Here is a 72,089-nt window from a genome sequence, read left to right as displayed (position 1 = left end):
CATCAAGTCCTTACTTAAAGTTGGAATAGTGCTCCTGAAGATCATGGCTTTAAGCAAAAAATGCCCTTATTGAATCAGGGGTTTTCTGAGGAACCAATGAAAGACTGGAGTTTGATTCCTTCGGACATTCCTCACCTGGAAGAATCAAAGCCTTGGTTGAGATGCCGTACTCTACATGTACAGTACTGTGCATTCCAAGCTGAAATAGTTTGCAAACTAAACTAGATTGCTGAATAAGAAATGAAGATTGTATAGTTTCAAATTAGATAACACTCATCAGTCTCTTTTTCTGCTTAGACAGTCTCTCAGGTCTGGGGATGAATTGCTTCCTCTCTGGTTCAACAGATTTGGTGATTACTGATAAGTCCAAAGCATAGTCTCCAAACCACACCTTTTTTTATTCATTCTTCGGATGAGGGTGTCACTGACTAGGCAGCATTTATTGACCATCCCTAACTGCCCAGAGGGCAGTTAAGAGTCAACCGCATTGCTATGGGTCTGGAGTCTCATGTAGGCCAGACCAGGTAAAGATGGCAGATTCCTTCCCTAAGGGGCATTAATGAAACAGATGGGTTTTTACAACAATCGACAATATTTTTTTAAATTTGTTGGACAGGCGTTGCTTGGTAGGTCAATTAGATGAGTTCTTTAGAGGAGTTTGCATCCTCTGTGCCACTTTGACTTCACTTTAGCATGCTCCTGATGAAGTCTCCCCATGATCGGTGCCAAAATGAATTAATGTCTCATTTTGGTCAGTCACCATGAGTCAGGAGTGTTTGATCTCTTCAGAGATGTTTGAGGACGTGCCCAAAGCTTTTCACTAGAGGTGCGTTTGAGTGATTAGTGCTTGAATGCAGATGGTGACTGGGCAGATGATAAAAGATGGGATCAAGGCCCATGCTGTGTATCAGAAAGTACTGTAAGTCTCTGTGTGAGAAAGACCTAACTCACCTGCTGCAGAGTTTGATGAAAGCCAGACTTAGGAGATCTAAAATGTAGCCTGGATTGCAGAGTCAACCTCCTTGTATTCATCAGCTTACAGTTGTATTTTTCACTCAAATAAGCCCTGTGAAAAGGAAAGCAAATTAACCAATTGTTAGACTTTAAAATGGCTGCTTCACCTCACCTGGTACTGCAACTTGCAAAATCAAAAAATGGGCCTTTTCTTCACAGAAAAGTGCAGCCCAAACATCAACTTTGTTATTGCAAACAAATAATCCTGTTGGTTTAGATATTCTTTCTTGAGGAGTTTGCTTCACAGCTTTTAGAAAGTGGTTTCGTTGAGTGTAAAAAATCTCCAATTTCTCACTCGCTACATTGCACATTGCGAAAAGTAAGCATGTTGTGTTGTGATTACAGTAAGAGTATCTCTGAACTATTAGTATCATCACTGGTTGCCACAACCTGAAGGCTTTTGAGATAGATGGACTGAATCTTACCTCTTTTTGGCTAAGTCCAAGTCAAATTGAACTTTTCAAAGTGGTTTTCACCAGGAAGCCTAGTGAGCTGTCTCACTGCACCTTACCAAACCCACCGCATTAATGACCTATCTTACCACAATTGTGTCTCTCATGTCTGATTTACACTTCATCTTATCATATGCCATTCCCAGAAGAACTCACCACTCAGTGGAACACCAGCATTCCTCGCGTACACCTTATTTAAAAGACCGTTGTGTACCTGCACAAGCACTAATGTTTTGGAAGCCACTCTGCTCGGTGAAGGACTGGGTCATAACAGTTGGAGAAAGGGCAGATGGGCATTGTGATTCCAAGTGCTAAGGTCAGTGCCATCTCCAGGCTGCAAAAGAATGGCCAGCAGTGCAGAAAGAGGGTCAATGACTTGTTGCACTGTTCTCTGTAGCACCAAGGTAAATGCTCCACTCTTCTCTTTGTCACTTCACACTCATTCTATCTCTGCTGTTGCACATACCTCATTCCAGGGAGCATGCTCCACCAGTCTCACTATTGCCTGCACATTTTCCCTCACCCGAGCTCCCCCCACACCCCCAACCTCCCACACCATTTATTCTGCATATGCTCTGTGCTGCCTCCTCAATCCTTTGGTACATCTCACCACCTTTCCCATGCCAAGCACCTGCACCATCAGCTGTGCCGACCAATTTCATTTCACTCATTTTCCCCTTTGTTCTCATTACAGGATAAGTCAGCTCATAATAGGGCAAAGAGAGCGAGCCTGCATGGGTAGAGGTGTGCCCCTGACATTAACGCCCACACCTCATACAAGGGGAGAATCCTGGTCCTTGAGGGAGAAGCCTGGACTGTTCCAGTGGGGATGTCGAAATATCCACACCAAATTCCACCACTGCTCTCCCATTAACCCCACTGTCACTCTCAATCATGACACACCAGGTCTGACCACTAGCCACAATGCCTTCTTTCTCTCTCTCTCTCTCTCTCTCTATCTTATCCTGCAGGTTCTGCCAGCCTCATGAGGTCTGCAGAGAAATGCCTGGCTCCAGCAGTAGACACATTCTCCTGGACCTCTGAGGACAAGCATACCAAGAGGAAGCATCAGCAAAGCCGCCATTGAAAGGCTGCAGCAAGAACACCTTTCACACAGGGATCCAGCTCACCGGTTAGACCAGGCTGCATTTCAGGGCTGTTAGTTTGCTCTCTTAGCGTTCACTCACTTAGCACTTAACCTTCATGTTTGCGGTATCCCTGTCTTGCCTTTGCCTTGACACACTGTGCTAATTAGCACAGTTGTATAACCAGGCACAAAGCCAGAAATTGCTGGAGAAATTCAGCAGGGCTGGCAGCATCTGTGGAACATAGAACATAGAACGTTACAGCGCAGTACAGGCCCTTCGGCCCTCGATGTTGCGCCGACCTGTGAAACCAATCTGAAGCCCATCTAACCTAAACTATTCCATTATCATCCATATGTTTATCCAATGACCATTTAAATGCCCTTAAAGTGGGCGAGTCTACTATTTTTGCAGGCAGGGCATTCCACGCCCTTACTACTCTCTGAGTAAAGAACCTACCTCTGACATCTGTCCTATATCTATCACCCCTCAATTTAAAGCTATGTCCCCTCGTGCTAGCCATCACCATCCGAGGAAAAAGGCTCCCACTGTCCACCCTATCTAATCCTCTGATCATCTTGTATGTCTCTATCAAGTCACCTCTTAACCTTCTTCTCTCTAACGAAAACAGCCTCAAAACCCTCAGCCTTTCCTCATAAGACCTTCCCTCCATACCAGGCAACATCCTGGTAAATCTCCTCTGCACCCTTTCCAATGCTTCCACATCCTTCCTATAATGCGGTGACCAGAACTGTACGCAATACTCTAAGTGCGGCCGCACCAGAGTTTTGTACAGCTGCAACATGACCTCATGGCTCCGAAACTCAATCCCTCTACCAATAAAACCTAACATACTGTACGCCTTCTTAACAACGCTATCAACCTGGGTGGCAACTTTCAGTGATCTATGCACATGGACACCGAGATCTTTCTGCTCATCCACACTACCAAGAATCTTACCATTAGCCCAGTACTCTGTATTCCTGTTACTCCTTCCAAAGTGAATCACCTCACACTTTTCCGCATTAAACTCCATTTGCCACCTCTCAGCCCAGCTCTGCAGCTTATCTATGTCCCTCTGTAACCTGCAACATCCTTCTGCACTATCCACAACTCCACCGACTTGGGTGTCATCCGCAAATTTACTAACCCATCCTTCTACGCCCTCATCCAGGTCATTTATAAAAATGACAAACAGCAGTGGCCCCAAAACAGGTCCTTGAGGTACACCACTAGTAACTGAACTCCAGGATGAACATTTCCCATCAACCACCACCCTCTGTCTTCTTACAGCTAGCCAATTTCTGATCCAGACCGCTAAATCACCCTCAATCCCATGCCTCCGTATTTTCTGCAATAGCCTACCATGGGGAACCTTAGCAAACGCTTTACTGAAATCCAAATACACCACATCAACCGCTTTACCCTCATCCACCTGTTTGGTCACCTTCTCGAAGAACTCAATAAGGTTTGTGAGGCACGACCTACCCTTCACAAAACCGTGTTGACTATCCCTAATCAAATTATTCCTTTCTAGATGATTATAAATCCTATCTCTTATAATCCTTTCCAACACTTTACCCACAACCGAAGTAAGGCTCACTGGTCTATAATTACCAGGGTTGTCTCTACTCCCCTTCTTGAACAAGGGGACAACATTTGCTAGTCTCCAGTCTTCTGGCACTATTCCTGAAGACAATGACGACATAAAGATCAAAGCCAAAGGCTCTGCAATCTCCTCTCTAGCTTCCCAGAGAATCCTAGGATAAATCCCATCCGGCCCAGGGGACTTATCTATTTTCACACCTTCCAGAATTGCTAACACCTCCTCCTTATGAACCTCAATCCCGTCTAGTCTAATAGACTGTATCTCAGTATTCTCCTCGACTCGACTCGACTGGAGAGAAAGCAGAGTTAACATTTCGAGTCCAGTGACTCTTTTTCAGTACTAGCCATGCTCAGGTGTCCAGGCATCTTGCCTTGCTGGTCAGCAATCCTCAGTCTAGGGGATGGACATCTTGTTGTTAAAAAGTGTGCCTCATCAATACCTTAGCTGCCTCATATCCAGGAGTTAAGTGGCAAACACATGTGGCATACACAGGAAGCAGGCAGCCATGTCTCAATGTCTTAGGGAAGTTGTTGTTGATGAAGTCCATGGAAGGATCCCTGGGGTGTCCCAGCACAGTAAGTCAAGGCAGCTTCTGATACCACTCTATGAGGTGGGTCATACTCAGGTGTCCAGTCAGCATCAGAGGATCTGTGACTCCACAGTCCGGGGAGCAGGTCACAGTCAGTTCTCTGGCTCTGTAGTGGCCAGACATTTGGGTTAAGGTCAGCATGGTAGGAGAGATATACAGGCGTCAGTTAAGGTTTGTGCACTTCTCGTCTGGAGCTGTCTGGTTAGGCAACTCAGGGAAATGGTCATAGTCAGTTTGTTTGGTCTATCCATAGAAACTAGGGGGAAAAGGGGACACAGGAGGCAGCTGCCATGAGAAAAAGGCTCTAATCTTTGAGATTAGGGACTGCAGGCTGAGGAAGGGGCAATGATAATTGTGAAAGGGGACAACAGAATTTGCAAGGGCTGTAATATGCTAAAGCATAGATGGGGATGAAACCTTGCAAAAGGATGGGAGGTACTTTACCTGCAGACAGGAATGCCTTAGTCACAGTGGATACAACACGTTGAGGCAGAGGCTGGAAGCTACTGGCCAAAGAGTGTCACTGTCACCTTCCTTTGTGCTGGAAATCAAATGTCATAATGGGACAGAGAGTGGCTGCAAGTACACTTGGAGTGGGCAGGGTAGAGTCTCGAGCTGTGAGGGAGAGGGCTGCAGGACCCACCGACGTAAGGGCCTTTAAAGGGAAATGTCATTACACGCAGGCCAATGAACTGGGCAGTATACAGGTCAGCAGGGTCCCTAATCCAAGACCATCCTCATGCTTCTTGTTTGCTGTACAATTCTCTGCCCCAAATATTGCTGACCACCTCAATCACACCAATATCACTGGACACAGAGGCCAGGGAAAGAATAGTGATATTTATGACATGGGGTAATGGTGTCAGCATGACACATTGCCTGGTTTATACCTTGTTCCTCTTGCTTCCACATGCTGCAGCAGGGTCTCAAAACAAGCATTGATCTATGGTGTATCCTGTGTGCCCAGGAAGTTAGGCATCACGCTGTCACAGTTACATTTGTATCTAGGCAGAAAGTCAAACACACTGATGTAAGGACAAAACAGTGCAATTTCTAGAAATGCCCCAAACAATGTATAATGCATTGTCACCTGTGATACCAAAGTGCCTTCAATAAGTTTCTTGTTCCTTTCCCTTTCACTATGTCTCGTGTAGTCCCTGGTTTCAGGGAGACTGCTCAGCAGTGGAGTCCATTGGCCCTGGATGTTTGGTCAGGCAATGCTGGGGAAATTTGTGTCTGGATGGGCCACACATGCTGATGGCCATCTTGCCAGAGGCCATGCAGACCAGTTGGTGATGTAGAAGATTGGTGGGTGAGGGGAATGAAGCTCTTTTTCTGTCATCCTCTGGTGCTACTGCCCTGACTGAGGGAAGGAGACCTGCTCTGGGGTTCTGGAATCTGAAATCTGAACTGCCTGACTATCCTGATGAAGCTGATGGTGGATAATCATAGTCTGAATGGTTATTGTGCCCACTTAGAGAGGACACTGATGATTGTCTGCCTGTCTTCCTACTTGTTATGTTGGATCTTCCACAGGCAGCCTTATGGTATGACTTCAGTACTTTGAGGTGCCTCCTATACATTATCCATGTTTCAGCCCCATACTGTAAGGTAGGGAATCAAGACTCCATGGGAGACTCTGAACTTGGTTTCTGTTTTGAAATTGCAATCTCCAATACTTATTTCCTCAGGTGGGCAAATGTTGCATCAGCTGGTTTTCTTCATTAACATTAGCCTCCTGTGAAAGATGACTTCCAAGGTATTGGAAAGTGTCCCATGCAGGCTGGAGGAGAGCACCTTCTACATGTGCTGGGACTTCTGAAATACTTGTGGCTGACAACATTACATTCGTGTGCATACGTGTCACTGACCTCAGTTGGATGTTGAATTAATCGATCAAGGCAGCACTGCTGCTAACCAGCCGACTAAAAAGAATGTTGACTGTAAAGAGAAAACAAAATAAGAATTGGTCCTGACTGGGTTTGGCAGGAGACATTGTGATGTTGAAAACTTCTGGAAACTGTCTTTCTTTTGGTTTGCTCTCTCTCTCAAGTTTCTCTCCAGTTATCAATTGGTTGAATGTTCCGAGAAAAGAAACCCATATCTGTAAGGAATAAGTAAATTCTTCTAGAAGTCTGATGAAACTTTGTATCAACCAGTGATTTGGAATTCAAGCAAGTAAACAGTTCTACTTTCCTGTGAACAACCCATTGTCCAAGGATTTCATAAAGACTTTGGATACATCATTTGATACTGTTTATTAAACTGGCAAATTACAATTATTTTATTTTCTTTCTATTTTATCCCTAAACTGTGCCTGTCTTTCCGTATGTGAGAAGGAATAATGATCAAAGAAGGTTGAGTTTTGGATCATAGATATTGTTTAAATTACCTTGTTTCTGTATCTGTGTTTTGCTAAAGTTACATTATAAATAATAAATTATTAATTTTTGTTTGTTATAAACCTGATGTCCGAGATTAAGAATCACTGGGAAGTTTAGAGGGTCATTGAATGGTTCAGTTTCACTGGGTTGTGAATCCAGTGGTAGTGAGGCTGATTTGATTTGGCTTGCTATCCCTGAGTCAGAATAAAAGGCTGGTAACGTCAACAGTGAGAGCTCAGCCACAGGCATCCTCAGAGCAAACAATGTGCACTGCACAAGATAGCAAATAGCTGGAAAAGACTTATTCATCCTTTTAAACGTGAACTGAAACTACTTGGCAGGTCTTAATATTCATTCTATAACTGTTAGTGGTAATGCTGCAGAACTGATAGGAGATCTCTGCTTTTTCTGGCTGGTTCCACAGATGCATGCGAAAGAAATACCAGTCTCCATGCCATGGTGATTTGTAACAGCTGAAAATTCTGAACAATTCTAAAGCTGTAGCTATATTTCAAAAGAGGCAAGTTCCTACTATCCCGAGAGAGGAAGACTTGTCATATAACTTTCTTTTATTCAGCCTCTGTCAAATTAGCCAGAGAAAAGGGATCAGAAATCAGCATGTGACTGGGTGTCTGATAATTCTAGAGAAATCTTTTAGCCTTTTCAAACTGAGCTCTTCGTATTACTGCTCAGATGACTTACACCATATTGCCACAGTGGTTCAAGAAGCTGATTACATACATCAACTGCAGGCTACTCATTGAATTATTGTTTTATGCAGATATAACAATAGCTCTGATTTTAATAATTATGAAGTGCTTTGAAAGGCTGGTCATGGTCCACATCAACTCCAGTCTCCCAACCTGCCTCGATCCCCTACAATTTGCCTACCGAGGTAACAGGTCCACAGAGGATGCCATATCCCTAGCCCTGCACTCATCCCTGGGACATCTGGACAACAAGGACATCTACGTCAGACTCCTGCTCATTGACTACAGCTCCGCCTGCAGCACCATTCTCCCCTCCAAACTGATCTCAAAACTGCGTGACCTTGGTCTCGACTTCGCCCTCTGCAACTAGATCCTCAGCTTTCTGACCCACAGGCCACAATCAGTGAGGATAGGTAACTGCCCCTCCTCTACAATAACATTCAACACTGGAGCACCACCACCCCCCCCCCCCCCCCCCCCTCCAAAAACATTCACCCCCGGCGCCCCCCCCCCCCCCCCCCCCCACCCCAAGGATGTGTCCTCAGCTCCCTTCTGTACTCCCTGTACACCTACGACTGTGCAGCCAAATTCCAAACGAATGCCATTTACAAGTTCACTGACAACACCACCATAGTGGGAAGAATACCTAACAATGACGAGTCAAAATACAGAAGGGACATAGGGGGCTTGGTGACATGGTGCAATGATAACAATCTGTCTCTCAACATCGGCAAAAGTAAAGAACTGATCGTCCACTTCAGAAAGAAAGGAGGAGAACATGCCCCATCTACTTCAACAGAAATGAGGCTGTAGGAGTGAAGAACATCAAGTTTCTCAGAGTGACGATAACCGACAACCTGTCCTGGACTTCCCAAGTAAATGCGACAGTCAAGAAGGCACAACAACACCTCTTCTTCCTCAGGCGGCTCAGGAAATTTGGCATGTCCAAAAGGTCCCTCACCAGCCTCCTCAGATGAACCACTGAAAGCATACTGTCTGGGTGCATAATGGCCTGGTAAGGCAACTGCTCTGCCCAAGGCCGTAAGAAATTACAAAAGGTTCTGTGCACAGCCCAGACCATCACAAGCCAACCTTCCATCCATGGACTCCATTTACACAGCTCACTGCCACGGAAAGGCATCCAACGTCATCAAAGACCCATCGCACCGTGGTAATGGTCTCCTACAACCTCTTCCATCAGGCAGAAGATACAGAAGCTTGAACCCATGCACCAGCAGGTTCAGGAACAGCTTCTTTTCAGCCGTTATCAGACTGGCGAATGGACTCTAGCCTCAAATACTGCAGCCTGCAATGTAACCTGTATGCCTCTAAGTCTTTTTGTTCTGTACACCCTTTGCTTGCTGTGGTCTGCCTTACTGCTTGTAAACAAAGCTTTTCATGGTATTTCAGTACATGTGACAATAAATCAATCAATCAAACAAAATGGGCAGAAGATCTGTACTTATTTTATTCTTTCCTTAGACTCGTAATGCAGCAACAAACATATAGAATTGGAACCCATATACAAACCCATACAGAACAAAACCGGAAATGACACTACTCACCATAACGGACCGGACAATTCCAAGCAGAGTAGAACAACATCGCTTCATCAGAGGCCTCACTGATGATGTCACCTAGCACGGTGACAAAACGTTTGAGTGAGAAAAAGCCAGCTCGGTGAGCAAGTCAACAACCTCACCCACAACCTGAGCTACAGATCTTTGCTAAAACTTTTCCTTAGACTGTCACAGCTTGAGTAGAATTTTATTGAAACAATTACTAAACTTATAAGAATCTACATGAGACAGTTTATTCTTTGAAGATATTTAAATGACACAGCTTAATAATATTAAACAGCTCTTTTTCTGATCTTGAGGAATGTAGGACTGAGAGACATTTCTGGGGCAATGTCAGCCAGGACATTGTGACTGCCATTAACTCATTCTATTCATGTCTAAGAGCTTGTCATCTATTGGAATTATCTGAACCATCAAAAATGAATTCATGTTGGTTTCAGTGGCTATTTTTCTACCCGTATTGTTCATCAGTCTGCCTACACGACAGAATGAATCTGAGTTCATTCAGATATTTCTTACTATTCTCAGAAGGGTGTCAATAAAATTCTGTCTAATTTGTTTCTAAAAAAAGAAATTCAAGATAAAATTTCAAGTATAGACTGAGACATTGAATGTTTTTAATTTATGGCAGTGGAGAACAGGTAGCACTTATAATTTCCGGGCCAGATTGAATGTACATGGTGACTGGGGAGGTGACAAAAAGGACAGGACTATCAGTACATCAAAAGATACTGTAAACCTCCACTACCTGTGGAACTCGAGAAGATATCTCTCGGACTAGCCTGACATACATTAATGCAATTTTTCTACATTTTTTGCCTGTAACATCATCTTACTTGCTGTGAGCTGAGAATAATAATGGCAATTAAAATTTTCCCACAATCACCACTCATGTTTGGTTGATCAAATTTGAATCTCAATCAGCATGAGTCCTTCAATACAATGAATACTCAGCACTTCAGAAACGGATATCTCTTCAGCCTCCTGTTTTTTGTGTCGGCTAATTTGTTTCTCTAAAAGATATTGTTCTAAAATTTAAGGGAAGGAAGGATGTTGTATTATGGCAGCTGCAGGAACATAGGTAAACACATGATGATTAGTGCAGAGACCCAAAGGAAAATACACTATGCTAGACATAATAATGACAACATGGTCATAAGCACCAAAATCTGAAAAGATAAACAAGAAAAATCAGGTCTAAAAAGTTACAGTTTCCCTGAGCAATACTACAAGCACAGAATATCTGAAGCAACAGCAATGAGAAGCCTCAATTATGGAAGCAAAGGGACATTGGGAATGGAACAAGTAAAAAAGAGAAATCATGGACACAACAGGCTAAAAACCCTGAAAAGAAAAACAAGTGAAACTGGGAAAGGCCCTAGTCTTTATCCTTACAATTGTTCACTGTGGGTTGACTGAAGAAGCAACAGCCAATGAGACCTGTCAATTTTCTGCTCCCTTTTATAGGGGTTTCCCTGGAGAGCAAAGTAAGGCACACCACAGACTAAGGGTTGATATAGACCTGAATTGGAAAGGCGTATTTCTGGATATCGTGTTTCACTTTCCTGTCTGTATCTTGGAGAGGTGCGCAAATGGAACGGGGGTAGAGAGGCTGGACAGGATTTTGGGGCTTGTACCTCAACCTCTACAGAACAGCTGAATGATGGAGACCAGGCAGTCACACAAATGAGAATCAAAGGCACTTGTTTTTTTTTGTGAAAGTCTTTGCCATATTAGCCAACGTGCCCTGGGTGCAGGGCATTATAGACTATACACATATTATGTTGAAAGCACCATATCATAACACAACAGACTTCTTTCATAGAAAAGGGTTCCGTTCAGTGGATGCACTAGTCACCTTTGATCATCCGTACCACATCATAGAGGTCTGTGCCGAGCACCCTGAAAGCTGCCTTGTTACCTATCTTCTTGATAACTCTCAAGTTCCTGCTTCATTTCAGGTGCCTTACGAGAATGGTTGTTGTGACGCAAGGAGTACATTCTGCAAGCATAGTTGAGTCTTAGTTGCCTAATCCTCTGGTTGAGGCCAAACGTAGATACAATGCAGCTATTCTTCCAGCAGGGCCATGGTGGCGCAGATGATAAGCTCTTGAAGAAGAGGCTCCAATGTTTGGATCAGTCTTGGTGGTTTGCAGCAAACTCTAGACAGTCTGAATTGTATAATGTTCGCATGTTGTGCTATGCATAACTTGAGAAAGCAAAGAGGGGACATGATGGATGCTAATGAGCTGGGAGAGTGGCAGCAGACTTCTGAGGAGTTAGGTGAAGGTTTTGAGCAGGGGGTCATCAACTCTAGTATGATAGAGGCTTGCAGAGTTGAACACAAAATAGTCAGCCAGGCCTTAACTAACAATAGAATCTCATTGGTGTGAAATGGGTGAAGTCATCCTTCGTTGATTGTAAATTTGCTTGAAAGGCAAGAAGCTGCTGTTTATTCATAGAAGCAAATGCTGCTTTTTTGTCATTCCTGACTTAAATGCTATAGACAATTCTGTTATACTTCTAAACTGTTTCTGAAAATTCAAGCTTAATTGTGCTAGTATCTTGTCCTTTTGAATCTTTGAGGCGCTTGTGGTGCAGTGGTGGTGTCCCTGCTGCTGAACCTAGAGACCTGGGCTCAAGTTCCACCTGTTCCAGAGGTGTGCAATAACATCTCTGAACTGGTTGATTTGAAAATAAAACAGTTTCTTTGCCTTTCCTGGTGTTCAATAAAAGTTGGTGTTTTCGACTTTTTGAAGGTTTTCCAATATGTGATGCTCCCACATTAAGCAATGACAAGATGTCATGCTATACTGGGCATTAGGGAAAGCATAGCATTCCCTTAGACCAAGGTCTAACGTGGTTCGGTGCTAAGGACAGTAACCTGTGCAGCTTGATTCTTATAGCTGCAGTTACAATGACAGTCAATCAGACAGGTGATGATAAAAAGATGCAATGCATTTACAATTGTGAGATTCTATTTCTAATGATGTGGTCACCTGTTCCACCTTTGTGCCCTCAGAAGCTGTCCTTTTTTGCTTCCATCCCAGTGTAAGTGCTGTGAAGAAGTATTCCAGGCTAGCAGTGACTGATCTGCTGTAGAACTGAGCTGGAATTATGGTGCCGATGATAGGAATATCAGAAAGTCCCAGCAGTGGCAGGTACTGTTGAGCACAAGACAGTGTGTGTACTATGCTGTAGAGGTGAAGTGCATGTGTAATGAGGTGAGCAGCAGACGATTGCTGTCAGATAACTTGCTAGAGCTCACAGAAAGAAACCCTCCATTAAACTCCCCAAAGTTATTAGTTGATAATTTGTAAAATTCAGCTCTTGGGTTCAACTAATAACTTTTTTATGGGGGCCTTCATCAAATGCCTTTTTGAAGCTTAGGTACACTTTACTGTCAGGCATTTTAATGTCTACTTAAGGTTTTACTTCCTTAAAGAAATTATCGAAGCTGTTCAGCAATGATCTATCCATTCTGCCAGCTGTGTGCCCAGCATGAGACCCCGATAGTGATCAGAAGCAGAATGTTGGTTAATTACATGCATAGCACATTTTACTAATGGATACAGCAGCATATGCATTACACTTCTGCAGCTAAATTAGATAGGCATAAACGACTGAATGTAATTGATTTATTCAGCTTTTAGATAAGCTAATTAAAATTATCAATTGTTTATGTTACAGAATATTGTTGTTACATTACTATGTCATCAGAGTTCATGCAAAACAGTTCACAGCAAACTTCCAACAATATAATATTTTAAAGAGAATTTTGTGTAATATTTAGTGAATAGTATATTGTCCTGAGATGACCATAATCATGTATTTCAGTTTTAGCCAATTTGATTATTTCATGTGATATCAAGAAACCATTGAACACAATGAATACAACAAATTCTGTCAGTCTGAAAGCTTCCCAGTCACGGCACTGAACACTTGTGCTTCAGGATTAACCATTCCCCTAGCCAAGCTGCCCAGTACAGCTGCAACATTACTATCCACATGGCAATGTGGAAAATTTTCCTAACATGTACTGTCCACAAAAAGTAGGGCAAATCTAATCAGGCCATTCTGTCTACTCTGAATCACCAACAAAGTGGTGATTTTTCTTTTCATCAGTGATATTAAGTGGCACATATACAGCAACGAACTGCTCAGTTTGTGTCCTGCCAGGGCTATACAACTCCAGACCTCATTACAACCTGGTTCAAACATAGATCAACAAGCTATTGAATTCATTTGAGATCAGGAGAGAACTTTCCACTGTCTGGAATCACAGCTAGCTCAAAAAACAATGAACAAAGAAAGAACAAAAAACAATACAGCACAGGAATGAGCCCTTCGGCTCTCCAAACCTGTGCCAACACATTTTGCCTTTCCATATTACAACTGCCTTCACTTACAGAATCTGTATCCCCTAAATCCCTTCCTATTCATGCATTCATCCAGGTGCTTGTTGAATGCTGCTAATGTGTCTGCTCCCACCAACTCCTCTGGCAGCACGTTTCAGGCACTCACTACCCATTGTATGAAAAACATACAGTGCACATGTCTCTTAAACTTCCCTCCTTGAACCTGTGTCACCTAATAATTGACACCTCTAACCTGGGAAAAAGCCTCACACTTTCCACTCTATCTGTGCCATTCACAATCTTATAAACTTCTATCAGGTCACCCCTTAATCTCCTGTATTCCAGCAAAAAAAAAACCCAGTCTATCCAATCTTTCTTCTTAGCTGAAATCCCCCCATACCAGGCAACATCCTGGTAAACCTTTTCTGTACCCTCTCCAGAGCATCCACATCATTCTGGTAGTGTGGTAACCAGAACTGTATGCAATATTCCAAGTGTGGCCTAACTAAAGTTCTATAAACCTGCAGCATAACTTGTCTATCTTTATACTCAATGCCCGTTCCAATGAGGACAAACATGCCATAAGTCTCTTTTACGACCTTATCTACCTGTGCTGCCACCTTCAGTGATCTGTGGCCTTTCACACTCAGGTCTCTCCGCATATCAATTCTCCTCAGGGTTCTGCCATTCACTGTTTAATTTCCACCTGTACATGACCTTCCAAAATGCATCACCTCACATTTATCTGGATTAAACTCCATCTGCCATTTTTCTGCTCATGCCTCCAAATGATCTATACTCTGCTGTATCCCCAATATCCACAACTCCACCAATCTTTGTATTGTCTGCAAACTTACTAATTAGACCAGCTATATTTTCCTCCAAATCATTTATGTAGATCACAAACAGCAGAGATCCCAGCACTGATCCCTGTGGAACACCACTACTCACAACCCTCCATTCTGAGAAGCATCCTTCCACCACTACCCTCTGTCTCCTATGACTAAGCCTGTTCTGTATCCACCTTGCCAGCTCACCCCAGATGATTGTAGGAGATCAACAGAAATAACTGCAGGAGTTCTAATGGTAGGGGTCTCGACTTAAGTACCTTCAGTTGCTTCATCAACGACTTTACTTCTAGCAATAGGTTAGATGTGGGGATGTTCAAATAATGTTCAGTTTCATTTCCATTTCTCAAATACTGATATAATTGAAACAGTCCATGAAGTATGACCTTAACAACTTTCAGTCTTGTTTACAAATGGCAAAATAACATTTATGTCCTGCCAGTGTGAAACAATGTCCATCTTTAAAAAGACAGTCTAGCCATCTTTCCTTGGCATTCAATGATATTACTATCACCATCCAGAGGCTAACATTGACCAGAAACTACAAGTATAAGACAACTCTGCCCAGCCAGATACTCCCTCTAAGGAATCAGGAGGAAGCAAGTTAATTCACTGATACACAGGGAGAAGGAGTTCAACACTTCATCAACTTGCCTGAAGTGTTGAAAGTACAAACTGTACATGTATCCAATCCAATCATGAAGATGTGGTATCCAGCAAACATTGTTGGTAAAGTTGAGATTCCAAGGTCAGATACATCATTGATATCAAAACTGGTTAGCAAATAAGAAGGAGAGTCCATATTTACATAGAACATAGTACAGTACATCACAGTACAGGCCCTTCAGCCCACGATGTTGTGCTGACCTATTATCCTACTCTAAGATCAAACTACCCTCCATACCCTACATTTTACTATTATCCATTTGCCTATCCAAGAGTCGCTTAAATGTCCCAAATGTTGATGTATAACTGACTGGAAAAGCAGAAACGATCATCAGCAATGCTAACAACATTGTTAACCAGCAAGATAATATTGTGGTGCAATGTGAGCAGCCAGCAAGTAGCACAACATGAACAACATCAAACACAATTCGAACAAACATCAGGAGCATACAACATCACTGGGCGGTGAGCCTACTCACCACTGAACAGCGACGAAGACCAAATTTCAAGATGGAGGCACAGCATTTTACCACCTGGTAATGTGAACAATACTTTTACGAAAGAAAGTGACAAATAAAAGACACTCAGAGCAGTCAGCATATTGATTATAAAGCGTTTGTTAATTTTTAGCTAATGATTATATTGACGTCGACGTGTTGTTGTTATATGGTGATATTTATAAAGAAATTAGAAATAAGGTAACACATTTCATTTTGGCACTGTAGTGTAATACTGTATCAATTATACTGCCAGCTACATGGAGTACTGAAAGAAATACCCTCAATAAAGCTGCAGTATTTTGAGTTTAAAGTGGAATTTTTTTTACTTATGGGAATCAGAAGGTGTAGAAGGGAATATTTTCAACAAATACAGAGCTTGCTCAAAATTGCACTAACATGACACCATTAATAGGTACTTGGAGGCATGAAATTCGGGGTAAAGCCTCACCCCAAAGTTTATGATTCAAAGGCAAGCATGATGTCAACTAGCTGGAGTGAGATTTTGAAAGATGTGAAACTATACATTGTAAAACATTCCATTAATCCCTTTACTGGTTCAATTTGATAGCGGACACCTTCTGGCATTGTTACCGTTGCTGTTCCGTAAAGGCTTGAGAATCACACAGTTCTGAAAAAGAGGACTTGAAAAATTAAGCTAGCAAGAACTGCAGATGCTGAAGTCAGAGATAACAAAGTGTGAAGCTGGAGGAACACAACAGGCCAGGTAGCATCAAAGGAGCAGGAAAGCTGACATTTTGGGTCAGGACCCTTCTCCATTTCTGAATTCTGAAAAAGGGTCCCGACCCGAAACTTGAAACATTAACTTTGCTTCTTATCCACAGATGCTGCTAGACCTGCTGAGTTTCTCCAGCATTCTGTGTGCATATTTGAAATTCACAGTTGTTTATTACTTGACTGAACTTTTTTAAAATTACTTGATCTGTTTTGCACTTACTATCTTGATATGCAGATGTAACATTTGATTACTTTCCTGTGCCAACAATTATGCCGAAACATACTAGGGACATTCTGTTCCAGCCTTTATAGTAGATAACATTGTCTAGAAAATAATTTACATAATTTACATTAGAAAATACAACATAAGGTGAAAAAATGGAAAGTTGTAACTGCAGGAAATTCTAATGCTACCAGAGAAAATGTCTAGTCCTGAACAATTAGATATAACATAGATTCATTTTTAGAAAGAAATGTAGTTTTAGATTTGACTTTACTGAACTTGATGCTAAGAAGTCAGCAACCATATTAGCAATTAGATCAAGGTTGAAGGAGGGTGATCAATTTATTCAAAGGAAATAAGATCTAGTTTTAGTTTTAACTTGTGGTGAACAATGAATGTTGACAATTATGGATAGAATATCTTCAAAAGGTAAGCTTAGTTAAGCCATAGTAATTAAAGATTCCATACATAAGATATTCCAAGCCAAAAACCTATAGTGCAGTTAACAGGAGTTTGGTTTATCTTGCCTCACTGCCTGGAACATAGTTAAAAGATGCAGCAAGTTGCTGTCAGTGTACAGATATTCCTCACCAGACTTCTCACGAAATTCTGTCACATTTGTCACCATTGCCCACATTGTTCAGGCCCCTGAATATTTTTTAATCAACTTTTCCTGAGATGTTGCTATACATCTCTGAAGTGAGTGGGACTTGATCTTGGGTCTTCTAGCCCAGAGTTAGGACACCATCGCTTCACCACAAAAGCCTGATGTTCAGGTCCCTATAAGATTCCACCCGAGCTATTCATCATAGATCATCATAGAATCCCTACAGTGTGGAAACAGGCCCTTTGACCCAACAAGTCCACACCAGCTCTTGGAACATCCCATCCAGACCCATCCCCCTAAACTACACATCCCTGAACACTAGGGGCAATTTAGCATGGCCAATCCACCTGGCCTGCACATCTTTGGACTGTGGGAGGAAACCCAAGCACCCGCAGGAAACCCACGCTGACATGGGGAGAATGTGCAAACTCCACACAGACAGCTGCCCAAGGGTGGAATTGAACCCGGGTCCTTGGTGCTGTGAGGCAGAGTGCTAACCACTGAGCCACCGTGCTGCCCCATTGGCAGAGATATTCTTAAATATTGGATTGCATCCATGGTAACAAAGTGATGTGTGGTAAATTACAACCCGATTCTTATTTTGCACAAATCTCTTTCAGTTCTCTGTTCAATGTTCAGGTTTATAAAAGCATTTTTTTCTATTGAGTACTACTAATGTAATTGTGCATTTTCCATCTCATTGAACGTATTATAATCTGGCAGTATAGCACTGTCTTCCAAATTATTTGAGTTTATAGCTTTACAATGCATGCAATGTCAACTGATCAGCTGCATGGAGGCTTCATCCACTGATCCCTGAAATCAGTGTGTTCTGCGGCGAGAATTAAAAAAAAAGTACTATCTGCCATTTTGCAATTGTGCTTTTCTTGATATTTCTGCAATGTTCCCCACCAATTAACCTAGAGCGCAAGGACTTTTCAAATGAAAAGTAAGTAGGGAGTGTCCAGTGGAGTTATGGGAAGACGATCTGTAAGTGATGAAATGGTAGATTGTGGTTGGATGGCCCTGAATGGTGTTGGGGGCAGAACTGGAAGTGGTGTTTGGGGGCATCCAGATCACCAAGGGAGTTTGCATTTAAGATGCTTTCAAAGGCAGGGATCTTGTACAAAGTGATAAAAGTTGGGGAGAATTGTGGTTGAGGTGTACCAATCATAGTATGTTGGATCCGAGACAACAAGGTGCAGAGCTGGATGAACACAGCAGGCCAAGCAGCATCATAGGAGCAGAAAGGCTGACGTTTCAGGCCTAGACCCTTCATCAGAAATAGTATGTTGGATGTTGAGGTTGTATGGAGTTCTGATTATTAAAGAGGATGGAGATGATGTTCAGGAGTAGGAGTTGATCAAGATTGGGGAGAAGAGTTTTCAGGGGCTAAGGGGTTGACCCAAGTGGAAGGAATTCAACTCCCTCTGTGAGGAGCCTGTCACATGGTGGCAATAGTTACCTTTGAAGGTGCTATTCATTTCCATGCTAGCCACATCTCCCACAGGTTCCTGCACTTCCTCTCAGAGCCATTCAGTGGCTCCTGGGAGGCAAAACCATCTGAGGATCTGGCTGATGACATGTGAGGACCCCTTGGAATGATGCACAGAAAAGCAACACTAAGGACCATATGACCACAACGGGGATTCTTGAACAAGCCACTGAGAGGTTTGGACTGATCAGGGGCAAGTCCTTCAGCAACTATGTTATCAGGATTTGCAGTGCTTTACACAACAGGGTGCTGCAGAGTGAAATAGAGCTGCAGGATGAAGAATGTGCTAAGCACCCAGCATCGTCTGTAAGACGGAGGAAGAGAAACAAGGGGAGAAGAAGTCTGATATGATCTGATTGTCCGGAACCATTCATCAGACTAGTCAAAGTAGCTCATGACATTCTTTTACAAGCAAGCTTCAGATGAACTCAATGCATGTAAATATATGACCTTGTGATGCTGAATACTAGGCACTCTGTCCCATCTCCCACAATACAAATTATTCCCAAAGTCATCAATCCCTCTTTCATTACCAATCTTCTACTCTGTGGTCTTACCGTTGTCTTAAAGGCTGTATTTTTTTTTGTAATTTGGAATGTAACCCTGGAGATAGCAGGATAAAGTGCTCAACTCATTCACAATCCCACATGCATAATGACATCGACATTGTTATGAACACTCCAGTCAATCTAATAGTCACACTTGGTACTAGCCTGTGGCATCATAAGAGCTGGGACAGGCTGATAGATCCCCTACTCTGACAGCAGAGATGTTCTTAGTGGACATCCTCTGGGACTTGGAGCCAGCAATAACATGACCAAGGAATGTCCCAACTCCGCCTGAGCAGGGTAAACCTAATTATTAAGTTAGAAGACTGCTTTGGGATTCTGTCTGTGAAGGTGCAGGGCTGAACAATGAGACATGGGAGCACCTTGAAGAGACTCACCACTTTCATTTGCCCTTTCTCCATATTCTGTCTCATGGCTTCTTTGCACATCCCTGGTAGCCAAGAGCAGGGGAGCACTTTGCTGCATTTCAGTGAAGCATTCAGTGACTGAGACATTCTGAAGTCATTCTGAGCCCTGTCAGATCATGTCAGATCTGTTAACGTGATGTGGATTTTTGCCTCTCGCTGGGCATGTATGACTGATAGACAGATTACCTGTGTTAGCTTCTGTAACAAAAGAATTAGATGTGCATAATGTAGTACTGAAAAATTTAGCAGACATTTATTTACAATTTGTGGAATATCCCTATATTACAGTTACAGGCACATCAGTGTCTGGGCTAATACTGAACTATTTGGTTACACACAGTTGCATGCTTTCCTCAGCCTGTCATTCTGGAGGAACAACACCTCATATTCCACTTTGGAAGCCTAGAGCCCAATGGCCTAAACATAGAATTCACCAGTTTCAAAATCTCCCCACCCCCGGCTTCATTCCATGTCCAACCCTCCCTCTCATCACCGCCTCCTTGACCTGACACTACATGTCCATCTTCTTCTCCACCCATCCGCCCCACCCTTCACAGTGACCAATCCCCACTACTCCTGCATGCATCCACCTATCACTACCCCACCTACCTTCCCCTAGCCCCACCCCTCTTTCCTCTATTTATTTCCCAGCTCTCCCTGCCCCCTTCCCAGTCCTGATGAAGAATCTAGGTCTGAAACATTGACTCTCCTGCTCCACTGATGCTGCCTGACCTGCTGTGTTCCTTCAGCTCCACACTGTATTGACTCTGACTCCAGCATCTGCAGTTCTTGCTATTTCTATTCTTTGAGTGGTACCAGTTAAGATGGAGTTTGAGACCTTCGTGCTATCAGGTCACATGGCATCATACAGTGGTAATACAGTGAGCATGGCTCTTAAAGGTATGCATGATACTAGCTGTGAGACAACTACACAACAGATAAGTGTAGGTCATCGCCCCATCTGTACCCTGTGATGGGTCAGGAAACCAGGAAGCCCAATGCTACTGCCATGTGGAGTTAAGGAGCCACAGAAATGTCCACTGCTGACTTCCCTGAGTCAGCTGAAAGAAGGTAACAGCCAAAGTCTGACAATGCACAAATAATGCCAATTTCATAAGTCTTTTCCTCAATTCAGAACCAGAAAACAGCATTAGTGGGATTTCAAACATTTTGTCAATATCCAAGTAATTTGCTCAGTTGAAATGTGATTGAATTTTTCTGTTTCTGCTTCATTTTCATGTAGCACTTTTAGAGCTCTAGCAGAAACCTTGCACTGCATTGAATTGGCTTGACTCAAACCTAGTCCACCTAATAAAATTTTATATAAAGTGTAAAGCCTAATACTTTAAAGAAGTTGTTTAAATGTACTAGAACATATGTTTTGTGTTTACTTTCATTTTAGTATGTTTTTTCCACTGGAGGCTTCAATCATGTTACACCTAGAATTAACTCATACACTATTTGCTGAACAGGGACCATGTCTTATTAATTATTCTTATTTAACTGATTTCAGACGGTGGCTAGTTTGCTGAATGTAAGTTCATTCTGATCCAGAATTGTAATCTCTTCCTATAGGATTACGTATCATGCACGTCAACATATTAGTTACCAACTTGATAGCAATTTAGTGACTGTTTTTGTCTGGTTGTCCAATCAATCAGCAAGCATTTATTCCTTTCACTGAATTATTGTATCTCATTTTACATGTTTACAATATTTTGGCAATTCTTTGTTATTTTATATGCAACTGCCCTCTAGTGGAAATAGATATTCAGATAGTCAGAGATAGTAGGAACTGCAGATGCTGGAGAATCCGAGACAACAAGGTGCAGGGCTGGATGAACACAGCAGGATTTGAGTTTAAATTCACAATAAACAGTATAACTCTATCGACCTCTGATAAACTCCCTCGGGGTAGAGTTCAGCAAAACGACTCCAAAATGGGCCTGGAACTGACTACAATGAGTCTCAAGCTGCCATTATTCTGAGGCTTTGCAATGGCTTGGAAACTTTTCTACCACATTTGTCAAAATAGAAAGAGCTTCATGACCGCAACCTCTCAGACATTTAGTTTAGTATTAGATACACCTGGTAAATAAAAGGAAGATTTATTTTCCCAAAAGGAAGCTTTATTAATAAAGTTTGTAAACAAAAACAATTTACCTTGCACATTTCAGAACTCACGAGGAAGTTCAACATGTCTTAATATTTACGAAATACATTCCATACATTAGTTACACATCCCAAGGTGAAATAATTCAACTTGAAATTATCTGAATGTGCAACAGATGCAACATTCTTTACACACCACGTTTCAATCTCAGATATCTCAATACATTTTCAATATTCTTGGTTTACCACATACTTTCTTTTTAAGGCCCAATGAGTTCTACAGTTTCCAGATGCATGGTATACTGTGTCCGAAAGGCAGGGACTTTGCCCCAAAGCACCAGCTGCCTCAAACTTTAGTGCATCCCCCAATGCATAGTCCTAGACCTTAGAATGTATAAGTTTGCAGCATTCAGTTGAGGACAATTCCTTGCACTGGAAGACCATCAAATCTTGGGCTGACCAAAGAACACCTTTTACTGAGTTCATGGTCCATCAGGTGCAGTTGATGTTTCTCTTACTTTGGTTCCTGGGGACAATCCATACAGCACAGGGTCCTGCAAGACAGAACTGTTTAGGATGAACAAAAACCATTGCATGTCTCTCTGGTGATAAAGTATTCTGCCAAGTGACTTTGGCAGTCTGCTCAGGAAAACACCTGATAGAAACAATTATTTCCTTTTCCTGCATGACCTCAAGGATGTTACGTGCTGACCATTGCCTGATAGACTTGTGGTCAAAGATGTTTTTCTGCATAAACTTCTCCATAAGGGACAGCTGATATAATACAGTCCAACTACATGGATCATTGCATGACGTTGTGAGCAGATCTATCTTTTGTAACACTAGGGCAGGTGGAACCTTAGCATGTAATGACACTTGTTGTTCGCTTGCTAAAAGTAAGATCAACCTCAGGATCAGTGGTGTGTAGGATGACCTGGGGAATCTAGGATAGGGAAAAGGCCAGCTCTTCAAAAACACTACTTTTTAATTGGTAGCGATCCAAGGGGACACCAGATTAATTCCTTGCATTGTATGACAGCAACGCTATGCATAATTTGGCAACAAATCTGACATTTATGGATTCCCCAAATTGATGGGTGCTTATGATATATCCTTCGTGAGTTTTGCACTTCTCAATCGTGTACTAATTAGGGTTCCTTCATTGACCCCCAGTCTGAATGTGCAACAGATATAACGTTCTTTACACTCCATGTTTCAATCTCAGGTATCTCAATATGTTTTCAATATTCTTGAATGTATTGAGATACCTGAGATTGAAACGTGGTGTGTAAAGAACATTATATCTGTTGCACGTTCAGACTCAGTGGAGTCCACAGCATAGAGTATGAGCAGATGGAATGTCAGCAGAAGTGCCAAGATTGTTGGCACACACTTCACATTCAATGCTTTGTCACCCACTTTAAATTTACAGCCATAGTTTTGTTAGTAAGTAAAGTTTTGAGCTCATTGCAGTTTCCAGAAAGATTTTATGTTGTTTGTGAAAATGTAGAGATTGACATTCCAGTGCAGTGGTGAATGAACGCTGCATTTTTGAAAGTACCAACAGCCTTTGGTTGAAACATTAACCCACGATCCTAGTTGAATGTTAAAATCCCTGAATAATTTCCAAAGGTGAGTGGACAAGTTCCCTGAGGTCAAAAGCAATGGCTCAGAATTTGCAGTTGTAATGATGATAGAACTGTCAGCACTCTTTGTCATAACTTTGACAATAGTTTCTGTTGTTTGTGCACACATAGTTAAATGTGGAATAAACGTAGGCAAGGTATCAAAATGGTCTAGGTTAGGCTTGCTGGATCTATCTGCCATTCTTTATATCTATAGTTAAGCAATGTAACTGGTAAGAAATGGTTAGCAAAATTAATTTTGGGAGGCTGCTGCTGCAAAAGGTTATGCACAATGTGAATGTATCCTTTGTATTTAAAGACCATGCTTAGTTGTTATATTAGCGTATATTATGACACTTTTTGTTTCTTTAAGATTATAAATCAATAAATTTTCAATTACTGGCTTTGTGCCTCTTCAAATCATCTGATAATAGTGAATTTTCCTTCAGAACAATGCTTATTTTATGGCATTCCTGAAAATTGTGCACCTCAGTACAGGGTAATTTTTTTAACCCCCTTTTTTTGATACTAATAGCAAGTTATGAATTTCATTACAGTTAGATCTTTACTGCATTAATCTTTTCTGTACAGAATCTAGTTTCATTTGTGTTCACATCACAGTTAGGTGTATACATTTGTTATGGTCACTTGTAGATTTAATTTAAAGCCCTATATTCAAACAATTCCCTTTCTAAACCAATGCAACATTTTGAAATATTGCTTCTGGTAACTTTTGATCATCTACATAACTTTCTCTTCCTTTTTTGAGAGCTGAGTTATTATAATTGATGCTCCTGCACCTATTTTAGAACGAGTAAAGGTAGTGGTATTCTTTTCCATGTCTCACAACCACATCACACCCCCATTCTTCCTTGTCATGCAGTGGTGGTGGGAGGCATTTCAATGAATATTGTAGCTCATACAGCCCATTCCTGCTGGCATCTGAGCCAGTGTGATTTTTGTGAATGCCTTGAAATGGACATTGTAAGTCCCTGCCAGGAAGTGGTGTAAATCTCACAATTCATGTAGTATCAATAGACCCTGTCACATATCATGTACAAAAGGTGCAAACAGCTCGCCAATGAAATTCTAATTGAGTCAGAGTGTGAAAACGGACTGGACCATAAGACCATAACATGTCGGAGCAGAATTAAGCAACTCAGCTCCCGAGTCTGCTCTACTATTCAATCATAGCCAATATGTTTCTTCATCCCATTCTCCTGCCTTCTCTGCATAACCTTTGATGCTCTTCCTAACCAAGAACCTATCTATCTCTGTCCTAAAAATGCTCAACGATTTGGCCTTCACAGCCTTCTGCAGCAATGAATTCCACAGATTCACCACCCTCTGGCTGAAGAAATTCCTCCTCATTTCAATTCTAAAGGGTTGTCCATTCACTCTGAGACTGTGCCATCGGCTCCTAATCTTTCCTACTAGTAGATACATCTTCTGCATGTTCACTCTATCGAGGCCTGTCAGTATTCTGTATGTTTCGATGAGATTCTTCCTCATCTTTCTAAACTCCATTGAATACAGACCCAGAGTCATCAACCACTCCTCATCTAACAAGCCCTTCATCCACATGATCATTCTTGTAAAACAACCTCAGCATCCTCTCCAAGGCCAGCACATCCTTCCTTAGATACTGGGCCCAAAACTGCCCACAATAATCCAGATATGGTCTGACCAGAGCCTTGTACAGCCTCATCAATACGTCTCTGCTGTTGTATTCTAGCCCTCTTGAAATGAATGCTAACATTGCATTTGCCTTCCTAAATTGCAAGTTAACCTTAAGAGAATCCTGAACTAGGACTCCTAAGTCTCTTTATATTTTAGATTTCCAAAGCCTTTCCCTGGTTAGAAAATAGTTTATGCCTCTATTCTCCCTACCAAAGTGCATAGCCTCATACTTTCCCAAAATGTATTAAATTTGCCACTTCTTTTCCCCTCTCCTAGCCTGTGCAAGTCCTTTTGCATCCTTCGCACTTCCTTAACAATATCTATTCCTCCGCCTGGCTGTGTGTCATCTGCAAACTTAGCAGCAATTCTCTCAGTTCCTTCATCCAGATCATTAATGTATAGCATGAATAACTGTGGTCCCAACACTGACCCCTGCAGAAGTCCACTAGTCACCGGCTGCCATCCTTTATCCCGACTGTCTTCCTTCTGCCAGTCAGTCAATTCTCTATCCATGGCAGTATCTAGCCCCTAACACCATGGACTATTATCTTATTTTGCAGCCTCCTGTGCAGCATTTTATCAAAGGCCTCCAGGAAATCCAAAGAGAAAAAATCCACTGGCTCACTTTTGTCCAACTTGCTCGATTAGGTGTCTAAATTCAACGCTGGTCTGACAGCAGGTTTGCTTCCCTTGTTTCTCATCTTATGAAAGCAGCAACTTTAAAACTGAGCACTATAAATCCCAGTGTAAATCTCTTGTACTTGGAAATCATTGTTTTGATTTGGGCAATTTTACAGAGGTACACAATACTGTTTCCCAGTTGCAATTTAGAACCCTGTAAGGCTCCTGAAGCTGCATACAGGCTGGATTGTTTCTCTAGACAGAAAAAAAGAAGCTCCTCAAAAAAAAATTGGAACTCAAAACAAATCTTCAGTTTTGTTGCCAATTTTTCATTGTTTATTTTAATTTTTTTTTTGTTTCTTTGTCTTTTTCTTCCCTGCATGCCCCCAGTGTGTCCAAAGTATCAATTATACACAAAGGTAAGACTGCTTCACAAAATTGGCAATATTGTTGATTGAATTTACGGCTGGAGATCTTCCACGCTGCTGCTTTCACTTTGGCAGTTCTGTGGAAACCCCACTTACGTAGATATCCTACAAACAAGGTTTCCACCACATTCTGGCAAAGTTTCAGTGATGAAACAGGAGAAGCCTGAAGAACGTTCCTGGCTAAAAAGTTCCAAACACTGTGAATGATATATTACATCAGGCTAGTTCCCAAACACCTAGTTATAACAAATATCTATGTCCAACTCCTAATATTGCTGCGGCTCCTAGGGATTTCCAAGTCTGAAATGACAAATTACATTTGCAGAAAGTTGTCCAAACATTTCCAAAATAATTACTTTTGTTAGTCTGAGGGAAAATATTTATAATATAGTACAGGCAAACAGTAATTGATTGACAGGGTTTTTACAACTTTCTACATTTACTGGCAACATACTCCAGAATAGTTTCTCTCCAGATGTCAGTGAATTCTCATTCTTATTTCTGATCGCCATAAATTCCATTTGGGCAAATTTCTGACCAGTCTTTCGTTGGCCAGACCATGATTCCCATGCAGTTTCAACAACCATCAATTATTCAGGATATACCATCAAATTTGTGGTTGTCATTTTCCAGCATAACTAACAACAGCCCTTAACCGGGTTTGTAATCAGTCTTTGGCAGTTCTCTTTACTGGAGTGATTCAGTCTCCCTCAGCTAGCAATTGCTGACTAAAATGGATTTTGACTTGAATGCCATATTACTAAGTGAAGGATAGGTATTGCTGCAACAAGAAATTATTTGGCAATGAGGAATAGCTTGATTACTTAAAAACTTATGTACCTGAAACATTTAAAATTGAATTGTACGCAACTTATTTCTGCCTCCCTGTCTTCTTTTTCTCTCCAACTCCAAATCATAATTTTAAAGATGTTAATTTATTAATTTTATTAGAAGCCCAATTTTAACTGGCATTGAAATTACATACAGGTTCTGTTAGATGTCTGTAGGAATTACAGAAAGAGAGCTGCAGAAATCTTAGTGAAACAGTTTAGATGACTTCATGCCATGTCTTTTTAATTTCTGCCAAAATTCCACTGAGGTTATGGTGGACAAATGGGAAGATCCTGTAAAAAGTCAACTCCATTCTCTTATGAAAACTTAAAGATCTGTTTTCCATCTTTGGCTTTTAAAGCAAAAATATTCATTCTGTTGAAATTCAAGAAATGTTGACATTTTATACTAAAATTAGTGAATTGGGGAAAAAATGGGATTAGACACTAACTTGTCTGTTTCATTGCAAAATTTGGTTTAATAGCATAACTGATCTCAGCGCTACGCAAGAGCCTAAAGGATCAGAGAATTGTTGTGGGACTTGCTCCTGACAAAATCAAGCATGTCTCGGATTCATTGCATTTTAAGAAGGGTGAGACCGTTGGCATTTCATCTGTTCACCAGAAACATGTAGAGTGGGAAGATTGTAAAATCAGTAAAAATGTAACACTGACTTGTCTATGCTATTTTAGACCCCAAATGTCCCGTTACCACCCTCTCTTAATTATTCATAGCCAAACATGCATTGAGCTGCACAAGGGTGATCCGTACTAGTACCAGCATGGGACTTTCAGGTGAAGTGTTTTTGACTTTTTGTTATTCTTGCAGGGCTGGTAGTGGTATTGTGTACTCTGATGTTGGTGGAGTTCACACAAGCTTTTTAAGTTAGAAGCAAGTGCTATTGGACATTTGAAATGAGTGCAGTGATTTTGAAACAAAAAAGATGTTCTCAGTGGTGAAGACCCTGCTTTCAGTTCATCTTGGCAGCATGTCATTGACATGGAGATTAAGGGCAGCAATATCTACATCTCAGGATCCTTCCAGGTCGGAGACAGCACCATCATCAACTTCTCTCCTTTAACTGCGTCAGATTAGTAACTGAACCTCTGCACACTAGATCAATGCCTTCTCTCTAAGTGGAGATTTGCTGGTCAAGCAGAAATATAGTTTTGCTAAAGTCTTGGGATTCCCAAATGGTGCAATGACTGCACTCATCATGTACTGTGTGTGCCATATATCAAAGGGAAGATATTACAGAATTCAAAAGGGTTCCAGTCTTTGAATGTGTGACTATGCACTCAACATCATTTTAATGAATGCTTGTGAACTGTCATGTTGCTTTATCTCAAGGCTGTTCCTGCCATGCACAAGCCAGAGACTACTCTATAACTAGGACTACCTGCTGTACAGTTGACTCATGGCTCTTCACTACCCGACCAGACATCTGTAATGTTCCTGCCAGAAGGTTGTGCATTATAGAGCAGACCACTGGTTTTCTGAAACAATTATTCCAGTTCCTTGAACCATTTAGGGAGAACACTTCAACATTTGCTGAAACATTGGGATTTTTTGCAATTTACTATATCTTCAAAATCTTGGCAGTCATGAGGGCATAGCCCTATCTATCAAACCTTTAGAAACTACCTGAGAGGGAGGAGGAATCTGGAAATTTATAGCTCTGGAGAAGCTGAAAGTAAGCATCTCCTCAAATTCCAGATTCCCAGAAAAAAACATCCCCAGATGGTCATGTTACACACTTTCCCCAGCTTGCATCCCTCTGCCAATGACTATTGGTCACAATCATGAACTAAAAAGTAATACAAAATGACCATTTCATGCCACCTTTATCTAATAACACTTCCAATGATATTTATGAATTAACTATTCACTTTGGTGCTTTCCCTTAGAGCCAGTCTTGCAGATGTCTTTGCCTAGCCTAGTGCTACTGCAGAATGCTACCCACAATTGTCTGAAACAAATTTGGTGAAATCATACAGATAGCCTTGCAGGATCTTCATAACCAGCTCTGGCCTTCGAGCACCTCACTTCAGAATGTTTAGTCTCAGAACAGGCAGCAGTAATCTGAAACAAAAACAGAAACTGCTGGAAAGGCTGAGCAGGTCTGGCAGCATCTGAAGAGAAATCAGAGTTAACGTTTTGGGTCTGGTGACCCTTCCTCACAAGTCTGTTTTTGTTTCTGATTTACAGCATTGCAGTTCTTTCGGTTTTACAGCAGTAGTCTGAATTGGTTGACTGAGAGGTCACAGCTGTGCCAGGTCCCAGATGGCAAGGGCTCAGGACGGGGGTCACAGCAAGTTGGGCAGTAAATGAATGCACAACAATAATGTTGATGGGGGAGGGTGGGGGCGTTAGAAACTGCATATGTGTTGGTAGATGGAATGGCTTTTGAGTGTGGCACTCACGACTGTTCCTCTGAAACAGCACGAGTTACAGTCTTTTAGACTGAAACAAAAAAGTATCATGGAGAAATTAGGCTGAATGTTTGGTATGGATTTCAAATTTCAGGAGAGATTGTAAATGAGATGCACCATGATGCAGAAACCATCTTGCACCAATACAGTGTGCAATACAAGTAAAGTAGGCATGCATTAAAGCACATACTTCCCACTGTACCATGTTAACTCAATCTTACTATAAATTGCATCTCTTGTTTGAAGCTTTCTCTGTCTGACTTACGCTCTGTGACAACAAAGCCAAGAAAATAAATCTTATTATTAAGAGCTTCCCTCTCACTAAGGAGCCTTCAGGCTAACCCACATCCCACAACCTGCTCTGAAAAATCTGCTCACATTTTGACAGCTGTTGCAAATCAGTGACAGCAGCTGAGACAACCCATAACACTCAATGTGGAAATATTGCCTTTTCACTCTCTCTCCCATTGGTAACAAATCCTCCAAAAGATTCCAGGATTTGGATTCATATTTATTTCTTTGCCAAAAATGAATTAGTCTTTCCTTAGTCCATATGCTATCTGCACACCAGGTTTTATTGAAATCCTTTTTTAAGATATACTGGTTAAAGACAGGAAGACTAGGAAAGAAGTGAAAACAATCACCCTGCCCATCTTTACTGATGGAAGCAATAACTGGAGAGCTAGATTCTTGGAATCATCTCTAGTGAATACCATGAAATTACAAGGAGGAAATAGATTGACAGCCCCTTCTATTTTGCACTCCACGATGCAACTAGTTCAAAGCAAACTTCTTACAGTTCCATGGATAGCCAACAAATCTGTGTTAATTGTGCATATAGATATGAGTGCTTATGCACTGACTATCATTGCCCTGTACTGAATAGTAATATTATTTGGCTGTGTTCTCAATATTGAATTTCCACTTTTTTAAAACTACACAGTTTTTAAGAGTTTTCTGGGTGGCTAGAAGATGAAAATAGATCAGTGACATGATTGGCATTGATTGTTGGCTGTCAATAGGCAAAGTGATATTTCACTTTGATAATTTACTAAAAACTTTATTGTTGAAAGTTTTGTTTTCTGTCAGTTTAACATATGAATTTTGAGTGAAAGTTGCAAACCTTCTGACTGGAGAGTTTAGAATTAAGAGTCATCATCTCAGGATAAGGGGCCAGCTATTTATGATTGAGATTAGAAAATCTACAAAGGTTTTGAACGTCTGAGAAGGCTGTGAATGCTTATTTGTTGGCTATCGTGGGGTTCAGTTAGTTCAGTTGGCTGGACAGCTGGTTTGTGGTAGAGTGATACCAACCTCACACATTCAATTCCTGCACCAGCTGAGGTTACTTTGAAGGCACCACCTTCTTAAGTCCCTCTTTTGCCTGAAGCGTGGTGACCCTCAGGTTAAACTCACCATCAGTTATGACTCTCTAAAATGACACAGCACTCCTCTGGGACTAGGGCTATTTAACTTTATTTAAGATAGACAGTGATAGACTTTTGAGAACTAAGGGTTAGGATCAAAATGTATTGATATAAACATTGGGTTATTATCATTGAGAATGGGCTAGCGATGGCATTAATATCTATTAATTAATTCAGAGACTCAGGTAGTGTTCTGGGTTCAAATCCTGCCATGACATATGGTGGAATTTGAATTAAATGAAAATCTGGAATTAAGTGTTTAATAATGACCATGGAACTGTTGTCAATTGTTGGGAAAACAACATCTAGGTTCATGAATGTCCTTACCTAGTCAGGCCTACATGCGATTCCAGACCCTCAGTATTCCAAGTACTTATCTAGGCAACACCTCGATGTACACAGACTTAATCTTGCATTGCTGGAAGTGCTGTCGTTCCCCTGGAGTGATAAACTAAGGTGCTATTTGTATGATTGTAACATATTCCACAGCACTTTTGAAGAAGAACTAGGATTCTTCCAGTGTCCTGAAAACATCCATCCATTAAACTTCCCATGTACAAATAAATTAGTCATTCATTTGCCTCATTGTTATCCATCAGTGGATTGTTATCTTTGTCTACAAATCAGTTAGGCCATTTTCAAAACAATTTGTGAACTATGAAGGGCAATTGAAACATTATGGTAACATGAAAAGTTCTCTGTAAACTCAAATTACTTCTTTTTAATGGCTGGAAACATGTCTTTTAATCAAGACTTAATTTTCAGTTTCATCATTGTTTCTCCTTCACACCTTCCTTCAGTCCTTTCCTCAGTGGAATAGTGCCAGAAGACTGGAGACTAGCAAATGTTGTCCCCTTGTTCAAGAAGGGGATTAGAGACAACCCTGGTAATTATAGACCAGTGAGCCTTACTTCGGTTGTGGGTAAAGTGTTGGAAAGGATTATAAGAGATAGAATTTATAATCATCTAGAAAGGAATAATTTGATTAGGGATAGTCAACACGGTTTTGTGAAGGGTAGGTCGTGCCTCACAAACCTTATTGAGTTCTTTGAAGAGGTGACCAAACAGGTGGATGAGGGTAAAGCGGTTGATGTGGTGTATATGGATTTCAGTAAAGCGTTTGATAAGGTTTCCCATGGTAGGCTATTGCAGAAAATACGCAAGCATGGGATTGAGGGTGATCTAGAGGTTTGGATCAGAAATTGGCTAGCTGTAAGAAGACAGAGGGTGGTGGTTGATGGGAAATGTTCATCCTGGAGTTCAGTTACTAGTGGTGTACCTCAAGGATCTGTTTTTGGGGCCATTGCTGTTTGTCATTTTTATAAATGACCTGGATGAGGGTGTAGAAGGATGGGTTAGTAAATTTGCGGATGACACCCAAGTCGGTGGAGTTGTGGATAGTGCAGAAGGATGTTGCAGGTTACAGAAGGACATAGATAAGCTGCAGAGCTGGGCTGAGAGGTGGCAAATGGAGTTTAATGTGGAAAAATGTGAAATGATTCACTTTGGAAGGAGTAACAGGAATACAGAGTACTGGGCTCATGGTAAGATTCTTGGTAGTGTGGATGAGCAGAGAGATCTCGGTGTCCATGTGCATAGATCCCTGAAAGTTGCCACCCAGGTTGATAGGGTTGTTAAGAAGGCGTACGGTGTGTTGGGTTTTATTGGTAGAGGGATTGAGTTTCGGAGCCATGAGGTCATGTTGCAGCTGTACAAAATTCTGGTGCGGCCGCACTTGAGAGTATTGCGTACAGTTCTGGTCACCGCATTATAGGAAGGATGTGGAAGCATTGGAAAGGGTGCAGAGGAGATTTACCAGGATGTTGCCTGGTATGGAGGGAAGGTCTTATGAGGAAAGGCTGAGGGACTTGAGGCTGTTTTCGTTAGAGAGAGGAAGGTTAAGAGGTGACTTAATAGAGACATACAAGATGATCAAAGGATTAGATAGGGTGGACAGTGGAAGCCTTTTTCCTCAGATGGTGGTGGCTAGCACGAGGGGACATAGCTTTAAATTGAGGGGTGATAGATATAGGACAGATGCCAGACATAGGTTCTTTACTCAGAGAGTAGTAAGGGCGTGGAATGCCCTGCCTGCATAAGTAGTGGACTCGCCAACTTTAAGGGCATTTAAATGGTCATTGGATAAACATATGGATGATAATGGAATAGTTTAGGTCAGATGGGCTTCAGATTGGTTTCACAGGTCGGCGCAACATCGAGGGCCGAAGGGCCTGTACTGCGCTGTAATGTTCTATGTTCTATGTTCAATGTGTGTCTACTGTTCAGAAGAAGCTAATGATGAGTATGAAGAATTGAGAGAAGATCAGACATTATGAGTCAGTTAGCTCCTACATGTTCAGGAAAGATGTTCTGATCTGATCCACTGTCAGTGCTAAACAGGATGTACCATGGTTGAAGCTCTACTGGAGTTGTACCAGCAGATTGCAGTTTATTCCAGTTAAATGTCGGAAGGAGCTTCCTGTGAGACATTTAGGGAACTTTCCAGCAACTAAACAAGCAGACAAGTGAGCCAGGTAATCGACAGTCTGAACAGGGTCTTGGATACACATTTTTAAGAACATGTTTCCTTCCTCTATACTCGTTTCGCATTGGATCTTATCTGTGTTCATTACACTCCAAATGGAAATGTGAAATGTTATTATAACAGACTGGTCATAAAGTCTTTGGCCTTAATGGAAATATTTAGACAGAATATGATTACATTGTTTCCTTTGAATGCGGTTTTGACGGAATGCATTGTGTCTTCCCCTCCCCCTTCCTGAATTTAGGATGCGAACCAAACACAAATTACTCTTAATTAAAATCAATCTACACCTCGTTACCCTGAAGGAAAGTGTCGGCAGCGTCACTGTTCACATGGGAAGGTAGCTGTAGGAAATTAATTTGGAGGCTGTGTAATTGGCAATTGTATGTCAGCGATTCTCACGTTTTACTAATACGAGCCGCGTTTAGCATTTGCAAATTAATAATAAACATCGATTTATTAGGCGAGCATATTTGCTCTTGAAGAAGTTTGGCATTTAATTTGCAAGTTTAAGCCGAGTCCACACACTTCCCCTTCACAAGCAGAGAACTTGGCAAAATAGAAATGATCCTGTACGTTAGATGTTACAGGTTAACACTTTTTAAAATGGGAATGTAAAACAAATGTGTTTTAAAGCTTGTTAATCGATTGGGACTCGTTCCTGTCAGTCTTTACGAAGTTAGCAGATACCCTCTTGTAACAAGCTCACAGAATGTGGAAAAAAATAGGAAACGACTACAGAGTCCTGTTAATTGTATCGAACTACACCCAGTGGCAAGTTAAATCATATTTGTAATAAAAATAACTAATTTAAGGAAATATGTCTTGCGTTGTTGCAAATATTCTGTTCCGAGCCTTAAACAAAATAATGTTTTTGCAATTGAGATGTAGAGTCATCACTTTTTTTTTGTACCGATTATTGCAGTTGGATTATGGTTGTGAAAATAACCTGGGAGCCGGTCTGGGAAGTGAGTACTGACCTAGCCGGAGCCGCAGGCAGGGTTAGCTCAAGTGTGAATGTGGTTCATCGGTGAATCACTCATTGCTGTCAGTTTAATTTTCGAGCTATAATTTTTTAAAACATCAAATTTTAAAAGTTAGTGGAAAACACAAATCTCATGTCGACTCACTGAAATGCTTACCTATGGGCCTTAGGTCCAGAAAGTACGATAGAAGCGCTGCTTGTAAGGATGTATTTACCTGCAGATCTTTACAATATGTAGGTATGTTTGTATGTATAAATATGTAGAGAGAAAATGAACGGAACTAACATGTCCCGCAAGAATGGAAATAAAGGCGTTCAATAGCTAACCAATCCCACGAAAAACATTCCTGTTACGTCTTCGATCTTTGTTACAAATAACAAAGTAACTGTTTGCAGATCAGTGATGATACAATATCAGCACCTTAATCGTGAAACCGTTTCTAATAGCTTTTGTGTAATGTTTTGCGTCTGACAGGATGCCACTGTACATTATCCAGATGCTACCGCCTTTTTATTGTATGAGCAGGGAACAGCACCGGTCTTAGGAGCCTTTACTGAATTTTTTTTTTAAAATTGTTAATTTTTGGTTTCAAACACCGTTTTGTGTTGTCCTGGAGCACTTTAGAAATGCAGTTAGATACTCGCTCTGATGCACACTTGATCAATAATAGTGAAAAAGTTGAAAGCTTTTTCAGGGACTGTATATTGAACACAAGTTGAAAGTGGCAACAACTTATAGACAGTGAAGTGGTAGCGCCTAATTGATTTGCTGTCTTTTCTTGACCTTCTAATTCGAAGATGTTTGAGGCCTTTTTGTAAAGCAGCGTGCGAGTTGAATTGCACTCAGTGATGAGCCGGTATTATTTATTATCAGCTCCTTACAAACAGCTCTGGAGCTTCAGAACTGCATTTCAAAGAACGCTGGCTGAGTTTGCAGTTCCTTGAGCTGAAGGAACATTTCTTTCCAAATTCAACAGAAAAAAGATCAAGCCAGGTTCTGTTGTTGTCACGAATTCCTGCCACTGTCCTGCGAACAAATATTTGCCACTCCGCTCTGTGTATTTGTGTGGCGCTCTGTATACCACATCCAGCGCTCACAGCTGGTCTCCAACATCACTGAACCTCTCCAAACCATCTCTCGCCCGCACAGCTCGACTCGTCCCTTTTTATATTTAACAGCCGGGTAGAGCGGTCTAACTAACCTGAAAATAAAATAAAGAACTGGAGTTCTGGCTCAAAAACAGAAATTGCTACAGAAACAGGACTGGTGCAGAGTCACTGGATTCGAAACGTTAACTCTGCTTTTTTCTCCACAGATGCTGTCAGACCTGCTGAGTTTCTCCAGCACATTCTGTTTTTGTAACTAAACAGATTGTTTGAGAAGAATTTCCACAGGGACCAAGTCTACCAGACGCCAGAAGTGACACCGAATTAAAATCAGTGCAAACTTTAGAGGGAACCGTCCAATTTTGAGCCTAATCCCCCAGACTGCGCCTGCAAATTTGCTCAGCACAACACGGTCACTTCACAAGCCCACGGTCAATGTTAGATTTCTGACTGTGCATTTGCCTTGATGTCCTTCTTAACCTTCAGTTTTGCTGTTGTACATGAACAGTTTTAATTATTTTTAAAATCAATATAATCTGGATTAGAAAGGCAGAATCGGACGGGGTTCCCTGTTTAATGTGTAGGTTTTGGGAAGATGATGATCTATTGTTAGGATCATCCCAGCTACCTGATTGGTGTTTGCTATTCCTCGATCCCAGAAACTGAGTGGTATCCGGAATTCTCCCCGAGAAACGGTGTCTCCGCTCAGTTCCGCGGTTCTACAGGAGATAGTAAGAACTGCTGATGCTGGAGTCAGAGATAACAGAGTGGAGCTCGAGGAACACAGCAGGCCAGGCAGCGTCAGAGGATAGAAAAGTTGATCCAAAACATCAACTTTCCTGCTCCTCTGATGCTGCCTGGCCTGCTGTGTTCCTCGAGCTCCACACTGTGTTATCTCTGTTCTACAGGAGACGTGATCGCTCTCTGGGATCGTCCTCAGTTCCCTCTGCCCGGATCCCTTTCTGATTTCTGCATTGGTATGGCAGCAAAGCCCATAACTGCAACCGGCGAGGATCAGCGTTGCCATTTTATGCCTGGCGGTTGAAATGGTACTTACTCCCTTGACACGGCCCACTTGATTTTTGATTATTCTGAATGCTGCACCTATCAAATTACATACATTTCAAAATAAGATACTGAGGATGGCGGAAATTTGAAACAAACAGAAAATGCTGGAGAACTATACCCTTTTCCACCATAGGACATTACCATTGAGTATATGGGACAACTCATAACCTGTCCTTACAAACTGTGCTTCCTTCGTGGGTGAATTACAGTGATATAGGTTGAGGCAATGCAGCATTTAAAGATCGCACACAAATTTTCCAGAATGTGCAGGGTTTACGTGAGACAAGACAGACCAATCTGTGTAGGCCGCAACATCTTCCAGTGAAGAATTGTCTGACTAAATAAAGTTTATGTGTTTACGTTTATATTAGGTTCAGCATTGTATATTAAAATGCCATGGGATCTCACAGATTACGAAGGGGGAGGAGGTAATTAGTTGCGTTTCTGTTGGGTTCTGATGTAGAATTTAGCTCGGAGAGTGCTCTGAGATTGCTGTATGTCAGACTGGTCTAAACTTTCTTTCTAGATCTCCCAATTCCACTATTTCAGAGTGTGAGCATTAGTGAGCAAAGAGGGGCTGAGGAGAGATGAGAACAATATTACAATTCCACTCAGACATAGTGGAGTGAAGATTGTGTTTAAATTGTACTAAATTCAGGCAACTTAAGGAGCGAGAATTCTGGAAATGATATTTTAAAAATCGTTGAGACACATGGGAAAGAATAATAAATATAAGCTTATTGCCCAGTAGTTGGCAGTCCGAGAATAAATATGCAGTCTGCCGTTGGGTTAGTTATTTGATTGGCGGAGGGACCCATCTCCCCGAAATTGCCCAGAGAATTTCTTCGCGATATCATCCAATACATTTCGCATTAGAATCAACTTCACCGGCTCACTACTCGTTTAAATAGATCAAACAGATGTGGTCCTTTGAGACCAGATGATCGGGCCATTCCTGTAGTCAGAAATCTTAGATATGTCTGGAATATTGGATTCAGGAAGAATGTGAGCTCATCATCATTTGGGATGGTCTCAGATTCAATTCTGGTTCAGGAAATATTCTCCTTGGCAATATTTATTCCTGTTTTGTCCCGATCTAGAAGATGCTGCAACAAAATATGCCCTACATCCTTACAAAACACATTGCACAAGCGAAACGAAATTGGTTAAAATTTCGAGAACAAAGGAGGCCGCTTGTATAATGCATGAATCTGAGATTTCTCTCAAATTGGTGGGAGTGAAATCTCCCACAGCGTCGGCATCACAAGATTCACTTAAACTCAAGACAAATAAAGAGGACCGAGGAAACGAGATCCTGAACTCCGATCCATGTGTAGTACACATTGGATAAACTGTAAATCCAATGGACCAGTCCAGAAATGGAGCTGACCATTTCGATTGGAAATGTATACGGACAGGCCATCAGTGTACTCCAACACCTGGACAGTTTACAGGTACATTGCAGAAGCTACAAGGAAAGGCGTTGCCACCCTAGACAGTAACACAATCAAGCAGAATGTACTTTGCAGCTTTCTGGACTTGATTTTACAGACGATTTCCCCCTGTCTTGTTCTGCTTTGGATAAATGCAAATACCGCCCAGGGCTTTATAAAAGTGTATTTCACTGTTCAATTGATTCAATTTCGCAGTGACAGTTCTCTGTTTTAAAATACACAACTAGATTCTCGGCTCCGAGTCCAGCCACGTCTGGTTTTCATTGTTTTAACACTTTCCCAGTGAGTTTGAAGAGGATCCCACGCTGTGCCTGTTAATCATCTTTCTATGAGTCGATTTGAATATTCCACTGATTAAGGCTTTATTGACTTGGATGCATATTCAGGGCTTTGTTTGGAAGTGTATAAAAACAAGGAGTTCGAGCACAGGGCACTATTGGAGTGCTTGCATTTCTTGTAGCCACAACAAACTGACGCAGCTTTCAAAAGCTCCTCAAGGCCTCTCGGCTGACTGTGGTTAGTTGGAAGGAACCGTTGCCCAGTGAGAAAGTGAATCGTTGGATTCGATAGACACAATGAAAACAGAAGAGCTGGTTTCTGTGCTGCACCTTGTTTTTATTTTGAAATTGATAGATGAAACAACCAGTTTGCGACCGAAGGTGCCTTCTCTACCCATTCAGGCAGAAGATGACCCCGTCCATGGGAAAGGAACTGCAGGTAACTCCGGTCGCCAGGACTGATTTGTTATCTTACCATGTTTCAGGACTCTGCGGGGATGGGCAGCAACAATAACAGACTGATTGCAGTTTGTTCTCCGATTTACCCTACCTCTCTCTCTTCAGAAGTGGGTCTCTTGTTGTAGAAATGTAACTCTGGGAAGTTTCTTTACAGAAAAATACACAAGTATTTCTATCCTTAGCAAATCGAATCCGAGCTCCTAAGTGTTATGAAGAGGATTGAGGTTAATACTGGATATGGGGGTGGGCACGTCGGCCAGCGAAAGGCCGAGCCCTCACATGTTCGCCTTATATTCTGTAGGCTGCTCTTTCGGTGACAAGCTTTACGCGCTCCGGGATATCTGGCACCCTGACTTGGGACAACCCTTTGGAATCATGCACTGTGTCGTTTGCCATTGCGAGCCGGTATGTTTCTCGTGGCCATCGGATGGTTGCTTGTTTTTATTTGGGACAAAAAAAGAACTCAATGCCACTCATTTTATACTTTATTTACCTGTGTGTTGTGGGGGGGGGGGCGGGGGAAACAACTGCATCCCTTTGATTCATGGTTTTATATTGGCAGTGCTATCCCTTATAGCGTTTTTGCGCCGACTGAGTATTCAGTTAACTTATTTTACTGCCTCCAAATGTAATCTCCCTGGACCATTCGGTATTGTCAGTAGATCAAATGTAATAATTCTTTGCTATATTCGCACCATGATATCTCCTGGAAAGTACTCAATCTGTGGCATCTTCTGTACATCCCGCCCCTTAACCAACAAGATCTACTTTACCGCGTAGGGTCACCTTACAATATTCTTTACAACATAGCAGACTTCCTAGTCTAGAATCTCCGTTATGGTCGTCATATAATACGATTTTCTTCTCCTTTATGATATGTGAGCTCTTTTACCATAGCCTTGGCAGTATTCATTCGAGGGGGCCTAGAGTCTGCTTCACAGCATTCGCGGTATGGGGTCTAGTTAGAAGTCAATGCCTGGCTTGCGTTTTCTGTGAATCAATAGAAGGAAATATACAGCGGCTCTGAACTATTCTACAAGTTGCCCTGTAGGGTTTTTTTTCAGTAACCAGGGAGCTGAGCCACACTCCGCATGCCCCATGTTTCCGCTGAGGCCACGAATTAACAAATCCTAATTTTCCACTACATTTAACATAAACCAATTCTACTCGGCAACCTTTCAGACCACCGTCTGCAAATTACCCACAATTACCTGAGGTATTATTTCCCCATTAGCAAGAGATTGGGAGCTGTAAGGAGAGCAGTACACATTTACGATTTTAGTAAAATGCCCATCTTCTAATTTTTCATGGAGTAGGTACAGTCTGATTGGATTCCACGCCCCCCCCCCCACGCCCAGCACCGTCCCTCCTCCCGAATACGTGTGTATTTGAATCACAAACGTGTTAACTATATTGCTGTTAATCAGGATTGAGTTGTTTATTGGGTAAATCTTGTTATCAGGAATTATGGAACGGGAAAGCAAATAAATCGATGCAAGGATATCCTTTAGGTGAATACGGCGGTTTTCTCCTTTTGAATATATGAGTGGCATCATCACTTTGTATGTGAGATCTCCCTAGACCATTCGGTGTTGTCAGTAGATCAAATATTGGGAGGCGTTAGATTCCATTGTTTGCAATCGGGTTATTTTTGGATATTTCAAACAACAAAGATATGATTTGTGTTTCAAATCTTTGCCTTTTAAAGCAAATAAATCGAAGAGGCAAAGTTAATGGCAAAGTAAACTGCAGAAATATTAAACACGACTGTCCCGAGCTGCCCTGTCGTGCCCCTGTTTTATTGCCCGGACACTGCTGCAGAACCTGCCCGAAAGGTGAGCCTTTTAACCCTGATCAGTTGACAAGATCTTACCTTAAAGAACGTTTCCAGACAGCGCTAACAGCCCTCCCTTTCTATCGGCAGACAACGCCAGCAGCTTCAGGAAGAAACCAGAGGAGATGTTCGATGGATTTGAACATTTTCCTCTTGAAAAAGAGGACAATCTGCAAAAAAGCCCCAATGATCGTTCCTACATCACCTCTGAGGATATTTCAATGGACGACAGTAGAACAGGTAAAATACTAAACACCCAAACTAAAGCAGAAAACTGCAGATCCTGGAGATCTGGAAGATAAAGTGTAGGGGAAGCACGGCAGGTCTGGCAGCATCTATGGAGAATTCATACCGGACTCGAAACACTCATTCTGTTTCTCCCCTCTGCTGCCAGACCTGCTGAGTTTCTCCAGCACTTTCGGTTTTTGTGATAATAGTAAATAGTCTTGTTTGGACAATAACCCAAGTGTGTAGTAATAGCGTGATGCTTGTGCTTGTCGCTCTCTGTAGATTTTGTAGCCTTGCTCACAACATCTGGACGATTGCCAGCATCCAAAGGAGTGGCTAAGGCTCGACTTACTCTGGTCAGATCGAACCTCATCTTCGCCATTCATTATGAAAGGTATTTTCAATAGGGGAGAGGGTGAGTGAGGGAGGGGATATTATAGAAAGGGAGAGGAAAGAGGTCATACTGTTCTCCAGCAGCTCTAGCAGCTTCTCACAACATTTATGAAAGTCCACTCTGTCAAAATAAACATAAAAACAGGCTTAGGTTGTCCTTGGGCCTATTTAGGTACTTTATGTACCCTTTTTAAAAAATTGGTAGGATATCTTTTGAATGTTAGCAATGAGTCGTTGCTCCCCTTCCTCCATCCTGTAGTATTAAACTGAGCTGAGTAATGGGGATATATTTAAAGCCTCATGTGCCAAGCTCCTTTGATTGTATCCAGAGGTGACCTGGCTTACACTCTGTAGATAGCCCAATACAGTTTCCAGTGTCAGGTAAAATAACTGAAGCAACACACGTAGAATCTGAGAGTCAGCATATATTCTTCCACTTCACATAACCCCCTGAAAATCTGGAGAGACAACCACAACCTATCTCCCTCGCTCAGTAACAGATTCTGCTTTTGCCAACAACTTTAACCTCTCACTGGCCAACTGCAGCTGAATTGTACCTGTTCATTCTTTTTCCTGTAAAATTATCTTGACAATTATCACTTTGTCCATCACCAAAATTTCCTCTTCCCGTCTCTATGATATTAAGTGTCTCTGGGGCCAGGGAAAGCTGAGCAAAAGTAGAATGGTCAAAACTAGAGATGAGTTGGTAAAATAGGCCGTAATAAAGATTTAACTCTCAATGGGAGTGAGAAAGGAAAATCACCATAGAACAGCGTCTGGAACTGCTTCTCATTTTCCTAGTTTCCAATTACAATGGCACTGTTCCCATCCATGGCAAAGATTAACATGGTGGGACAGTAATAATACAAGAGCTGTATACACAAGTGCACATCAGGGGGGAAAAATGCTAATTGTTTTGCTGAAATTAAGAATTGTTATCTTTGCAAAGAAGTTGTTACAAGCAGGGCATCATTTGGGAGCTAAGTATTTTGGGCTTTACAATCTGTAAAAAGATCAGATTGGAATAGGAGGGGGACATGCGACATTAATAAAAGACACAATTACAGTTGGAGAAAAGGGATTTCAGGAAGGTGGTTTTAATTTTCACGTAAACTGGGAGAGTCAAAACAATGTAAGTAATAAAGGCAACGGGTTTCTAAAATGTACTAGCCAGTTTTCTAGAACAAAAGCAAAATATTGTGTACGTTGGAAATCTAAAATAAAAACAGAAGATGCTTGAAATAATCAGCCGCTTGAGGCACGAATGGAGAGCAAAACAGAGTTAATGTTTTAAGCTGGTGACCTTTTCCATGTTCTATCAATGGGTCATCAACCCAAAACATTAACTTTATTTCCCTTTCCACAGATCCTGGCAATGTTGCTGAATGTTGCAGTTGCTCAGTCTTCTAGATCTACCTTAAACCCCACAAGGAAACAGGTCATACTACATTCAGTGATGAGTAACAAAACAAATTAACTAACAATGAGACCATAATGTGACTGAATTTGATGTGAAACAGAGAAATAGGAGTCACAAACAGATATTAAATTTAAGTGAGACAAACTTCAAAGGGATGTGAAATGCACAGAGAGCAGTAACGTGCAACTTTTAATGGGTAAACCCCGAGACAAGCATTGGAATGTATTCAAATAAGTATTTAGTATGATGTAAAATGGACATGCCCTAAAAGATATTTCTCTATTTCTCAGTTAAGCAATCATAGTGAACAAATTTATCAAATTAAAAGAAAAGACCTACACAAATATAAGGCAAATTAGAAATTCAATAGGGAGATTTATAAAAATTAGCAAAGGGGTTACAAAGAAAGTAATAAGAGATATAAAAAACAAAAATAAATAAGATGCAACTCAAAATCAAAACTAACAACAAGAGCATTAGAAATATATTAAATGAAAACTGTGGAAGGGAAGTTTGAAAATAAAGTTGAATTATAATGGACAATAATGAAACAGGAGACTGTCAAAATGAATACTTTGTATCCACTTTCACAGTGAGGAAGAACACAAGGAAAATCCTGGTGGATTTAACTATATTTTAATATATGGGAATGAGAAAATCAGACTCCTTATGATAGAGAAATCAGCAGGACCCAATGATCTCAATCCCATCATAACAAAAAAAAGGAATTTATAGATGTTTTAGTCATAACTCTCTAAAATTCCTTTGATTTAGGAATAGTGCCATTGCATTGGAAAATTGCAATTGTCACTTCATTATTTTAGAAGGGAGAAAGGGAGGGAGAAACCAACTACTTGCAGATGCAACAATTTAACGCATCTGTGGAAGTTTACTGGACTCTATCCTCAGGGGCAGAGCAAATGAGTATTTGAACAAATATAAGCTGCTCAAGGAGAAACTAGTTTTATAAAGGGTAGGTCATCTTTGACTGAAGGATTTTCTGACTAGGGAATTCTTGTGAGCATGTCACTCACATGTGCATTGGGAAATACCACAAATTATTGGTTATATGGATTCACAGAACATACTTGATAAGGTTTTACACATATGATTACTAGCTATTGGAAGTAATCTTGTGTCAGGGATTGGCAATTGGTTGGAGATAAGAGATATAGTGTAGGGTTAAAGGCTTTTGCCCTTGTTGGCAGGATGGGTGAATTTCTGTACAAAGCCTCAATAATGCACTAATGTAGCCTCAATTTCTGTATTAATTTTTTGGATGAAGGACTAGTGTTGCTAATCCAAGTTTTCAGATGCCACTGAATTAGACAGCAGAGTAAGAGATTTGAATGGTTGCATAAAGTTATGCATGAACATCAACAGAGTAAGTTAGTAGGGAAAAATATGACAGATGAAGTTCAGTGTGGATAAATGAGAGGTTTCCTATTTTGGATTTGTGAAAGACAAATCAAAACATTTTCTTAATGCAGTGTTAATATGTGTTATGTACGAGCACAAGAATTTAACTATCTTTTTACGCAAATCACTAGCAGCTAATGTACAATAACAGTTTAAAAAGCACATAGAATGTCATGGAATGCAGACTTTACCTGACTTGAAGTAGCTGGGTTGTCTTGTAAGGAAATGTTGGACAGGCAATTCTGGAGGTAGAGAAATAAGAGCCGAGTTGATTGAAACACATCCAATGGTAGGCATCATGACATGGTAGACATTGAAAAGATTTTCCTCTTGTCAGAGAATCATGAACTAAGAGTCACTGTTTAAAAATAGGAGGTCACCATTAAGCAAAACTTTCTCACTGGGAGTTAGGTGTCTTTGGATCTCTTGTTCTGAAAAGGTGGTGGAAGCAGACTCTTGGAATATTTTTAAGGCAGAAGTAGTTAGATTCTTGGTAAGCAAGAGAAGGAAAGTTTGTCGGGAGTGGGAGGTGGGGTTGGGGACGTGGTGGGTGTAGATGGGGATGCGGAGTAATAAGATCAGCCATAATCTTATTGAACGACAGAGCAGGCTCAAGGGGCTGAGCGCTCTCTTTCTGCTCCTCAATTGTATGTTGGTATGTTCATAATGTTATCTCAATGGGAAAAGATTACAAAAGTGAAGTTATTCTTTCATTATATAGAACCTTAATTAGATCTTAGGTAAGGTAGCGCATTCTGTTCTCAGGACTGTACATTAAGAAAGCTATAACATACTTGCAGAAGGTATATCATGTTTTGATCAGAATATATGAATAGTTTAAAAAAAGGAAGACTTTCATAACCTTAGGTTGTCCCAAAATGCTTTAGAGTCATTTAAATACCATTTGAAGTATAACCACAGTTGTGATAAAGAGTTGAATTCCGAGAACAGGTTGCATCAATTTGGTTTGCAAATATTTTCCAGTCAACCTGTTTGGAAAAGTTATGACACACCTCTGGAGCAGATCCACTAACACAAAAATATCTTATTTATGAATTTGTCACGCCTAGACTCAATTTCTTCAATGTCTCTCTTATCAGCCTCCCATTTTCTGCAAATTTTGACACTTACTTGCCCATGTTCTGTACTGCTTTCCATTTACTCATTGCTCTAAGTCTCATTGACATTCCATCCCAAAGTCTGAAAATTAAAATCCTCACCCTTCCCTATTTGAACTATATTACCTTCCCTTTCACACCCTCCAGCCCCCCTGCTTTACCTTTTTGTCCATCTGTCCTTCATCCTAGCACTGAACACTGTGTCTTTAACTGTCTTTGGAATTGCTCCATAAATCAATTTCCCCTGTCTACTATTTTAACATACCTTCTCAAAACTTATTTTTTAAAAATGATTTTTTTGCTTACCTCTCCACTCAATACCACAACCCAAATTCTTCAGCTCCCCTTTGTTCTTTTCATTCCCCCTCATGCAAAGTACTGTTAAAACTTTTTGATGTTAAAAGTTTCTTTCTGTTCTGGCTATAAGTGTTTTCTGCGAAATTAGTTTCAAAAGTCTTTAATAAGTTCCCTATGGAGCCAAATCAACCAGATTTTGCAGAAGTGTTGTCAATCTTATAAAATCAGATTAGGATAGTAGTTATGTCAATTTCCTTTTACAGCCTTACTCTGGTCAGTCTACTTGTAGTCATGAAATCTCACTCATATTGTTTATCTTTCTGTGCCCATCCAGCTACTTTTTCCATGATGCAAGGATTCGTTCTTCACCTGTTTTAATTATTCACTCACTCCACAGTGACACCATCCTGAGTATAAGCTCAGTTTCAATGTGTGCCAATGAAATTCAACTCCATCCCAGTCTTCTTGCCACTGATACTAAGACTATCACTATCCTTTTTTGATTGCTTGTTTGACATCAATTTCTTGTTGAGTCAAATGACGAGAACATAGCTTCTTATCCCATGCCCAGTTTGTGACTAAACATTCATTCACTTCGAGAACAGTGCTTGCTTATGCCCCTGCCTTTTCATCCTGCCCTATCACTTAGGTGAGGTGATGGCCTAGTGGTATCATCACAGGACTGTTAGTCCAGAGATCCAGGTAGCATTCTGGGGATCTGTATTTGAATCCCACCATAGCAGATGGTAGAACTTGAATTCAATAACAATCTGGACTTAAGAGACTAATGATGACCAAGAATCCATTGTCGATTATTGGGAAAATCCATTTGGTTCACAAGTGTCCTTTAGAAAAGGAATCTGCCAACCTTACCTGGTCTGGACTACATGTGACTCCAGATCTAAAAGCAATGTGCTTGACTCTTAACTGCCCTTTGGGATGAGCAGTAAATGCTTGCCCAGCCAGCAATGCCCTCATCCTATGAATGAATGAGAAAAAGACCCTAATCCATTTTTCCATCACCATCAGGATCTATTTATCTGTTTTCTTCATTAATATCCTCGAATCCAGTTTAGACAAATGTTTCAGCTGAATTAGGCCTCCATGATTTCTGCTGTCTTTGTGTTAACTCACACACGCCTATTATCCCTGTTTTTGCCAAGTTCTGTTCTCTCCTTGCATGCTATCAAATTGAGTTTAATAATTTGGTTCTCATTTTTATATTCTGCATTGTCTTGCATCCCATTACTTGAGTTATTCTCTACAGTCAAATGTCCCTATCTGAGAACCATGGTGATTTACAGACAGGAGGAAGTCAATCTCTCCATCGTGCCCATGCTGGCTCTATGTTGACTGATCCAAAACTAATCTTAATGCTCTGCCTAATGCTCATAGCCCTGTATTTTAAACTCTTCAAATTATTTGTCCAATTTTCACTTAAAAGATACTGATACCTCGGTCAAAACATTCCATTTTCAATTAAATCTCAGGTTAAAGAAATGTCTCTTAACCACTAGTCTCAATTTCTTCATTATGTTTTAATAGATTAATTATCACTACCCTATTAAAGGAAATCAACCTTTCCTTTTTGTTCTATCAAAACCTCATTGTTTGCTTCCTTTGGATGTGAAGTAGCACCAGTTGCAAACATTGTTTGATTCTAATTTTTCTGGCTGCCCGCTGTCAGAGCTTTCAGCGTATTTAAACAGACAATGATCCACAGGGTGCAGAGCAAGGTCCACAAAGAAAATAGTGTAGTGAGAACTGTGAAATTGTCACAGCTCTACATGCACAGATTTTGTATTTGTTCTAATTTTATCTTAGTATAAACTGATGAAGCAGACAGAACATAAATTAGCCACTATGCAAACTTGGTACTGAGGTTATTTGAATTGTGCTATAATGTGTACATTTTATATTTCTATTTAATAAAACTAACCTCTCAATAAGGACTTCAGCACATTCCCATCCTACAAATGTTCCACCAGTATGTATCTGGTAATTTTATTAGCATTAACCCATGTATTGAACCAACTTGGAAGATTACAATGTGTTATTAATACATATCCACCAAGAAGGACTAAAAGTTACGCACCTGGCACTATTGATGGATACAAATTTTAATTTCTAAAGGATTGGCTCACTGTTTCAGACCAAAAGGAAAATAATAAGAATTAAGGGAACCAGGTCAATATGGTCTGCTATTAACTAATAAATAGAAAAGTGGTCATTAAAGAAATCTATCTGAGTAATCAAAAAATTACCCATTCTCTGTTCATTAGACTCAGCCGTCCTATCAGGGTTAGCTTTCGGGATCGTGATGGTATTGTTTTATTTGAACATCCTGTCCACAAGACATCTTCTCCACAAAACAATCTGGTAAGCTACATGTCAGTGTTCATCATGACCAAATAGATGTTCTAATGTTTATGCTCTGATTCATGCATCTGGCTGTGTTTGTAGATCTGTGGCATGTGGAGGAACGTGCATAAACCTTACATCAGGCTCCTCAAATCTGATCAGCTCCGTGTTGCACTGATGACACAACTCCAATCGGATGTTAGCATCCAAGGCAAGATTGTCAAACACAGAGCACTTTTCGCTGGTAGGTTGTAACACTCAAACAAAAGCCAAAAAAAAACCTTTTTCATCCTAGTTAATTGAACGATGGGCAGAATTGTGGAACTTGATGTACTGAACCAGATTCTATTTCCTCAGAAACATTTAGCTCTGTTCTGACTTCAACGAACCTCGATCACTCAGGTGGGATTGCCATGCTGACACTCAGTGACATTGAGAATAACTTACACTTCATCATCATGTTTGAGGGTTTGTTGAGGAGGAGTACAAAAGGTAAAAGCATTTACCTAAATTTTGGGTGATATATTGAATTCAAGTTTTAGCTCAAAATATTGGCAGGAGCTTTATAACTTCCCATCATGATATAATCCTACATCAAAGCATCCAAAATTGTATGAAATACAGAAGATATCTGTCAATATGTTTTGCTGTACAAATTGAGATTTTGCACAATCATGTTTAGGTTTTGGTAGCTATGTCTGATTTACTACTTTTCCATGTTGTGACTTTGACTAATTGATAAAGCGAACTGCAAGCGCCCACTTTATCGCCACATAACCTTGTGAACATTGTTTGCTCACGGTTCTGTTGATCCCTCGCAGATCATAGCATGGTGCCCGTGCGAGTGCAGCTGCTTTACGGAAACCAACCACTGAGAGAAGTCAGAGCCAACATAACAACCCGTGTAAGACTTTGCCAAATATTCACAGTGTATGTTTGAAACAAAACATGCCAGGTTTAGGCTGAAGTGTGGGAATTATAGCCTGGAAATTCTGAATCCATTATCCAATTTCCAGAAGGCCTTTGACAAGGTGCTGCACAGGAGGCTGTTAAATAAGATAAGAGCCCATTGTATTAGAGGCAACTCACTGGCATGGATAGTGGATTGGCTGCCTGACAGAAGGCAGAGAATTGGAATAAGGCATCTTTTTCAGGATGGCAGTGATGACTAGTGGGGTTCTACAGGAGTCTGTGTTAGGACCACAACTATTCATTTTATACATTAACGATCTGGATAAAGGAACTGCAGGCATTGTTGCTAAGTTTGCAGATGACAGAAAGGTCGGTGGAGGGACAGGTAGTGTTGAGGAAGTGAGGAGACTGCAGAAGGACATGGACATGGTAGGAGAGTGGGCAAAGAAGGGGCAGATTGAATACAATGTGAGACAATGTGAGGTTATACATTTGGTAGGAAGAATAGAGGTGTAGACTATATTCTAAACAAGGAAAGGCTTTGGAGATCTGAAGTACAAAGGGACCTTGGAGTCCTAATTTAGGATTTTCTTAAGGTAAACTTTCAGGTTCAGTTGGCAGTTTGGGAGGCAAATGCAATATTAGCATTAATTTTGAGAGATCGAGAGTACAAGAACAGGGATGTACTGTTGAGGCTGCATAAGACTCTGGTCAGATTGCATTCGGAATATTGCAAGCAGTTTTAGGCCCCATAATCTAAGGAAGGACGTGCAGGCCTTGGAGGGGCTACAAGAATGATCCCACGGATGAAGGGCTTATTATATGAGGGGATGGTTGAGGACTCAGGGTCTGTACTTGATGGAGTTTAGAAGGATGGGGGTGGGGGGGTGGGTGCACGGTGATCTGATTAAAACTTACAGAATACTGACAGGCTAGATAGAGTGGATGTGGAGAATATGTTTCCACTAGTAGGAGAGACTATGACCTGAGGACACAGCCTTACAGTGAAGGGACAACACTTTAGAACTGAGAAGAGGAGGACTGTTTTCAGTTAAAGGCTAGTTAAAACTGTGGAACTCATTGCCACAGAGGGCTGTGAAGGGCAAGTCATTGAGTAAGACAGAGACAGATAGGTTCTTGATTAGTAAGGAAACCAAAGGTTACAGAGAGAAGTCAGGAGAATGGGGTGAAGAAACATATCAGCCACGATTGAATAGTGATGAAGATGCAATGTTAAATGGCCTAATTCTGTTCCTATATCTTATAGCCTTATTACGTGAGCAGTAATACATACACAATGCTTTTCATTGTACTCGCACGTCCATCAGACACATCACTGATTTACAGTGAGAATCAAAACTCTAATTCTGTTACACAAAAATCTATCCTTAGATTCAACCTGGTCCTGGTGCTGTATTGAACTAACTTTGGTAATAAATATGAGATCATTTTTGGTATGAATGTTTACTTGATACATACTTAAGTCTGTTGCTATCAATGCTTTCAAAAAGCTCCATTTTTATTGCAAGACCTTAACCATAATAACGTTATTATTTTATACAAAATTCAGAAAAATATCTTTCTCCTTTCATCCAGGACTCTGATTTTGCTGAAGTGCTGACTGATCTCAGTGACAAAGAGATGTTCTTGCTTTCACGTGGCCAGCTAGAAATTGCCCTAGAGACTGAGGGCAGAAATCCAGATCGTATTTCAGGATTCATCACAGGCAAGAAAACATGTGATAGTAAGTGGAAAATCTAGTTATATGGAAACTACTTAATAGTTGAAATTCTGCAGTAGGTGACCCACTGAAATCTACAGTAACTTGAAAGGAAAGGTTTTGGAAGTCCTGCTAAAATTGTACAAAGGCCAGTTGCATAGTTTTGCCAGATTTGCTGAGGGTCTCCGGTCAAAGTTACAGCAACCAAGCACAGAATTCCCCTTGCCCTTAGACACTATTTATATTACAGATGTGATATCATGTTATATCATTTTATAACTGTATAATAATAGTTACTTATTATAAATGATATATAATTTATAATGTCTTATAAAGTTGGAGACAGAATTGTAACAATTGCTCACCATATTTACCATATTCACTGAAGTTTGTTTCAGGGCACTAGATATAGAAATGATTCTTGACACGTAATCTAATTTATTGCCTATGGTTTTATTGGACAAGAAATATCATTCTGTCATCTCTATCCATCCCAAATAATGTACCTAGTCGACTGAACTAATCCAATTAATAAGTCACAATCAAAACTCGCAGTCTGAACCTTTCCTGAGTAAGTAACAGAATGTCTTGGAATGTATCCATATAATGAAGATCAGCACCATTTCACACAATTCTCGTCACCGTCTTCTATTCACTCTTCAGAGTTTCAGTTTTTTCAATTTAATATGTGACTATCCTGCAGTGGAGAGAGACTTTCACAACTTTCCATTGGAACTAGCTTGGGTCCTGACTCTAGGTTTTCACTGTTATCATTAGTTGCTTTGATATTGCGCTTTGGAAAATATTAGAGAATACAACTCCTGATGTGTCTGTCCCACAGGCTGGCATTATTGGGTGTCCTATCAGAAATCCCAAAATAAAGTAACAGTTTTACCATTCTTTAATGTAAGTATGTCCTTGAAGAAGTTAAGACAAGAGACTGTGTGCCCACCACGAGGAAAGGGCTAGCATTTATATCCGAGTTAACTTTTTGGGTTCAGTGACCTTTCTTCAGAAGGGTATAGTCTTCTGAAGAAGAATCACTGGATCTAAAACATTAACTCTGATTTCTCTCCATAGATGCTGCCAGACCTGGTGAGTTTTTCCAGTAATTTCTGTTTGTGTTTCTGATTTCCAGCATCCACAATTCTTTCTTTTTTTTTGCTTGTGTTTATATAGTGTTTTTCATATTCTAATGTATTTTGTAATAGTAAATCAGTATTTAAATATAGTAATTCTTGTTTGTAAACAAACAAACTGGCAATCAGTGCAAAAATGAATCCTAACTTTGATTATTTTTCAAAATCTCACTCCTTCCACGCGAGAAAGTCTGGAGAATTTTTTTGGCCATACTGCAGGATGGATCTCTCCATCAAAACCAAACTTTAAGAAATGGATGGAGGTTTACAGAAGAACAATGAACAGGAAAAACAACTTGCTGTCACAGAAGCTTAGCCCCAATTAATTTAAAAATTCTTGCATGATTCAAATCAATTCAATGCTTTTAAACAATCTTCTACTGTAGTACTCTTCTGTATATGTTGTACATCAATCTTTGAATATACTCAGTCTGATTTAAATAAAAAAAACTGATTTTAATTCCTTCCACTAGCTATTCAGAGCGTACTATCAGGTGGAAATGCTCTTACACCAACCAAAACTGGTGCTGTTGGCTCAGCAAAATTTACTTTGCATGATAATGGTACTCTACAATTCCAGGTAAAAACAAAAATCTGCATTTTGTTCCTTTTTATTGTCTAAGAAGCAGCATTTAAAAAACTGAAAAAAGAGTTTTCTAATGACGTGGATTCTCCCTTTAATTTGTAATGTATTTCCTGTGTTATTTATAGAAAGATCATTAGCATTCACTTTATTTATTCTTTGAAATTTACTTGAAGATGTTTCTACATATTTGAACATAACCAAGTAAAAGCATTACAGGAAATAATCATGGCAAGTTGTTGTTCTACGATAGGTACAAGTAGCTGGTACAACCAGTGAAGTCATAGGACTCACAATTGAAACTAAACCGCGGCGCAAGAACAAACGCAATATTTTGCATGACATAACTTCTGACTACAGGAATAGTTTTGTAAGTACTTTTGAAAAGAGTGCGCAGCCATTGATTAACAATTATTGGTGCTTTAAATTCTAACTTCCTCTTTTGTGATTTTAGGCAACTGGAGTTAGCAATAGGCTGAATGCTAGAGACATACATATGCTGTTACAGAATGAACTTTTTATCAATATTGCGACAAAGGAATACGAAGAGGGGGAGTTAAGAGGGCAAATCAATTCTTTACTCTACAGTGGTCTTCAAGCAAGATACCATGGTAAAGAAAATGAAATCTTATCTTATAAACATCTCCAGCTGTTCAGTTGAGAGCGGACAACTAGGTGGCCACTTCGTAGCTGCCATGAATTCAAAACAAATAATATAATCAGTGAGAAATTTTATACAAAGATATATTTATTACAGGAATCCTGTGATATCAGATTTTTTTAAAACTGAAAATGCTATAATCAGGTATCTTCTGCATTTGATTCATGTCTTCTTAACAAAAATAGCAAAAATTGTAACCTCGAATGAGAGAGCCTTTTCTTGATTACGGGAAATAATATTCAAAGCTTTGATAAGGCATCATATCGAAGTGCAGAAGCTGGTTAGCATCCTTTCAGAAAGGGTAAACCGCTCTTAACTAATTCACTGGATTTCTAATGAGAAAGTTACAATTCTGCTGAATAGAAGACATTATTATTTTTATCATTATGATCAATTTGGATTCTGTAAAGACATTTTATATAATCCCACATGACACACTCTGATTCATTTTATGAAAAATGGTTAAGCATTGTGGTGCACTGAGAGTGGGCAAAAGTTAGCCAACAAATGGAAGATGGTGCATACAGGGATATCAAAGTACTAACCAGCTTTCACTGGAGTCCCACAAATCTGTGTCACTGTTCTTGCTGTTTAAAGCTTTTATTGAAAAACGTGGAAATGGATGGTTGTGGAAGTCTACAGGTGTCAATGCTAATAGCTAATATGCAATAGTCCAAAAAGATCTTTGCAGGCTGGTAAATGGGCAGAAGGTGGCAGAAGCATTTAACACAAGAAAGTGCACTATAATGACTTTGAGTAAAAGAAGTACAGGATATTGATGAGAAAACTTTTAGAATACCACAATCAATTCTGGTTGCCCTTCTATAGGAAGGATGTCGTTAAACTTGAGAGGGCGCAGAAAGATTTACAAGGATGTGACTGGGACTGGAGGGTTTGCGTTATGGAGAGAGGCTGAATAGACTGTGGCTTTTTTCCCAGAGCGTCGGAGGCAGAGGGATGACCCTATAGAAGTTTATAAAATCATGTGGGGCATGGATAGGGTGTATAGCCAAGGTCTTTTCCCAAGGGTGGGGGAGTCTGAAACTGGAGTGCATAGGTTTAAGGTGAGAGGGGAAAGATTTAAAAGAGATCGGAGAGGTAAATTTATCACGCAGAGGGTGGTGCATGTATGGAAAGAGCAGCCAGAGGAAGTGGTGGAGGTGGGTACAATTACAACATTTAAAAGGCATCTGGATGACTACATGAATAGAAAGGATTTAGGCAGATATAGGCCAAATGCTGGTAAATGGGAGTAGGTCAGACTGGGATGTCTGGTTATCATAGACAGTTGGATTGAAAGGTCTGTTTCCATGCTGTATGACTTTATGATTCTATGACTCAAGTAAGAATGTTGACAACATATTAAATGATAAAATAGAACAAAAATCTGGGGATACTGGAATTCTGAAACAAGAACAGAAATTGCTGGAGAAATTCAACAGCTCTGACAGCACCTGTTGGGAGAAAACAGAGTTAACGTTTTGAGTCTGGTGACTCTTCATCAGAGCTCTTTCTCCAGTAATTTCTGTTTTGTAATTAAATGGTAATATGTTTTAAATAACAGATCAAGAAAGGGAACTTAGTACTTTGGTGAATGGAACATTAAAACAAAAACAGTAACATGTATTTGTCTAGTCTTTTTAGCAAAAAAAAATCCCAAATCATTTGACCATCAGCAGTTCAGAGACAATCTGGTAATTAAATAAACCATTCAGTTATGGAATTAGGAAGTCAAAAGAGATTATTTTGCAGTTATATTTGCTTTTGGTGAGAAGGCACCTGGAGTACAATGTTCAGTTTTTGTTTCTGCATTACGCAAAGAACTTAAAATTATTATATTACTTTATTCTAGCAAAGACCTACAAGTTGTGTTCCTAAATTTAGGGTTAAGTTATGAGAAAAGATTATCCGCCTTAAGACTTAATTTTCTTGAGAAGAACAAGAAGACTCCTTTGAAACTTTAAATTTTTCCACGTTAAGGAAGAATTAAATTCAGGAAAATTACCATTTTGTGGTACAGCTCAAAGTTGAGGGTGTCAGAAGGAAACAAAGGATTTCGGCAAAACATTTTCAATGGAAGATGATAGAAACACGGAATAGATTATCAGCAGGGAGAGGTGAAATAGAGCAACATGACATTTTAAAAAATGGGCTAGATGAATTCTTGTTAGTAAGGATGTTTCAGAGCTACTATTTCACAGCCACGAACCAGATGGTAGGTTTCAGCAACTTGTTGAATATATTGACTTTTTGTTAAAATTTACTGTCTTGCATAGTGCACAGTTAACTCTTAAAGAAAGCAGATTTGTGTGTTCAGACAAAAGGCTTAATCAGAATTGATATAGTTATGGAAGTCTCTTAATGAGCCTGTAATGGGTTCTCTTAAGCAATCAGTCTTGATTGAGGTCACAAATCATAACATTACTGTACTTTTCTTTCAGATACCACAAAATCTGTACTGTTTTTATAGAATGAGGCATCATTATAGCACAGAAGAAAGTCCTGCGGCCCATTGAGCTTGGCTAGCTCTCTGCAAGAGCAACATAGCTAACCTCAGTCTCCTGCTGGTTTCCTTTGCCCTTTAGGCTTTCTCAATTCAAATGCTTATCCTATTCCATTTTAAAAGCTAACATTGAATGTCTCAAACATTGTATTCCTGATTCTAAGCACCCTTTGCATAAAAATCTATTCCCTCTTGTTATTTTTGGGGTTTTTTTTGCCAATCACTTTTAAGTCAATGTCTTCCGATTCCTGGCCCTTCTGCTAATGGGAACAGTTTCTCCCTATCTTCTCTGTCTGGACCCTTCAACATTTTGAACACCCCTATTAAATATCCTCTTTTTTTGTCTTCTCTAAGGAGAACAACCCCAGTTTCTCCAATCAAATCATGTAACTGAAGTTACCTCATTACAGGAACCATTGTTGTAAACCTTTTGGCATTTTGTGTTTCTTAATTTAGTCTCTTTTATTTTTTGTGCTTACTGATTGTATGCCCTGATTTTAGTTCTGGTGACAGGTCCTAGGCTGTACAATAGAAACTGCAAAGTTCAATGTGTTGGTGATTACACTCAACATGAAATACTAATATAAGGAATCTGTCCTTTGCAGAGCTTCCAGTTCCTCTGGCTGGACAATTTGTGGTGCCCCCTATAAAGGCTGGCTCGGCAGGACATGCGTGGGTATCCTTGGATGAACATTGCCACCTGCATTATGAGATAGTTGTGGCAGGGCTCAGCAAAGCTGAAGATATTACAATTAATGCACATCTCCATGGATTTGCTGAGATTGGGGAAATGGATGATAACAGTGGGGAGCACAAACGCCTCCTTAAAGGCTTTTATGGATCAGAGGTACAGTACTGTTTAAATAGTATTTTAATTTTTGAACGAAAGACCATGTAACCATGTAATTGGGAGAGAGGAGATTTGACTAGAGGCTGAACTCTCATGAGGTTCAGAAAGTTATTCAACAACTGTAACAGTGTGCAATTAATATCTTAAATTATTCTTTTGATTCTTGATCAGTTCTAATTTTGCTGATCTCAGTTTGGGCAGTGGTTCAGGTGTTAATATTGACTGAGCATCCATAAAAGAACCAAATTTGCTGAAGTTCCAAATCTAGATCCAGCACGCTGCAAGAAAAATCAGTTGTAGATATCTGTTGAGAACGGATTCGAGCCACGAAACACTTGCCAAGACTCTTTATAAAGATTCTCACATTAGTAAACAAAGATCAGAACATCTTTAGGTTCTTGAAGGATCACACCAAGCCAAAGGTGAACAGCTTCAGAAGAGGATAAAAGAAATATGAATGAGAAAGCAGAAACTGTTCTATTTCAATAGTAAATGAATGTGTTTCTCATTTGTCTTATGACACTAACTATAATTCTAATTCTGTTATAAAGTGACTGGGCCTTTGGTCCTGATCATCTACATATATACTTTAGCCTCTGCAAACAGAATGGCCTAGATTTTTGCCACTTAGATGGGTAGGTCCATCAAAAAATTTCCCAAACTGGCCATCCAATCTTGGTTTAAAGAGCTCCAATAGACAAAATTTTCATTCTCAGGTGGTATGGATAGGATCAAGTCAGCTACACAACCCTAGAAGCAGATCCTAGGGAGCTCATTGGGCAGGCAAGTTGGTTACAAGGCCTGCCTTCATTTTATGGGGTTTTTTCCCCAGTTGTTTTAAAAGCTGTTAGGCCTTCTACCTCTCACCCTTCATACCCCTTCACATCCTAAGCCATCTCTCTTAGCCTCTCCATGCCAAGGAATGTTCCTCTCCAATGATCCAGCATGCTCCTGTGCCACCTCCTTTGCCACTCACTCAGTACCTATTGTGGACAGACTTCAAGAGCCATGTAGAGATGAACCAAATAAACTAATACAGCTACTATTCATACACACTTGGTGGTGAAAATATCTTAACTTCATGAAACCCATTCAAAGCTATTGTGCTCAATCCCTATAAAAACAAATTCCAAACTCACAAAGAGATTGATCCTTAAACTATCCATTAAACCCAGAGCCCTGTGCAAAGATAATTGTAGATTTTTAAATTCAGCCAAGTATTCATAGTGACATAATACCCCCTGGAAAATGTCAGCAAAAGACTCTACTCACCTTATATCAACAGATGGGAATTTTTTTGTAGCCCACAGTGTTGATCTGGCAATCAAAGTAGTCTAGCAGATGTTTTACTAACTCTCAGTGACAACATAAACCCGATTGATTCAACCTTTCCTAAAAGACCATATTTACTCCATCTCACACCTCATTTTAATGACCACAGCTCTTACTTTTATGTGATCATGTTCAAATGACACATGTTTGACTCCTAAATGGGGCAATTGTTTTTCACGTTTCCTTTCTGCAAAATCACGTTTACATCAATCTAGGGTTTGGAATAATTATTTTGTGATAGTTTTAAATTTCAAAGTACCACAACTAATCATTGGTCATGCTTTGACATGCTGATATTTTTCTCAATTGACCTAATGAATTTACTTTGTTATGGTTATTTAGGCTCAAGGAATCTTAAAGGATATCAGCACTGAGCTTCTAAGACATCTTAACAGAGGAACTGCATTTATACAAGTTAGTACGAAGCTTAATCCCAAAGGAGAAATACGAGGCCCGGTACGTAAAAAAATTGCCTTTATTCTTGAAAGTGTGAACAATGTATAGAAGAACATTGCTATGGCAGATTAAAGAAACATCAGCTTAAAGAAGTATCCACTATGTTTAACAAGTTGTTGACTCTTCCTCAAATTTTAGCACAATTTTCAGTAATTCAGTTGAATCCTGGTTAATGACTTTTGCAAAAGTCACTCATTTATGCATAATAAATAATAAGGTAATGTAGATATATTTTACAAAGGCTCTGTTCCGTAATACGATCACTGAAATATCTCACCATGAAAATCTACATTTAAATAAAGCAATCAGCTGGATAAAGCCAGTTAGTTTTTCCAAGTGATTGAATAAGCCCATTTCAATCATGATATATATTGTGTATCTTCTACTGACAGGGTTCAAAATTCAAAATTATTGTTGGTCTTATTGAAACTATCATTCTCTTCAGGTGCTGATTCAAAACGAGTGTGAATCGAAAGGATTTGTTATACCTAAAGAAACTGATTATGAAGAAAGCCTCTTTCAGGAAATTAAACCTGATCCAGAGGAGTTGAAGAAGGATCCAAATTCATGTTTTTTTGAAGGGCAACAGCGAGCACATGGGTCTCAATGGACACCAAACTATGACCGGAAGTGCTCCATCTGTAGTTGCCAGGTGACATAATGAAAGTCAGCTTGAGTGACGCAAAGAATTAGTTTTGATTTATTTTGATTCATTTTAGCCGAACCCAATTCATTCAACTTGTGCGCATTTTGTTTCTATTTCAGAAAAGGACTGTAATATGTGACCCTATCATATGTGTTCCTCTGAACTGTTCAGAAATCATTCATGTTGAAGATAAATGCTGTCCTGTTTGCAAAGGTATAATTTAAACTGGTTGGAAGTGATGTGCTAGGCATGATAACAGTAACTGTTAATGCTGAGTACAACAGAGAAAAAGAAATAGCTGGACTCTTGTAATTTATCTATTTATTTAAATATTAATCAATACCCCACAATCAATTACATTTTGGATTTTTTCATTAGTTATTCCATGAGTTTCTCCTGCAATCGATTATTTAGTCCTTCTACTAAATTAGAATGCAAGTATTTCAGAAACTGTGTCTGCCAGCATTATATTTTTAGGCTGTATAATCTTACTAAAAATTGGAGCATATTTAAGTCCAGTAGAAGAGTTTGTGTACTTGCAGCGAAGCAGTCATGTGACTTGTAACATCAAATAGAAAGTCAGTGAAAGGAGTGGTTTGTCAAACAAATAGTGGTGTTCAAATGGTAGTTCTGAGGAAGGGGCACCGGACCTGAAACGTTAACTCTGATTTTTTCTTCACAGATGCTGCCAGACCTGCTGAGCTTTTCCAGCAAATTCTGTTTTCTTTTCCCCTGATTTACAGCATCCACAGTTCTTTTGGTTTTTATTTAGATGGTATTCATAGATTTGAAATCATGATTTAGTGTAATTACTTTGCATATCTACATATTACAACTTAATTAAGTACTTTATGTTGCACACTATTGAGATTTTAGTATTCAAAGTTCAATTGCGATGTGTGCTGCCACATAATATGCTGACTCAGTGAACTCTCATTGGGGAATAAAGATGGAATCTACATTAACACAAAATGATATGACAACCAGGGAATATAATTCATTTCATAGCTCCCCAAATTGTTTTTATTAGACTATAGTAATAAGACTGATATTTATTTGGTTTTGATATTGTTTAATATCATCCTGACAGATAAAGCAGAAACAAAAGATTTAAAGAAAACAGAAGTTGAGCAGGTTGAAGGTAAACTGCCAATATAATTTGATTATAAAATGAATGTATTAATTTTCAATCAAGGATATGCTGGTGTTAAGTAAACAATTAATATTTATTGAGGCAACGGCAGAAAACTGCAAAGTAATTGAGAGTAATATGGGGGATTAATGTTTGAAGCAATGAAAGGTATAGGGCTCTTGGACAGTGGACTAGTGGAATTATCTATTTTAAAAAAATAAGAATACTAGAATTAGGAGTAGGATCATGCAGCTTCTCAGGGCTACTCTGATATTCTATAAAATCACAGCTTTTTTTTAACTTCAATTCCATTATTCCCCTCTGTCTCCATGTCCTTTGATTCCCTTAGAGTCCAAAAATCAAATTGCCTTAGCTTTGGGTATACTCAGTGAACATTCCCAGTCCTCTGTGGTGGAAAATTCCAAAACTATACCACCTACTGAATGACAAACCTTTTCCTCGTCTTAGTCTTAAATGTCAGAAATCTCATGACACCAGTTTATAGTGCAACAGGTTTATTTGAAAACGCAAGCTTTCAGAGCCTCGCTCCTTCTTCAGTCTTACATGATGATCTGTATCCTAAAATTATGCTCCCATGATCTAGACTCTCCACTATGGAAAACAACTTCTCAGTGTCCTATCCTTTCAAGGTCCCTCCTCAGAATCTTATAAATTTTAATTAAATCACCTCCCATTCTTTTATACTCTAAAGACTATAGGCCCAATCAACTCATTCAATTATCACAAAACAACCTTTGCATTGCAGGAATCAATCTAGTGAACTTTTATTGAACGTCAATACAAGTATAACTCCTTAGCTAAGGAAACCAAAACTGTACACAGTGCCCCAGATATGGTCTCACTAAAGCCCTGTATAATTCTACCAAGTTTTCCTTACTCTGGTACTCTATCCCCTTGGAACAAAGGACAACTCTTCCCCTTCCTAATTGTTTGTCATTCCTGCATTCTAACTTGTGTTACGTATGTGTTAACACCCAAATCTCTCCAAACATTAGAATTTAATTTCCTCACTATTTAAAACAAAATTTTGCTTTCCCACTCTTCCATCAGAGTGAATTAACTCATATTTCTCTATATTATGTGCTGACTGTCAATTCTTTGCCTACTCAGTGAACCCTGTTCATATCATTTTACAGCCTCCTTGTGTCCTCTGCCCATTTTGCAATCCAACCTAGTTTATGTTCTCAGCAATCTTAAATATATTACTCAGCATTTGCATCCAAGTCATTCATATAGGTTGTGAATAACAGAGGTTGTTGGCAATTCACTAGTTACAGCTTGCCAGCTTGAAACTGCTTATTTCTTTCTCCCACATCTCCCGCAACTCATCCCTCACACCCCGTCCACGCAATAAGAACCAAAAAAGAATACCCCTCATCCTCACGTACCACCCCACCAACCTCCGGATCCAACGCATCATCCTCCGACACTTACGCCATCTGCAATCCGACCCCACCACCAAAGACATCTTTCCCTCCCCACCCTTATCTGCTTTCAGGAGGGACCACTCTCTCCGTGACTCCCTTGTCCGCTCCACACTCCCCTCCAGCCCCACCACACCTGGCACTTTTCCCTGCAACCGCAGGAAGTGCTACACCTGCCCCCATACCTCCTCCCTCACCCCCATCCCAGGCCCCAAGAAGACTTTCCACATCAAGCAGATGTTCACCTGCACATCTGCCAATGTGGTATACTGCATCCGCTGTACCCGGTGTGGCCTCCTCTACATCGGGGAAACCAAGCGGAGGCTCGGGGACCGCTTTGCAGAACACCTACGCTCGGTTCGCAATAAACAACTGCACCTCCCAGTCGCGAACCATTTCAACTCCCCCTCCCATTCCTCAGACGACATGTCCATCCTGGGCCTCCTGCAGTGCCACAACGATGTCACCCGAAGGTTGCAGGAACAGCAACTCATATTCCGCTTGGGAACCCTGCAGCCCAATGGTATCAATGTGGATTTCACAAGCTTCAAAATCTCCCCTCCCCCTACCGCATCCCAAAACCAGCCCAGCTCGTCCCCGCCTCCCTAACCTGTTCTTCCTCCCACCTATCCCCTCCTCCCACCTCAAGCCGCACCCCCATCTCCTACCTACTAACCTCATCCCGCCCCCTTGACCTGTCCGTCCTCCCTGGACTGACCTATCCCCTCCCTAACTCCCCACCTACACACCTTTACTGGCTCCATCCCCACCTCTTCAACCTGTTTGTTTCCTCTCCACCTATCCTCTCCTCTATCCCTCTTCTATCCGCCTCCCACTCTCTCCCTATTTATTTCAGAACCCCCTTCCCCTCCCCCTTTTCTGATGAAGGGTCTAGGCACGAAACGTCAGCCTTTCTGCTCCTATGATGCTGCTTGGCCTGCTGTGTTCATCCAGCCCTGCACCTTGTTGTCTCGGATTCTCCAGCATCTGCAGTTCCTACTATCTCTATTTCTTTCTAGTGTTTGCTTTCTGACAATTAGCCAGTCCTCCATCCAATGCAATAAATTACTCAAACTCCATGAGTCCTTATCTTGTGTAATAACATTTATGTAGTACTGAATATCTTTTGAAAATCCAGATAAACTCCATTCACTGCCTCTCCTTCATTTAACCTGTTATCCATATCATCACCTCCTTAATAATAACTTTTATCATTTCTCTAATGACTGATATCAGGCTAAGGGCCTGTAGGTCCTTATTTTACTATCTCCCAACATTCTTGAATACTCATGTTTGCTATCATCCAATCACTGTGGCTGCTTTATAATCTAGTGACACTACCAAGTGATTATCATGAAGCATTCACTGGGCAGGATTTCATTGGTGATGGTGAGGGAGACAGCATGCCGACAGCCGAGGTCAAACCAGCCTCACTATTTCAGAAGCTCTGATCCTATTCTGTGACCCTAGCCAATTAACTACTTGGCACTCGGGCTCCTATTCTTTCAGCTCCTAGAGCAGCCAACCAATCAAAGGGCTAGCTGCTCTTCTATTCTAGCAGGAGCAGTGGTCATTCTGGGATTGTACCTGGCCTAATCCTGGAACCTAGATAAGGGACATAAAAGTCACCGGGACTTGTTAGGTAAGGCCCAATGAAGGTATGTTCATTGGTTAGGATGGGTGGAATGAAGTATTTGCAAACAGCAACTTTTACTACTAGGGGGCTGTCTGTGGCCCATATGGAGCCTGCAGGGTGGCCGTCAGTTTCACTGAGAAGTCTCCCCTCATGCCAGTAGGAAGAGTTCCTTAAGTAGTTTTTATCTGGGATCAGTGTGGGAAGACTGTCCTGGACATGCTGTTCTCATCATTGAAACAATTCCATGGCACCATGAAGCAATGGGCAGAATTCTTCCTACTTCATCTTTTGCTTTGTTTCAGTCAATATTTTTTCCAACATATGTTTTAATCTGTTGATTAATAAATATGTGGTGAAACAGGTCAACATTTGCGAGTCCCAAAGGATGGTGCCATGGACTGGTAGCAAATGGGCAAAGTTAGGCTGTAGTTCCTACATGATGAATCTCTAAACTACACCTTAGAGAAAGGTGCAGTACAGGTGCCAGCCTCCTCTCTTCTTCTTGATCCCACTTGGGGCAGAATCAAGTCAGTCTCCAATGGCAAAATACTCTTGTTATTCACATACATTTTCCCAATGACCCAAACATTAGCACAGGGATGGGAACAGGTTGCAAAGCTGACGTTACATTCAAACAGCAATGCTTTATCACCCTGGGATTACTTTACAAGAAGGCGAAACAAATACATTTGCAAATTGGGAGAAGACTCTGAAATTAATTCTAGAAAGTTTCAGCAACCACTTCTAGGAGTTTTATTTTAAAGAGCTATGCAAAAGGAATAGTAAAAGCCATTACTGTAGTTTTGCAGTGATCCAAGAGAGACCAAATAAAGCTTCAGTTCTTCTGATAAACTATCCAACTCATTATATTTCAGGTTGCTATTTTGATGGGGACAAGAAATGGCATCCTGCTGGGACTACCTGGCATCCATTTGTACCACCCTTTGGATATGTGAAATGTGCAGTGTGCACTTGTAAGGTAGGGGGCCCTCTTTTGACTCTTACAAGCTTTTATAAACCAGATGAGGATTTGTCCGATAAAAAAGAGAATTCTATCTTTACAATATTTTGAAAGAGCAAGTGAATGACCTTACCAATTATTCTGACTTCAGCAACATCTACCTGGTGAACATAATGGTGAGGTCATTCTTCTGAGCTGCTCCTGCTCAGCTGCTATCATGTCAAGGAAAGTATGGCAGGAGCTCCTTTTACATTTGTCATGAGCGTTCAAGTGTTCTACTAAAGTGCAGGATATTGGTGATATAATGAAACGTGAAGATGTTTGAAAGTACAATGTGCAATATTGTAATGGATAAAAAAAATTATATAAATTAAGCTAAGGGGAGACCACATACCAGGACCCTTAGGCTATATTACGCTATTACTCTACAACCTGGGATTCTGAAGTAATTAAAGGAAATGCAGAAGCCCTGGGAATTATATCCCAGTACTCCATTAAGTGTATGTCTTTGGGAGTATTGAAGAGTAGCAATGTATTTTAATTTTTTAGAAAATAAAATTGGACTATTCCAGGTAACTTGTGGTAAGCAGTTATTTGAATATATTAATTAGAAATGAAATGAACAAGTGTGTCGACTCTGAGAGTCATAATTTTAGTAAAAAAGCAGCAAAATAATTCAAATTATGTGTGAATGTTTTTGATATATGTGACAATTATTATAAAGGTTATGTTTAATTTAATAATTTTTTTAATATTTCATTCATAGGGGGCTACTGGGGAAGTTCACTGTGAGAAGGTTCAATGCCCTTATCTACCGTGTAGCCAACCTGTTAGAAAGAATGCATCAGATTGCTGCAAAGAGTGCCCAGGTTAGTAATTTGTATAGATTTAATTTTCTACCATCTTTTATGTAAGTTAGAAAAAGACTTGCATTTAAGTACAACTTTTTCCAACCACAGGACATCTCAAAGTGTTTTGTAGCTGATAAGTTACTTTTGAACTGTCGTTACTGTTTCAATAAAAGATTTTTAAAGTACCTAGCTCCTGAGATTTAAATTAATCAAATAAAACTGTTTAATGGTTACTGAATGAACATTTTCTCAAATATGATTGACAGGCAACATCAGCAACATAATAAAACGTACCCCAAAGTACCCACATACATTGCCCATCTTGAATAAACTGTACATTTTTGTGGATAGATACCCTGAATTTTCTTCTGAAATTTGCTTTTTTACCACAGTTACAGAGATTACCCCTTTTGACCATACAGACATGATGCAGGCTGATGGTCCCAGGCCCTGCAAATTTGGGCGTCATACATATACGAACAATAATAAATGGCATCCTGAAGTTCCTCCGTTTGGGGAAATGAAATGCATTACTTGCTGGTGTGATGTAGGTATTCTATTTAACATTAAGAATCGTATACCTCAGACCACATCAAAAGTGCTGATATTGCTTGAAATGTTGAGTTACTATCAGAGAATTTATGAAAATGGTATTTTGAATCAAAGGCATGTATTTGTTCAATTGGTTTGAAAAGTAAGATAATGAATTATATAGTTCTACAATTTTCTGTGAGATGTATAATTATAATGCAAGTTCTATGCAAGTTCTATGCAATAAGCTCTTCAAGAATGCTTTTTGCTAGTTCTGTAAGTTAGTTCAATAATCAGCAACAATTGGTAGAAATAATAACTAGACAAGATACATTACAGCATCAGTGCACAGTGTCAGACTGAATTGGTAGGGCATTGTTTCAGTTCCCACTTTATTCAGTTTCTGAGATTAGCCATACTGATGTCTGAAGACACAAAATAACACAGCATCCTCGCTGAAAAAGAGAGGAAATCAAAAACAGAGCCACTCTTGTACCTTTTTCTATCTGATTAATAGCTGTATTGGTAGAAACCCTGGAGAGGACTGACCCATAGCTTTAGCTGGTATCTATCTTCAAGAGAGCAAAGGGAAGTAAACTAACAGGAAAAAGAAAACCAGAGGGTAATGATGCTCTAAAAATTTCACTGGTTCTAAGCTAGTTGAAATGCAGTATTATCGTACATCATTTTTGACATTTATTTAGAAAAAGTTCAGAAAAAAGTCTTTCAATAGACATTTCATGCTACAGTTCACAGTCAATGAAGTACTTTTGAAATGTAATCATTGTTGTAAAGGGGAAATATAGGAACTAATTAATGCATAGCACAATTCCACAAAAAGCAAAGAGCAGGATCATTTGTTTTGGCAAAAATCAGGAGAGAAATCAGTAAATCTTGTCACAATAAATTGCACAGTATATGCACAAATCTTGTACAGTAAATCAGTAAATAATGCCATGGTATCAGTTAAATTCAGTTGAGAAGATAAACAGATCCTAGATTAACAACTTATCTGAAAGACAGCTTGTGGAAAAATTCAGCGCTCTTTCAGTACTGCACTTACTATGCACTTAAGTCTCTGGAGCCAGATTTAAATCAACAATTCTCTGATTCAATTGCAATAGTGCTACTGCTGAGCCAAAATTGATAATGATTTTGTTAGACATGCAACTAAGAATAAAAATGGAATCACTGATGTAACTTATCAAACAGTGCAAGGATACAGCAAAAGCCAATAATTGTGTTTTGTTTTGACATTTTAGGAAGGGTCCACAAAGTGCCAACGAGAGAAGTGTCCAGTACTAACATGTGAGAACATTGTAAAGCGACGACACAAGTGTTGTCCAGAGTGTGAAGGTAAAGTTCAGCAGATTTGAAGTCAATTGTATTCTGTTAAACACTTCTGAAGCCACATTACAGGAGCTTGATTCAGAAAAGTGCCGGACTGATAATTGAGAGCATGCAAGACAACATGGGTTCAGTCCACTTCATTTTGCACCCAGAGGAAGTTTGCAATAGATACAAAGGCTGGTGATCTCTGGTATTGATTGTTCACTTCATGTATGGAGAATATGATGTAGTGATTCTTCCTGGTATTGAACCTTTGTTCAATAACCTTCTGTCACAATGATGGACTACAAACTGTGAGACACCACTGATCACACGGACTGTAACTTAGGAAGGCCAGTTGTGTAAAAGTATGAGTCACAATGACCTTGAAAGTCATAGGTAGTATTGCCTATGCCTTTGTAGAGACGTAAGTTGCGCATGGAGCAGGTCACATGGCTCTATCATAATCATTTGCTTTGGCACTTATGGAACAACAACATATTAAATGTATTTCAGAATATTCCATGTACATTATTCATCAGAGATAAACAGAGAACCAATGACTTTGGCTATAATCAAAGGATCCAGTGAATAGATGGTCTTTAATCTTTCTAATTGCTGAATTTATCATATTTTATTTCTTCAAGGGGTAGGAATAATGTCAGAGGAAGAAATGGAACTTGTGGTTTACTTTGCATAACTGCCTGCGGGATAAACCACATTGCTATTTCTCAGATCTACCTACAAGATATCTAAGCTGTAACTAGGCTGGCCAAGACATACTATTCATCTAATTCATAAATGCCTTTGAAGTAGTACAGGAGCCAAGAGTTTCTCTTGATGAGGTGTTGTAAGTAAAAAGCAACTCTGGAAGAGTTGAAATGCGAGCACTGAAATTAGTTTGTTTCTCAATCTGTCATTAATAATGGTCTGCTTAATGTTTTTGGCTAGGCACCTTTAAATATTACCTACAGCACTCCTTTTCCAGTACATTAAGTATCTATTTTATCTTTAGATCTGACTTCATATTATGATGAAGATGGAGAGAATTTAAAAAGCCGAAAGAAGGGGAAAAGTAGCTGGGGTTCCAAACCATAGTCGGACTCATCTTTTCTGAATGCATTGCACACATCAATGGACAGAGTATGCATGTGATTAGCAGTACGCTATGATGTCTTCTTCAGTTGCTCAATCTGGGGTTTTGAGAACTTCATTTGAAAGCCCAATGAAGAAAAATGGTTAATTTAAGCACACTCAGCAGATTCAGTGTTTGGTGCAGTTAATCAAAGGAAAACCAAGATATTGAACACCATCAGCAAGTCTGTGATTTGCTCTTCATACTGAATTCATAATTGTTTACCTCGTACTCTGGTCCTTGTTTGAAGGAACATTGTCACAACCTGCAAGAATCCTATTAGTTACATGAAGCTCAGTTTGGAAGAGCTTTCAGAAGTTGCATGGATGGGCTAAAGATGACATATCCATCTCTAAAGCAGCTCAGTGACCCATGATCAATCATTTGTCCCTCTATTCAAGTGACATTGATAAATAAGGAATAGATTTTTTTGTATATTGTTAGCCATTTTTATTTTCAAATGAGAAAACTTTGTGCTTCTCATCTGTATGTTAAATGTTTCTTGAAATGCAAATAGACAATCATATTATTAAAGCCAAGAGAATCACATGGGAGTGTGAACTCTATCCAATGAGGGATTTCCTGGGAAGGAGACTCAGAACACAGTGAGTGAAAGAAAGTGATTTTTTTGTGCTTTTTAACAATTTGCTGATAAGTTTCTGTTGCAAATTCCAAGTGGAGGAAGCTGTTTCATTCACGTGACTTGATCTCCATTACAATTGATCCTCTTTGCCTTCACTGTAGATGAGATATGCTTCTGTGATTGCCATTTGCGTATGTGAAAGCCAAGGGATGAAAGTGTCAGATAATTGATGTGTTAGTTTATGTGTACGAGGTGATTCACATGCGCACCGTCAGCAAGCACCAGCTGCATTCTTCATAAATTCCTCATAAAGACTTCATTTGTAAACCTCTGGAAGGAGGCTTTTGTTGAGAGTGTTAAGTCTAACTATGAAATAGATTGAGTGTGGTGAAAATAAAGAAGGATTAGTGAGGACTGTGCCTGAGGCCCACCTACTAACATTCAGTGTAAATCACAGCATTAAAATGGAAGTGTGCCCTCCCTGCCTGTGCTGTATGTAACTGTATCAATGTGAATAATGACTGGACACTGCTGTAGGTGAAGCCACGGAATGTAAATAATGTCAGTGCTTCAGTTTTCATTGTTTTCCTCAATATATTTCTATTTAATGAAAGAATGCCATGGTGTACTTACTGATAAAATAGAAAGCAAATCACACCTCAGTGCTGGAGTATATTTGAAGTCTTGTTTTCTGTTTGTTGACTTTTCAGTTAATCATGCATAATAAAAAAGAGTCAACCTTCAGTTTTGAAAGAGAGGCTGTCCATGAAGAAAACAGAATATCAATAAAGAATAGAAAAACAAATGGAATATTGAAGAAATAGTGATAAATAGAAACTCAGAGATTAAACAGACCAATTGCCCTATCCTGTTCCCAACCATTTCAACCACCACCAATCCCAATCCCACCCCTTCCCTCCAATAGTTGATGTACATACGCAGTCGTATAGTGCTAAGCCACAGGGAAGATGCAAGTTCCAGATTTTAAAGGAAAACTCGGTCTCTGCGTTAACTATAGGATGCAGACAACTAACTGGCCACCTAACTCATACCTATGTGCAGGATCTTGCTCTGTAAATTAAATGTCATTTTGGCATACGTGACAACAGTGACTACATTTCAAAAATAATTAAATGGCAGTATTACATTTTGCCTCATACTGAATGTGAAGGGTGTAACATAAATGCAATTTCTTTTATTTTTTAATGTTTGAACCTCGATGGTCTTCCTTTAAACTCCTCTCTCTGCTTCTCTGTCAGAGGAGTTAGCCTGCTTAAGGTAAACTCCTCTGTTAAAATATCATAAGGAGAAATTTTGGACAGGCCCAATAAGGGGTTGTGTTCTGTAATCCCACTGATTAATCTCGGAGTCCAAGGGTAAAGAAGAGAGTTGGGCCTAACTTGAGCTATTTTTAACCTTGGACACGAGTGGTCAATATCCACTATCAAATTAACTAAAATCCACTCAATAAAGTTGAGATAATCTTTTTTTGTGTAAAAGCATTTGGAAATCTTCAATGTGGCTTTCAGAAAGCTTCATGCTTTAATATCTTTATAACAAATGTGGTTTACTGGAGTGTGGGATGTTGAGGGGTGACTTTATACAGGTTTATAAAATTCGGAGGGACATAGATAAGGTGAATAGCAAAGTTCTTTTCTCAAAGGTAGGGGAGTTCAAAATTAGAGGGCATAATTTTAAGGTGAGAGGAGAATGTTTTAAAAGGAACTTGAGGGGCAACATTTTCACACAGAGGGTGGTTCTTATGAGAAATGAACTGCCAGAGGAAGAGGTAGATACAGGTGCAGTTACAACGTTTAAATGGACAGGTAAATGAATAGGAAAGTTTAGAGGGATATGGGCCAAACGCAGGCAAATGGGACTAGTTTAGTTCAGGGAACCTGGTCAGCATAGACAAGTTGGACTGAAGAGTCTTTTTCTATACTGGATGACTCTATGACTCTATTAAATGGTTATTTTTAAACTAACTAGAATTTAACCTTTAGCCACGTAATACAGTCTAGGGGGTCAATTAGCTCAGTTGGCTGGATGGTTGGTTTGTAATGCAGAGTGATGCCAACAGTGTGGTTTCTATTCTATAGTAGCTCAGCCACCATGAATGCCCTGTCCTAATCAACATTGCCCCTCCCTTGAGGCATGGAGACTCTCAAGTTAAACTCACAACTAGTCCCCCAACCACATTGCCCACCACTCTGCCTTTGCTGGAACTATGGTGACTTTACCTTTATAAATTAATAAGTAATCAGAGCTCTAGATATTTATTTTGAAACATTTCATGTAGTAATTTTGCTAAGCAAGTGAATTATATAGTTACAAGTTCAATATATTTTATGCTTAGTATTCTGACAGTGATAATCATGCTTGTTAGCCATTAACACAATCAGAAAAATTGCTGGAAAATCTCAGTAGGTCTGGCAGCATCTGTGAACAGAGAAACAGAGTCAAATAAAGACTACAAGAACTGTGGGATGCTGGAAATCAAAAAAGCTCTGCAGGCCTGGTAGCATCTGTGGAGAGAAAGCAGAGTTAACTTTCAGGTCCAGTGACCCTTCCTCAGAACTGATAGTAGCTAGGAAAAAGTTGGTTTTTATGTAGAAGATAGGGTGGGGGAAGGGGTAAGGAGTAAAAGATAGGTGGAGATAGAGCCCAAATAGGGATAAGAACAGTTGGACAGACAAAGAAGTAGCACTTCAACATATCACTTTGTTCCGTGGCCAACATCTCTGTCTCAAGCTTGCTGCAGTGCTGCAGCAAAGCTCAGTGCAACAGGGAAGAACAGCATCTCATTTTCCACTTGGGCACTCTACTGCCTTCTGGACTCAATATTGAGTTCAAGAATTTTAGGGCTTGAGGCACCTTCTCCCGTGTCTTTATCCAACCCCAACATACAAGGCCTTGTTATCACATTGTCTCCTATTACACACTGAAATAACTCCACAGAGGCCGGTATCCTATCATCAAGTCACCCTTTATTTCCAAATGCATAGTACTTGACACTGGTCCAACTTCCTCAGAGCCACCTCTCAGAGTGAACAAAACCTCTGACACTCCTGTTAATATCTGTCAGCTAGGGCTCCCTGATTAAACCAGATTAACAGCCCCAATCAGGGAATTCATATTCTATGAGGTTCACTTGGCTGATTTTGTTGCAATCACTAGACACACAGCCCATTGTTAGTCACGAGTATTCCCATTCCTCTATCTATCCAATTGTTCTTCTCTCTCTTTGGGCTCTACCTCCACCTATTGTTTACTCCTTACCCCTTCCCTGCACCCTATCTTCTGCATAAAAAACAACTTTTTCCTAGCTACCAACAGTTCTGAGGAAGGGTCACTGGACCTGAAACATTAACTGTGATTCCTCTCCAGACCTGCTGCCAGACCTGCTGAGCTTTTTGAGAAACAGAGTCAACTTAGTTCTGAAGAAGAATCACATCCGACACAAAATGTTAACTCTGTTTCTCTTTTTATTTTGGATTTCCAACTTTTGTAGTATTTTGCTTTAATATAAATACAATCAGGCTTGTCTTGTTAACTACAGATGTCAGCTATAATTCAACTTGAGTTTGTCAAACAGTATTTATGGACCACACCTGATCAAAATAGAACACCTGAACACACAATAAATATCAGCCCATTCCAAACATTAAGCACTTTATTTTTGATTATGTCAGGCACAGAAAGAAAGAGGTATGCAGATAATTGCCTTGAAT

At 40.1% G+C, this 72,089-nt stretch overlaps 1 protein-coding gene across 1 annotated transcript; it reads left to right on the top strand.

Moving 5' to 3' along the window:
* The first annotated feature begins 38,612 nt into the window (after positions 1 to 38,612).
* On the top strand, positions 38,613 to 69,036 carry chrd (chordin). Its single transcript, XM_048604789.1, has 23 exons — positions 38,613 to 38,863; positions 39,185 to 39,288; positions 40,592 to 40,718; positions 40,808 to 40,957; positions 41,228 to 41,339; positions 47,875 to 47,971; positions 48,056 to 48,197; positions 48,311 to 48,445; positions 48,775 to 48,857; positions 50,462 to 50,609; positions 52,198 to 52,304; positions 52,561 to 52,677; positions 52,762 to 52,918; positions 56,077 to 56,318; positions 57,996 to 58,109; positions 58,555 to 58,761; positions 58,875 to 58,968; positions 59,846 to 59,896; positions 63,844 to 63,947; positions 64,696 to 64,798; positions 65,173 to 65,327; positions 66,574 to 66,667; positions 67,656 to 69,036. The coding sequence occupies exons 1-23, from the start codon at positions 38,722 to 38,724 to the stop codon at positions 67,736 to 67,738; spliced, it is 2,868 nt and encodes a 955-aa protein (XP_048460746.1). The 5' UTR covers positions 38,613 to 38,721; the 3' UTR covers positions 67,739 to 69,036.
* The last annotated feature ends 3,053 nt before the right edge of the window (positions 69,037 to 72,089 follow it).

The sequence above is a fragment of the Rhincodon typus genome, chromosome 13 (genome assembly GCF_021869965.1).
Source record: "Rhincodon typus isolate 14 chromosome 13, sRhiTyp1.1, whole genome shotgun sequence".
NCBI classification, from domain to species: Eukaryota; Metazoa; Chordata; class Chondrichthyes; order Orectolobiformes; family Rhincodontidae; genus Rhincodon; species Rhincodon typus.
Note: the sequence above shows the minus strand (reverse complement) of the source record. Positions and strands in the feature narration are given on the sequence as shown.

Bases quoted from the DNA above. Each gene is read 5' to 3' on its own strand.
- chrd (XM_048604789.1), top strand. From the start codon at position 38,722: ATGAAAACAGAAGAGCTGGTTTCTGTGCTGCACCTTGTTTTTATTTTG. The intron at 39,289-40,591 runs GTATGTTTCTCG...TGCCTTTTAAAG, and splicing joins TCGTTTGCCATTGCGAGCCG to CAAATAAATCGAAGAGGCAA. The intron at 59,897-63,843 runs GTAAACTGCCAA...ATTATATTTCAG, and splicing joins AGAAGTTGAGCAGGTTGAAG to GTTGCTATTTTGATGGGGAC.